Source organism: Candoia aspera, chromosome 1, assembly GCF_035149785.1.
Source record: "Candoia aspera isolate rCanAsp1 chromosome 1, rCanAsp1.hap2, whole genome shotgun sequence".
NCBI classification, from domain to species: Eukaryota; Metazoa; Chordata; class Lepidosauria; order Squamata; family Boidae; genus Candoia; species Candoia aspera.
In genome coordinates this window covers 16,522,639-16,594,727 of record NC_086153.1, presented here as the reverse complement: position 1 = coordinate 16,594,727, position 72,089 = coordinate 16,522,639, and the positions used below count along the sequence as shown (strand labels likewise).

General features: G+C 41.6%; 2 protein-coding genes across 2 annotated transcripts; one reads left to right on the top strand and one right to left on the bottom strand.

Moving 5' to 3' along the window:
- Positions 1-3,778: 3,778 nt before the first annotated feature.
- On the top strand, positions 3,779-14,805 carry HSPB1 (heat shock protein family B (small) member 1). The gene is made up of 3 exons (XM_063298207.1): positions 3,779-4,274; positions 11,552-11,615; positions 14,518-14,805. The coding sequence occupies exons 1-3, from the start codon at positions 3,896-3,898 to the stop codon at positions 14,705-14,707; spliced, it is 633 nt and encodes a 210-aa protein (XP_063154277.1). The 5' UTR covers positions 3,779-3,895; the 3' UTR covers positions 14,708-14,805.
- A 33,103-nt stretch (positions 14,806-47,908) lies between these two features.
- Positions 47,909-71,304, bottom strand: YWHAG (tyrosine 3-monooxygenase/tryptophan 5-monooxygenase activation protein gamma). The gene is made up of 2 exons (XM_063298194.1): positions 70,876-71,304; positions 47,909-51,318 (listed from the first exon to the last, which is right to left on the bottom strand). The coding sequence occupies exons 1-2, from the start codon at positions 70,960-70,962 to the stop codon at positions 50,662-50,664; spliced, it is 744 nt and encodes a 247-aa protein (XP_063154264.1). The 5' UTR covers positions 70,963-71,304; the 3' UTR covers positions 47,909-50,661.
- Positions 71,305-72,089: the final 785 nt, after the last annotated feature.

Below are 72,089 nucleotides of genomic sequence, written 5' to 3'. Positions count from 1 at the left end.
CTTACAACCCTTTAAGTTAAAGTTAGCTTTATAGAAATGCAATCATTAAGTCCTTAACTGACTTGGTTACCAGCCACTGAGTAGCTTTGGGCCAGTCACTAATTCTCAGCGCCAACTTATTTGTTTGTTGCTGTTGTTGTTTTGTTTCTTAGCCTTATATCCCACCATCCATACAGGAGCTCAAGGTGGCTTAGAACAGGCCTCCTCCTATTTTCCCCCACAACATCAACCTTGTGTGAGAGGGTGGTCTGAGAGAGTGGGTGGCCCAGAGAGCTTCCATGGTTGAGGGTGGAGTCTCCTACTCCTGGTCCAACACCTTCACCACTACACCCCTGGGCTGTCTTATAACCCATCTTACAGAGTTGTTGTTGTGGGAAGACAGTGGAGGAAAGAAGTGCTGTGTATGTCACCTTGAGCTTCTACACAAAAGGGGGATACAAATCTAACAAATAAAATACAAATTTTAAAAAATGTGTGGCATAACCTTGTTCCGGCATGGAAGTAGTTGATAGAAATGGGTTGCCAATCGAAGCGAATATTTGTAGCTTAGGGCTGAACTGTGGAGTCCTTGGTGCTCTCTGAGCCTTTTTGTTTTCTTGCAGACGTTTCATTGCCAGACTAGGCAACATCTTCAGTGCAAAGAGGGAGTGGGCCTTGCTCTCAGTTTAGATACCATGGTTTGTCCATCTTATGTTGGTAGGGGTGTTGTTCTCTCTTTGGGAGTTCCTTGATTGGGCTGTTGTTTGCTGCTTGGTTGATTGCCTGAGTTAATAGTTCCTTGATTAGGGTATATTGTGCTGTTTGATTGTTCATCTGGTGTTAATCCTAGTGTTGATTTTTGCATATCTGGGTGTTGACTGCTGGTGAGGAGGTGTTCTGGTCTTTTGGCTTTTCTATTGTCCCTTCTGAATGGTATGTAAATGTTGTTTACCTCTATGTGTCTGTTGATGGCTGCTTTGTCTGAGTGCCAAGCTTCCAGGAATTCTCTGGCGTTTTTGGATTTGGCTTGGTTTAGGATGCTCAGTTTCCCAGTTGAAACTATGGTTGAGTCTGTCCATGTGTTGTGAGATTAAGGAGTTCTCATTGTGTCTTCTGACTGCCAGTTGGTGTTCGTGGATGCACTCTGCTAGTCTTCTGCCTGTCTGTCCTACATAGTGGCTGCTACAGTCCCTACACTGTATGTTGTAGATAACTCCTGTTTTTTCTTCTTCGGCTATTGGGTCTTTTGGGTTACTTAAGATGTTTTGAAGAGTTTTAGTTGGTTTATGTGCTATGGTGATGCCATGCAGTTGTAACAGTCTGTTGGTAGTTTCTGAGATGTTTCTGATGTATGGCAGTGTTATCCTTTTCATAGCTTCTGTTGGTTGGGTTGTAGTAGGTTGGGTGGTGAGGCACTTTTTGATAAAGTTGAGGGGGTATCCATTTTGCTGGAAGATGCTGTACGGATGACCTGTTTCCTTTTTCTGGTGTTCAGGGTTGCTGCAGTGCATAAGCTCTGAATAAAGTTCTTACAATGAGTTGTCCCAACATTTTTTAATCTGCCTTCCCTGCCTCACCAAGGGCAGCCAGCTATGTTATTTGGGACCTGAAGGCAGGTAACCCCCAGGCATCTCCTTCCCTCCCTGGCAGTAAAATACTAATTACTTAAATTACAAACCACTGCCCCATAGCATCTCAAACCAGTCTGTTTCTGCTGAAAGTTCTTCCCTTTAGGCATTAGGAGGAAATAAATTACATTATTAAGCACCAGGCTAAGTTATTCTGTATAGTCAAAAATATAGAATGTGCCAGAGAGGCCATTGGATCCTCTAGGGATCATCTTAGCTGGATGAGGAGGATGACTTCAAAGGGTCTCTTCATTCTGCTTTCCACTTGATGACTCATGGTCAGTAGGAAACTGTGAAAGATCTTCATCTCCCTCCAGAGCATCCAAGACCTTTTGCTGTTCAATGAAGGACAAGATGGCACTTCTGCCCCCCACCAGGAAAGAAGTTGACTAGACATGACCAGACATGGAATGATTTCAGGCCCAGGGCCATCTTCTTGGCCCCCCAGCTCAATTGTCAAACATCTCACATCCCTCCCTCCCCCACAGTATCTGCTACCTGAGGCAGCTGCCTCATCCTGCTTAATGGTAGGACCAGCCCCATCTCCAACAGTCATTTGTTCTTTACTTAATCTGACTTTATCTATCACCTATCACTCCTGCATGAATGTATCATAGCTGAAATGACATACTTGGAACATTATTAAAAACCGCAGAGAGGGCCCAGCCTGACAGAAATGAGCTATGGGGTTATCAGCTGGGGTGTTTTTTTCAGCCATAGCTCAGATGAGATAAGCAGTAAGAGACTGGCTCCCAATGGCAGAGCAACAAATGGCACCTCCCCATTTACAACTACTGTACTCATAATTCAGGGCCTGGAAGCAGGCAAGTAATTTGGATACATGAAACAGAAGATCCCACAAGCACTCTGGGCCACTCTGGCATCAAAAAAAGGTGCAGTGATAAATCAAGTGACTCACAATGGGCTGCTCTTTCGTGTCACATAAGACTCTCTGGCCAGTGAGGCTGCTCTCTTAAGCCAAATGTTAGGGCTGGCCCTGATTCTCATTCATTTCCTTGAAGCTTATGGAAGAGATTGCTGGATTGTGTCACAAATTTTAATTAGACCAAAAGAGGGTGACATTCAGATTTTTCTAATCCAGGTGCCAAAATGTGCTCTGCCAGACCATAATTCATGAGGACCACTGACTACCAACTAGTAGTTAATAATTCAGAATTGGATTCTGTCCCAAATGATGTTAGGTTATTCTCAGAACCAGCATTGTTTGAAAGAATGAAAGTTAAGCAATACAGGGGAAAGGTATGTGTTGTTATTTCTGAACCCCTCTCTTTAACTAGAAGACTACAAGCCTGACTGACAAAGATCAGAAATAAAAGAGGAGAAAAAGGCAAATCCAGGCACTCAGTAACAAAATTTAGGAGGTAATGGGCATGCATTGGTATATGAATCTTTACTAACACAATTACAAAACTTGCTGCTGTGTTTTCAAGCTTAATTCAAGGTGCTGCTTTTTAGCTTATAAGATTTTTAATGGCCTGGGAATGGAATATTTGGAAAATTTCTTTCTTGTGCCAGTTTTCCCAGAGCTAAAGATCTTCCTACATGGCACAGATTTCTATATTAGTTGGAGGCCTGTTTGGTCACAAAAGGTAAAGCAGTGTCGGTCTGGTGGTTGACCCAGCCTGCCTGCAAAGTGAAGACTTCCTTCCTCCCTCCCTCCCTCCCTCCCTTTTTTTTGTTTCTGGAGTATCCCTACTGATTTTCTGCTTTTGAAACTGAAAAACCTTTAATTTGATTGCTCTTATGGGCATTGTAACATGCATGTCCCTCAGCAAGATTTGTTTTATATGCTAGATTGGGAAAAGGAGCCAAGAAATGCTGTGCAAAAATAAACAACCCGTGTCACTCTCTCCTGAAAGTTCTGGTACTACAAGGAAGCTGGGGCAATTTCTGCCGCATTCCAAAAAATATTTCTTCCAGTTAGTCTTAGCTTATTTTCAGATTGCTGAGGTCAAAAAGGCAAGACTGGAATTCAAGCTCCTGCTGTTCTCCAATGGGAATTGTTCTCCTTTCCCCTTCCCTCCCTCCTCCTTGCTCCCCCTCCTCTGACCAAGAAGGCAGAGGATGACAAATGCACAAGGGGAATGTCATTGAGACCTGTGTAATATTCATCAGCTTCCTGCAGCCAAGCGCAATTTCCATTAATAGAGAACTGGAATGCTTGTCCCAAAATAGATAGCTGTGTGTTGATAAGGGCCAGCTGGAGGGAGTAGATCTTCACAGTCCAGGTCTGGGCAGAGAGCTCTGGGACGGCTCGGGAACAGGACATGTCAGAACGCCAAGTGCCCTTCACTTTCCTACGCAGCCCCAGCTGGGACTGGTACAGGGGCAGCAGGCTCTTGGACCAGTCTTTTGGGATGCCACTTATTCCTGAAGACTGGTACAAGTGGCCTGCAGGGACCACCAGCTGGCCAGGCTACGTACGACCCCTGGTCAGTTCAAGTCCAGAGCCAGTGGCCGCTAGCCCCGTCGTCAGCTCGCCAGGAGCCAACCCTGCCTACAACCGGGCTTTGAACCGCCAGTTGAGTAGTGGCATCTCTGAGATCCGGCAGACTTCAGACAGCTGGAAAGTGGTTTTGGATGTCAACCACTTTGCACCAGAAGAGTTGGTGGTGAAGACGAAAGATGGTGTGGTAGAAATCACTGGTGAGTAGCTTCTCTTTAGATCCCTCAGACATCTCCCCTTCCCAAATCAGGTCTTCAACAGCCTTTGCTTCCATGGCAGAGTCCAGTGACTTTGAGCCAAACTTCAAGGTCAATAACTGTTTCTGCAATGCTTTGGTGAATCACTGAGGCGCATAAGGAGGACTGCTCAGAGGTTTTAACCTCATAAATGATAGGTTGACATATACAACCTCTAAATGTGGAGGTTCCATTGTTTGTAGGGCTATCAGCCAATGAGACGATGTTGAGCTGATTAATTATCTGTCTTTAACCACTTACTCCATTCATTTAAAAAAATATTTCCCCTTTGATCTTGTGGTTATTAAAATCTCAATATAAACATCAATATATATTGAAAGAAATCTGAAAGAATACAACTGCCTCATACCATTTCAGCTTTACTTATTTGTCCTATTTACTTTTTTAATTCTATTCTTTTAATGTTAAGATTTTCACATCTTGTTTTGTTAGCTTTTTTCCTTTCTTTATAAACTTTATTGGAGGGCCTTGTATTGCATTGACCCATCCTTTATAAATAGGATTTATTATTTTATAAATAATATAGATACTAAAACTGCCTGAAACATTAAAATCTTTAATACTTTAAATATTAGTCTCCAAGTTCAGCCAAAGAAAAATTTGCATTCAGCCAATGTGTTTCAAATGGGAAAAAAAGTGATCTATAAATGAACCAATCAATCAATGCACCTTTTTGAGGATTGGTAATGTTTAAGTCAACTGAAGCAGGCAGTCCTTTTCTTAGAAAGCCTAGTCAACAGCTTTTGCTCGAATGGCCACAAGAGAATTATTATGGGGATTGTACAGAAGGATCTTTGAGGGCTCAACATGCTTTTAACAGGGGCCAGCCAGAAGCAGGACATAATGGAGATGCTCCATTCTTTGGCTCCAGTATGTTCTTGTCCCACAGAAAAGGTGGCATTTTTATTTTAATTTTTATTGTTTTATTTTTAAAAATATGCATTATTTATTTGTTTGTTTGTTTATTCCAGTGTTTAGAGCCATTTGAAAATCTTTGGTCAGGTCACCAAGCATTAAACATTTTAAAAGCAACAAGAATAATAAACCAACCCCACCCAAAGATGGGTGCCAGAAACATTTAACTGCAGTTAAAGGCTCAGTGAAATAAAACTGTTTCCAGTGGTGGTCTGAATGCCATGTGGGAGGAGGCTTTACAAACCTCTGAGAGTAGAAGTTTCACAGGGTGGGGGCCATCACAGAGAAGGCCTTACCATCTTGTCCATATGCCCCTCACTTCAGATAGAGGTAGATTTTGGCTAAAAATCCCAGATCAGTTTATGTTAAAATAGTTTTAATAAGCAATACTGTAGTATACCAAAATGCATTAAAAGCCATCACCAAAAAAAAAGCTGAAACCCTAAAATAATGTAAACATTATTAGGGGCAGCTGTACAACATAATCAGAGGAATTTCTCAGCCACATAAGCCCCCAACCTCCCTCACGGGATTATTGGGAAAATGGGGAGAAGAACACTGTGTACGCTGCCTTGAGCTCCTGAACAAAAGGCAAGATAGAAAACTGAGATAGAGATGATAGACAGACAGACAGACAGACAGACAGACAGACAGACGAGAGACAGAGACCTTTAATTACTAGCAGAAAGACTTCACACCGGAGGCCTGCCTCTGTACAGTGTGGTGCCATCATAGTTCAATGTCAGTTGAAAAATAAGATATAAGTCAAATGTTTTGGGCACGGCTGCACAGCCCAAACTGTCCTGGGTCTTCCAGCAGCATTGTATGGGCAGGGCTGGCCATTCCAAATCTGCTTTAAAGATCAGCATCTGTTCTGCAAAGGACTGGGAGAAGTTTAGATAAAATGCCCTCTAGATGAGAATAAGAACCCCGTCCACCCTTGAGCTATTCTTGCCCTGTAGTCCTGGGCCTCTTTCATACAGTTTTCTCCCTCCTCACGCAGCCTCGGTCTCTCCTTCTTCTTTCTCCCTTTCTGATCCTTTTGTTTCAGAGTTTATATGTGCTAATAAGGGTGATTCCATGCTGCAGCCTAAGCTGCTTCTCTCACCAGCTGCTCCTGGCTGTTCCTTCAGCCAACTTCAGACATTCCAGACCCAATTGCAGAGGGTTGGCAATGGGTCTGAGCTGGGGCTCAGTCCAGACTGTGGCCACTAGAAGACCTGCTGGGTCTTTCCCTTGCTTCTGGCCCTTCCCATCAGTGCAGGCCAGTCTACCAGTGTGCATCTTTTCCTTTTAGGGATTGTTCTCTTCTCCTTAGCTCCCGTGCTTTTCCCTTGCTTTCTCAGAGGTTTGCACACATGAATACCTTCACACCCACCTCTTACACGATCTCCTTTGACACTATCATGGGTCCTCTCTCTCTCTCTCTAACCCCCTTATTTGTAGCATCATAATCAAAGCCAAACAAGGTGTTCCTTGTTGGCCTCATGGAAACTTGGTAGCAGTGAAGAACTGAGAGTTCAGCTTCATAGAAGCAAAGTAGCAAGTCCTACCTTGCAGCATAAAGGTGTTCTTAAAAAAAGAAAAGGGAAGAAAGGAAACTTTGGTGCACTTTTTAGGCAGGGGGCAGGAAAGCAAAGGGAACATGATTCACCCAGCCTGGGCAGAAACTGAACGGATGCCCGCTGGGAGACATAAGGGCTGAACGGCGCATGAGCTTCTAGGGTTGATTGACCTATGTTCATTGACTTAACAGGTCGTCACTGGGTCAATTGCGAGATTACTTAAAAATCTGCACCTGCCAACCAGCAGAGAGCTGAGCAGCCCACCAGCCCAGGTTGAAATGGCTGCACAGGCAGTGACCACGGGGAGGGGCAATGCCAGGCACTGCAGCCAATCAGAGCTGGGGCTGCTACTAGAATGGAACCACGCACAGGAGAACATCTGCCCTGAAGGGCTTAAGACCCCTTGGGTCAGAAAAGAGCGGTTTTGGATTGCAGCTGGGAAACTCCCTGGCCATGGGCTGGGAGGTGGGGGAGGAAGATGTCATCTTTTCCTGCACTCAAGAAGTGGCAAGTGGCCCATACTGGTGGTGGCCCAGCAGAAAGTGCAGATCTGCCCTAAGAGTTTAGATTCTCCAGGAGGCCTCTAGAACGCAGAAGAGGAAAAGGACAGAATAGGACTGCTATTGTTGCTGATTTTAAGACATGTGTGGTGTTTGTTTGGGACCTCTGCAGGCATTGCAGCCTTGGGCTGACCGTAGCAACATTGCTGAAGTTAAAGAAAACAGGACTTTATATTTGCCTAGCAACTATACAAGCAGGAGCACAGATTACCTTTCTTGAGCAAGATATACAGTGCAAATCCATTTAAATGAGAGTAATGGCTTCCAAGTCTATGACTCTAGAAAAGTGTGTTTGTGTCTGTGTTTTAATCAGCATTAATTTCTGGCAACCGACTAGTCCCTGCAGTTTTCTTGGCAACATTTTCAGAAGTGGCTTGCCCTTGCCTTCTTCCTAGGGCTGAGAGGGAGGGCCTGCTCAAGATCACCCAGCTGGCTTTCTGTCTAAGGCACAACTAGAGCTCACGGTCTCCCAGTTTCTAGCCCAATGCCTTAATCCCTGCACTAAACTATCTCTCCTAGAAAAGTTAGTATATGCTAATTTTATTCAGATCTCTATTCTCCTTTTGGAAGTGTTTATCTCTCTGTCTCGATAATGCATAAGCAGACACCATAATTTTTAATCTATCCTGCCCATTGGGCTACCTAATGCCAACTTCCAGAGTGGTTTGTACAACACAATGAATTTACTACTTAATTATCTCATTTTTCTGTACACACAATACAGCCAACCATAAACCAGCCAAAGAGCTTGGTACACACAACACACTGAGCTAGGGAACAAAACAAACAACAAACTGGCCAAGCTTAGCATGTTTAAAGTATATATAAATACTTTATCCATATAAATGTGAGCAATAAATAATTAAAAATAAATAAAATAAAATAAAATAAAATAAAATAAAATAAAATAAAATAAAATAAAATAAAATAAAATAAATAAAATAAAATAAAATAAAATAAAATAAAATAAAATAAAATAAAATAAATAAATATGGGTCTTGTTTAAAAACTGGGGACTTCTGATTTTGGGTTAGTCTACCGCAGTAGAATCAGCAAAGAGGCCTGCGTCTTAAAAGACAGACGAGTGTCATATAGCACAGTGTTTCTCAACCTTGCTGGCTGGGGAATTCTGGGAGTTGAAGTCCATCCATCTTAAAGTTGCCAAGGCTGAGAAACACTTATGTAGCAGGAGGGTTTTTTTTAGAGGATCAGAGGCAATCCTGCAATGCCGTTCTTCTGCCTATGAGCAGAGATAAAAAGAACAAAGGTGGGTGAAATCCAAGGAGGCAAACAAAGAAACCGCATAGTGGGGAAACTTCACTCCCCTGTCTCCACTGCTAGCTGGATTGCAGCTGGCCTATTCCATGCCTGATTAAAATCAAGGAGTCTGATTAGGTGCCAAATAGATTTTTTGAAGTGTACTATCAAATTTCCCTATAACACAGGTCTCCTGGACTCAGTGTGCATATTTAAATCATTCTCTGAGCAAGGAACGTATTTCTCACTTTTTGCTAAGGCGCAACAACTAAAAGAATTTGAAAAGATTACAGCAGCAAGTTAGCCAAGCAGTGCATTCACCTAATCACATCACTGACACATTTCTGCATCAAAGCTTATAAAAAGAACTGCTTACAAGCAAGGCTGCCTGGGGGGAGGGTCAAAAAAGTCAAGGCAGAGGCTATTAGCATGTGATCGAAGCAACCAATGCAATGTGCTCAAAAGAGGCAGGGCTTCAATCATGTGATCACAGCTGCCATCGTGACTTTCAATCCCTACTGTGGAAGGGAGGGAACCCACCCGGGGGGGATGGTGGTCAAAAAAAGCAAGATGTTGGCTACAACTGTGCAGTGGAAGCCCTGTCCCTTTTTTAAAATCCATCAGATATGACACATGTAAAAAAGGGGTGAAGTTTTGATCACATGATTATGGCTGCCACCTTAATTTTTTAAATCCCCCTATTGAGATCCCTGTGGAACCAGGTGTGCTCCGTCTTAAAGTTACAATTCTTGCACTAGAGTTACTGCAAGCATTTTTTTCAAGCCACAGTACTTATATCAATTCTCATATGAACAAGAGGCAGCACATAGCTGAGTTTGATCTTGAAAAGCTAAGCTGGGACAGACTTGTTTGGTACTGGGATGGGAGACCACCCAGTAATCCAGAAGCTATATTTAGAAGTTAAAAAATATCTCAGAAGAAGACTATGGCAAATTACTTGATGCTGTTGTCAAGAGAACTAACTATATGGCTGTCCTTTATCATTATATAGAATAGAATAGAATAGAATAGAATAGAATAGAATAGAATAGAATAGAATAGAATAGAATAGAATAGGACTTTTATTGTCATTTCACTATACACCAAAGTGTACATTAAAATGAAATTTCATTGCAATTGGCTTGAGCAATAAAATAAGAATACCATAATTACTATAATATGTAATATATATTCTTTACCGATTCTACTCCTCCAGTCTTGATCCCTAATATAGTAGTGGGAGTTGCCAAGTGGCCTGAAAGCAACCTTCCAAAATACTTTTGGGCCTTAAAGTAAGTCAAGCCTGTTAAGGTCTATAGATAAAGCTGCTGTTGAAGATACATCAGCAGGTCATGAAAAAGAGAGAGAGAGAAATAGCAATTCAATCAGCAGGACTTGGTCTGATTCTTTGAAGGCAAAATGAATGTACTGCTTCTACAGCTTCTGACTCCCCCAAAGAATTCTCTCCAAATTCAGGAGGAACCTTGTACTCATAGTCTTCCAAAAAGACATTTGTGCATTTAAATGTTCATTTATTTTAACTATTGTTTTTTTAAGTGGAGGAGACTTACACACCACTGATACACACAAAATTATTATGCATAAAGTTAAGGCAAAATTTTATTTAACTGATTTTATTCCCCTCCTCAGAACAACGGCTATATAAAGCCAAACTGTATGTTGCTGGGGGAACAGCAGTAGGGGAAAGCTACTGTTTCCCTAGCTACTTGCAGGGATGGCCTGGAAGCAGCTGGGAGTGACTGGCTGCTGCAGGCCACGGGTTAGGAAGTCAGTCTTTCGTGCTCTTATCCAAAATAGTTCTTTTATAAAAAGTTAGCAATCGATTCTCCATAGAGGGGGAATGCACTTCAGTTTAGAGGATATTGTACAGTAAGCAACCAATAGCAGAATAACCTTGATTTCCATGTTTGGCTGGTGAGGTTTCCGGAAGTACCTGATTATTTATTGTGCGGAATAAAATGTTGTTATGAAGGAACAGGTCCACCACGGTCCCTGTATTTTACTCATACACAGAAGAGCAGACAGGCTTTCATTTTGTGACAGACAAGGAAAAAAAAGCCAGAGAACGAGAGCAATAAGTAGGGAAAGGACAGATATATATTTCCCTTTCTTCCTGGAGTTTCTAATGTATTCAAATGGTTTAAAAGGTAACACGCCAGATTGTATTTCTCTTTTAATAAGATATAAAGTGCATTTCAGCAAGCTGAAGCTTTTTGTTAATGTTTAGTATGTTTTATGAGTTGAATGGAACTGATCTTCAAATAATAATGCTGCTAGATTAACAATTAACAATAGATTAGATTAGATTAGATTATTAGATGTTAATGCTCCTAGTCCTACCCTTAATTGTGAAATTTTGTTAATGGCTTTTTTTGCACTATAAGTCTGCATTGCATGATGAAGCTTTTAACCTGAGAGTTACTTCCTTGGAATGTAAATAATAAAAACTGTATGCGTGCATGTGTGTGTGCATATGCATGTATGCATGCATGCATGCGTGAGTGTACCTTGGGATGTGATAGTCAATGAAGGACAGCATAGCTACATTCCACCATTACAGTAAATCACACTAAGAATCTCTACAACCACAAGATTCATCTCCTTTGACAAGTACTGTTTCACACACCTTCAGTAACATAAAGGAGAAAAAAAGATATCAACAAATTACATAATTCAGAAGCACCAAATAACAACCCCTTTATCCCCATTTCCAAAATCCAGAAATTCTACTAATGCACTTAGTATTTAGCATGCAGATGTTTGTGTGTGTGTGTGTGTGTGTGTGTGTGTGAAAACGAGAGAGAGAGCAAAGCTGTGAAGAAAATGGACTACATGGAATTTATTCATGTTTTTAAATAGAAAAGCACTGATCGTTCCATCACAGAGGTATTTTCTTTTCCAGGCAAACATGAAGAAAGACAAGATGAGCATGGGTTCATTTCCAGATGTTTCACAAGGAAATACACGTAAGTAGATGCTATGACTCTCCAGGTGACCCCTACATGTGAGAAAGTTGTCAGCTGTAGCACTCTATTTTCCCTGTTTACCTCTCCGTGTATTCTCTGAATAAATATCTACTTGCAGTTTGGACTGGAGGCTCTCTGTGTGTGGAAAAAGCCAGGAAAGATTATGCTTTATATCAGTGTTTCTCAACCTTGGCAACTTCCAGATGTGTGCACTTCAACTCCCAGAATTCCCCAGCCAGCCATGCATGGCTGGCTGGGGAATTCTGGAAGTTGAAGTCCACACGTCTGAAAGTTGCCAAGGTTGAGAAATACTGCTTTACATCCCCTCCTAGGTCCTTGAAATGTACTTCCCCAGCTGTGCACAGAAACAAGCCCTCAACCTTGGTTACCTTCGTCCATAAGGGAATGGTCCTTGAACATTTTGCTTACCCTTTTCTGAACCTTCTTTTGCTCCCTATATTTGCATAGTACACTGAGCAGGATTATGCTCACTTAGTACATTAACCACATATACAGTATTTTATAAAGGGATCATTATGTTGGCAGTTTTATTTTTTCTTTCGTTCATCATGATTCCCAACAGGGGAAAAAAACTAGTACCAAATAGTTGCATCGTCCTTCCTAATACTTAAAATGTTGTACCTGCATTACATCAACCGGAAACCTTTAGAGCAGGGTTTCTCAACCACGGTTCCCTGGCACCCTAGGGTTCTGCGAGAGGTCACTAGGGGTTCCCTGAGAGATCACAATTTATTTAAAAACTTACTTCAAATTCAGGCAACTTCACATTAAAGAGGCAAGTTTCATTCTTTATTTTCAGTTTAGGAACACTGTTAATGCAGATATACAGGCCTGCCCATGAAACCAATATAATAATTTTGTAACCTCTGGCCTGTATTTGAGCCTGAATGTTCAGGGGTTCCTTGAGGCCTGAAAAATATTTCAAGGGTTCCTCCAGGGTCAAAAAGTTGAGGAAGGCTGATTTAGAGAGAATGTGGGGTATCAGTGGCTTCCAGATCCTGTATGACTCCCATAAGTCCCATTATCCTTGACCATAGGCTGGGGCAAAGCTGGAATCCATCAGATTTCTAGAAGGCATCAAATATCTCTTCCTACTTTTCTTACTCTCTAGGCTATTTCCCCTTGGCTTTGGCTGAAGGGGTGTGTGTGCATGTGCGTGTGTGCGCGCGCACGAGAGAGAGAGGGAGGGGATTATTAATTTCCTTCTAACAGGAGCCTTCTCAACAACTTTCTTAAGCTCCTGAAACTGTATCTGCCATCCTTTGCCGCTTTGGCCTTAAGAGGCATTGCCTCAGGACACCCACTCTGAGAGTTCAATGCACAGAAATCTTCAGGCACTTCCATTCAAGGATGCTGCATTAGATGGGAGGTATTTCTGGACCTCTGTGTGTCCTGCAGAGGTGTAGTTTGCAGTGTAGTTGAAACTTATGCAAGACTAGTCAGAGGAGAAAAGTAGTGATTTTATTTTCCTATTGGAAAAACATCTTGCCTCCTCCTTCTTCCTGGCTTCTCTTTAAAATAACAACAACAATAACAACAACATATTAAACTTGCCTCCCAACTCTCAATGACTCCAGGCAGCTCAGAACAATCAATCAAAGAAATTACAGTAAAATCAATAAAAGATAAAAAGATAAAGTTAAAAGATGGCAAGTGCGATGAAGCGAGGGGTCTCACTCTCCCTCACCAAAGGCCTGGGTGAAGAGTCAGGTCTTCACAGCTCTTCCAAACAGCAGCAGAGTGGGGGCCATCCAAATCTCGGGGGGAACCTTGTTCCAGAGGGCAGATGTGTCATGACCCCGTTGCAAGGCACACAAGAGCCTCACAACGTGGATCATGATCATCAGGAAAGAGAGGAAGGATACAATCAAATCAATGCTCAACTAATCACCCAAGCAACCACACCCATGAACTGATCTACAGCTTCATAGAAGGACATCACAAGGTAATTCAGATAAGCATCGATGACACAGAAGGACTCACGCCTTGTGCCCCGGAGGACGCACCTGCACCAATAGGACAAAGACGGCAGCCGGGAAAATGCCCAAACAACCATCACAAATCCCATCAACATCTAAATCTCCCGTCCGGTCAGGGGAATGGGGACAATGGAGGGTGGAGGAGCACGGGGTCCGGCAAGGGGGTATAAACAGGACACCATGCCACCACGCCTCCATTCCCGTTTTTCGTTCTGTCAAGCATTCCGTTCCAATAAACCGGAAATCCTTAATCCCTATTAAGTGAGTCCGTGACTTATTCAGAGCGAGGCTGACCCTGACAAGATGCCACTACAGAGAAGGCACAATTCTGCGGTCCCAATAGATGACATTGGTTAATCAAAGGAACCCAGAGCTTGCCAACCCTGCAGGATCAAATCGGCTGGTACAAAAGAAGCAAAGGAAATTTGACAAAACTCTTTATGTTTTCCCATTCATTTTAGGAGGGGAAGAATCCCTCCCTCCCTCCCTTATATGAGGAGTTGGGATGAAGGGTTTTTTGTTGCTACATAACCTGCAATAGTTTAGGACAAGCAATTACTTTAATCCTAGTTTTTGGTATCTTGCACTCATCAGAAGTGACGATGATTACAAGTCACTTTCAAACTATTTCTGAGTACTGCTTTCTGAGAATAGTGGCAATGTAGAAGTTCTTTTACAGTCAAGATTTACAGGATGGGTAGGAAACCAATGGACCTCCAGATGTTGCCAAATGATAATTGCAGGTATCCCTCAACACTGGCTCTGCTGACTGTGAAAATGGTAATTCAGTAACAGGTTCCTCATGCCCAATTTAAAGGAAGAAAGCAACCCTGTGATGTCATTTTGATTAATCTCATAAGCCCACTACTGTAGACCATTCTTACATTCTCTTTCCTTCACAGGCTGCCTCCTGGCATTGATGCAACTGTGGTCCGATCATCACTCTCCCCAGATGGCATGCTGACAGTGGAAGCACCCTTGCCCAAACCAGCCATTCAGTCTGCAGAGATCACAATCCCAGTCACTTTCGAAGCCCATGCCCAGATCCCTACATCGGATGTCAAGAAGCCTGAGGAGGCCATCAAGAAATAAACAGCTTTCAAGATTCACAAGTTTGGTATAGAAAATGGGCATTTAAAATCTCCCATATATTCCGTTTTGTAGTCAGGCTTCCAAATAAAACTCTAAAACCCCTATACAATTTTACTATTATTTATTTTTTAATTTCACTCAAGTTCAGTGTTTATCTTCCATCTCAGAATGCATGAAAACAGGAAGAGATACCTGAGTATTCTTCCCTAACCTGATGCTTTCCAGATTTTTGGTCTTTTCCCACAAACATGTCCAGCTAGTTTAGAAGAAACCCCGCTCAGCTGTCTGAGATCCTGACATATACTACCCTTCAATTAGACCTAAAGGCATTATCCAAGCATCTGCTTTTTGTTCCAAAGGCATCTCCTGGTAAACCCAAAAGATGAGGAGCCATTGTCCATCAGTATAAACCTGTTTTTTTCAAACTTGGCAACTTTAAGATGTGTGGACTTCAACTCCCAGAATTCTTCAAGTCCACACATCTTAAAGTTGCCAGGTTTGAAAAACACTGGTATAAACAGTTCTGAGCTTCGTGATCCAGCAGTAGGCATTAGCGATACAGCTCTAGAAACATCAACTCTTCTGACCATTTTATCCTATTGCCTACTAGGGTCATTAGGAGTTGAAACAGCAAGCCAAGGATTCCCTCTTTGTTCCTCTCCTTGTGTCTGCTCTTGTCTCCCCTGGTCGTAGGACTGATAATGTTAGTGCTTTTCCTGACTTGCACCTAACCATAGCACAAGCACAAGTATGTGTCCATGTTATTGCCTTCATCTTACCTACAGCCCATGAATACAACAGTCTTAAATCATCCTTGGTTGTACCTGTTTTAAAAATTTTCCCCTTCATTTGTATACCATCCCAGGGCAGCCTCCAGGATATTCAATCTCTTAGGCTTTATCATCCCTTAAAGGTAAATTCAGGTGACCAGTAGCAGATGAGATCAGAGAGGGACTTATTGGCCTTTTCAGGCCCATTCACTTGTCATCTTCATCTGCCAGCAACATTGTGCAATAGCCATGTGCAAAATGTAAGGAAAACTACTTGCTGGAGCTTGAAATAGCATATCAGTAAGATGGTGCAACCAGGAAATAGTATAACAAGCAAAACTAATATTAAAAGAATTGGACGAAGACCCCGCAACTAACCCTAATGCCTTATGAACAAAACATGAAGAAATCTGGAAGTTGCCCGTATAAGGGAAGGAACAGAAAAGAGAGAAGCTCTAAATGAAAGTGCTGCTTGTGAAACAGCCCTCTTTAGGACTCTGATCTGGTTTTTGTTTTGTTTTATAAGGGTTTTTTTTTTTGCTCAGGTGATGACAAAATGGGGTGTAGGAGGAGGAGCCAAGAGATGGGAGGCAACCAGACCAACCCCATTTCTGATCCAGTCCTGTGATTAGCAATATTTTCTCCACTAGCTGGTGACATATGGAAGAGGGAGGGCTACAAAGCTGGAGGAGTCAACCAATCACTCTGCTTATCACAGGAATCAACAATGGGAATGGCAAATGTTATGCCCATATAATTTCTGCCAATTTAAGGATGGGTGGAGAGTAGAGTTCATATGCATTTTGGGGGGAAGGAAGGGGGAAATAGGGAAAATGACTCTACATGGGTGACAATGTCATCACGCAAACACTGTGACCTACATACTTGCATCAGACAAGGTTGCAAAAAGGTAATTGCAAGGTCTGTTTGATGATGTCACTGTTCCTCCACACCTGTGCAGCTAGTTGGAGCCAAAGCAGAAAAAGGAGGGGGTTTGGGGGGCCCTGTGGATGCCACTCTAAGGAAGCCGCACTTTTTCCTCAGCTGTAACAGCAGGCTGCCAAGAAAATGTCTCTTTGAGTTAATAAGGTATTACGGAGGTGACAACAAGGTGTGACAAGATGGTCAGCACCTCCTTAATTCAAGCATGTATTTTTATTAAAACATAGTTCCTTAATAAACTTCACTTCCTTGTCCTCTTGGATCTGCAACTTTTGTCTTTTAAATATCTGTCTGAGGTACTCCTAAGGGGTTTATTTTATTTATTTATTTATTATTCAAATGTTGTTACTGCCCATCTCCCCCAAAAGAGGGACTTCTATTCTCACAGTATGTTTTGCTAAATGAATGAACAGGATGGCTTTATCTTAAACTTCTGGAGGCATGGACAGTCCAGGGGTCACATGCAAACCCAGCCCCATTTGGTGGAAATGAGATCAAATCCTCCGAATTTTTAAACAAATAATCAATGTTCAATGGAGTGGTTCTTTGCTTTAAAGGGGGAAGAAGGGGTGTTTAAACCTTTCTCCAACTTGTCCTCCAAACAAAAAGGCCACACCAGCAGTGGCTCCAGTTAGGGATTAAAAAAAGAGTATAGGCTTGTCTATAAAAATTAGGTGACCCAGCTAAGCTTTGTTCTAGCCCACTCTCCTGTTTTTTCCCTTCCCCTTCTCTCCATACTGCTTTCCAAGGAGATGACAGTGAAACAAGGTTTTCCCATTATGTTTCCATACAAGGAAAAATTGTTGAAATGAACACAGACCCATCCTCAGTTCTATATGAAAGACAGTGATTGAACTGAAATGCATTTGGCTGACCTAATGAAGCCTACTTCATCAGGGCAGCCAAATGCATTTCAGCTCAACCACTGTCTTTGTAAGTAAGTAAGATCTTCATTCCCACTATAGCAATCAATCGATTTTTGAAACCTGATGCAAGCAAATTTTTAACTGCATTGTTATGCCAGCAGCAGAATAGAAAGCCTTGAAAGCATTTTCTCTTGCAAATGTTAGAAGCCTTAATATTAAGCATACCAAACCAACATCACTGATGGGATCAGATTGCAGGCGATTCTCCAAAGCTTCAGGCTTGACCAGGGCATAGGGAGGAGGAGGGAGAGAGAGAATTCAGCCCAGAGCAATGGCTCCTTATATGGTCAAGGCTTCAAGGCACATCAGAAGCTGGGCAATGTAGGGAATTTGAGGCACGGGAGATAATCAGACCTACAGAAAGGGCATCCTAAGCAACTAGGATTATTTGGATGCACCCTGAGAGTATACAGTAAATAAGATGTGCTGTATAGCCTTCAGGATGACATACCCACCAAATTTGTGGTTTATAGTACAATAATCCACAGGGTAGTTGCCAGTCCCCAGATCTGTTCAGATATGTATGTGAGTAAGAACATATATGCTCGTAAAACGGGAACACAGGACACTATTTATATTATCAAGTCAGATCCTGTCCATCTAGCATGTACTCCACCATCAGCACATTCATTATATATGTTGCTTTGACTTGGATTATCTCAGTTTTGCACAGCAGTGTAGGCCTCTTCTTTCCAGTTTACAAAAGATCCTGGAAAGCAGAGCTGAAGAAACTTGCAAAGGAGAAATGTGGGTTTAGTCATCTGTAACAGTTAACTCCATCTTGGTGGGTAAACACCATCCTACTTTGCAATACTTTTTTCTGGGGGAGCTTGCAATCATCTATCTGACAGAACGTCTTCCCTATGCAGGTAATAGGGGCACTAAAACCTGCCCTCCCCAACTTTGCTTGCACAAGTCCACCACTTATAGCTTTTGTCTCAGTTTAATTGCCTGATGATACGATAATAAGCCTACCAGCAAAAAAATCCTTGTAGATGCACTTTGGTCACATGACACATATTCCATGCCAATTCATTTTCAGATCTATTTTAATGTACTGAACTTTTAATGTTATAAATGGTTGGGGACCAGGTTATCTGAAGGACTATTGCACTATTGCAAGGGAAATACTATTATATTCCTCAAACTTGCCACCTCCTCCTGTTACGCATGGAGTACACTGAATCCATCATTCATGTGCTACTACACTGCAATTTTTATTTAGGTTTATGCCAAAATTTAATTCTTCCTTTTCTAGCAACAATTCCAGGGCAGTCAGGTGATTACTATGTAGCCTTCCTTTGACTGACTGACTGACTGACTGACTATGTGCCATCAAGTTGGTGTTGACTATAAGCAACCTCACAGTTAGATTTTCTCCATCATGATCTGTCGCTAACCTAGTCCTTCAGGTCTTCCAATGGAGTATCCATCACTCTGTAATTGAGCCCATCTACCTTGCTGCTGTTGTCCTCTTTCCTTCCGCCTTTCCCAGCATCAGAGCCTTCTCCAGAGCCTTCTCCAGAGAGCTAGATCTTCACATAATGTGTCCAAAATAGGATAATTTGGGCTTGGTCATTTGTGCCTCAAACAGAACTCTGGCTTGATTTGTCCGATGATCCATTGGTCTGTTTTCTTGGTTGTCCACAGTATTCTCAGGAGTCTTACCCAACGCCAAAGGTCAAAAGTGTCAATTGTACCCTGCTCTAACTTCCACTTCCATAGCATGTCACAGGGAATACCATTGCCTGCTTTATTCTGATCTTTATATAGCCTTCCTACATGCTGACAATAACTTCAAGGTCACGTAAAATGTCACTAAGTTTTGCTACTTAGCTTCAAGAATGTGACCAAAGATGCTTCCTAAAGTTCTAGTGCCACTCATATAAATCTTGCTTGCTTTTGTATTTCTCTGTATGTTTGTGTGTTTTGCCAGCTTCTGGCTGTAATAATGTTTTATTTATCTATCTGAAGGACAAATTGCAGTCATGCATATGTATCTGAACCTTAGCTCTGCTCTATGGATCCCTGGGGAGAGCTCTTAGGCCGATGAATATTAGCTACAGTGGCCCAGTAGTTTTTGAAGACATTCCCCGTGGAAGTCTGTCTGACCCTTTCTCAGCTAACTTTTTGGAAAAATAAACAAAAAAATGTCAGAAAGGCAGCCCAGACCAGAAGGCATTCTTCTTCCATCTTCCATTAAAAAAAAAAAAAACACAGATGAAGTTTCTATTCCCCTTCCTCCATCACATTGTTCTTTCCTCTGCAATAAAGCCACTTTCTCAGTTTGACCACAAAGCAGGGCCATCCTTCTTAGCTAGGCCCAGGGAAAGAAACCTCTACCTTGCTGGTTGCTAGGCAACAGCTCCATCTTTTGGGAAACTGAGAAATAAATTTAGCCCGATGAGAAACAGTTAAATCCTGCAGCTCAGCTTCAAGCAAATCTGTGTCAAGACATTCTACATCTCTCTCCTCCTTTCTTGCATTTGTAAAAGCCATTTGTTAAATACAGCCATGTTACCATGTCTTGCATTATTATGCCAGCTCACACGTGCATTTTATCATCATTTCATCTCTATTAATTTGCCTGTTGTTGATCAAAAGCTGTCAGAAAAGGAAGCTGCAACCACTTCTAGATCTTGCTTAATGCTCTCCTACAGCCTAAGACTTTTCAACTGGCAGCTTGATAGCTACTTCTTAAGGAAGGAGATGTACAGTAGATTCCAGTAGTAAATAGGGGGTTAGACTGGATGACCTATAAGGTCCCTCCCAACTCATATGTTCCATATGACTCTATCAATTAATAACTTTTTTCATTCTCTTTTTTTCTGGTTTTAATTTATTAAAAACTTTCATATAATGATACCAGTTCATATAATAATTAATTTGGAAGCAGGGAGAAGAGAAATGAAAGGTTCATTTAGGCTACTTAGAAATAGGAGGACACTATAGTAAGGAATAAAAACATAGAAGGCTATTCTTTTGAATCATCACTGATTCATCTACTTCAGCAGTTACAGAGGGAGATGAACCAATGATGATTAAAAAGGATAGCCTTCTATGTTTTTATTTCTTGCTAATTTTTTTTCCCTAGTGTCAAATCAGTGATGAATCAGTGACCAGTTTATGCCAGCTTTCCCTCATCTCCCAGATGTTTTGGACAGGACTCCTATAATTCGCAGCCAGGGTGGTCATTGGCCATGTTGGCTATGGGATATGGGAGTTGTAGTCAATATATCTAGAAAATCCCTGGTTTAAGGCTATTGGATCTCAGCTGCAAAAATCCAGATGATGGTTAGATGGCAGCAAAGAGAGACAGAAAACTCTTTCCTCTCATTTTATCTATTTATTCATCTGATTGTATTGACTTCCATAGCTGCCCATCTCACACCTGTTACTCTGGTCAGTGAATATAGGTTTAAAACCAACCAAAGCAATAAAAAAACGAAGACAACCAATAATAATAGTGATAACATAGTAATAACATGATAGTACCCAAGGACAATCCAACCCAGTTGGTAGAACCACAGCCCTATCAACAAAGAATCACATTGATGGGCTCACCTAACCCCTAGACCCTATGGCCAAGGGAACATCCAGGCCTCCAGGGACATATAAAATGTCCGCAGGGTCAGGACCAAATTAATCTCGAGGGATATGAGGTTCCAAAGGGCAGACACTGTGACAGAGAAGGCCTGGTTCCTGGATCCCGCCACTGTTCAATAGATGGCACTGTTGAATAGGTAGGACCCAGAGCATTCCCACCCTGCTTTGATCTGGTGGGATGGGCAGAAACAATTGGAGAATGGTGGTCCTTTAAATAACTTGGCCCCAAGCCATGAAGGCTTTATAGTTGATAACCAGCATGTTGAATTGCATCTGGAAGCCTACTGGGAGCCATCTAGTTGTTATCTGGATTTTTTGCAGCTTTTCTTGGTGGGGGGGGGGTATCATTGTTATCTATCAAGGGGATTTTGTGCAAGAGTCTTTCTCAGTTTTCACCACCCTAGAAAAATGCTAGGACTCTAATATTGTACCCCAAAGCTAAAGATGCAAAGGATGGCCCTCCGCTAAGATACAAATGAATACATTAATTTCCCAGGTGCAGGAATCAGTAAATAATTATCTGTTCATGTACTACAGACAGATCCAAACACTGTTGCTGCATTCATACATTGCCCCAAGTGATAATATGGCTTGTCTGTTTTCATGCAATGTGTGAACTTAGTCATTATGTCTTAGTATGAACCAGGTGTACACCTTATTGAAACTATTGTTTTTAAAACAATTAAAACTTAAGCATCTAGCTTAGCATTGGAGCAGGTGTTTAAGAGGCCATTGTGATTTCATTCCACTTCCAGGGCATAGGCAAAGATGATTCATCACAGTTCCCCTCCCACGCCCACTTGACTGTACAAGGTCTTCACCTCTTCTAGCCTTCTAAGGGAGAGCTGATATCAGGTGTAATGGTTGCCTATTCTGACATACTCAGCCTCACAAGCAGGTTCTTGATGAAAACTGATTTATTGAAAGAATAGTGTGCAAATACAAAGAAAGCTGAGAATGACCAAAAGCGTGCCAAATACAACCCAAATCACAGTTTTCCTCTGGCTCAGAGGCAAATCCACGACAAAATCCATAGAAATTTCCTCCCAGGGGTGAGAGGGACTGGCCACGGGTTGCAATAACCCTTGGGGCTTACCAACCTTCCTTTTGGACCTGGCACACACTGGGCAGGAGGCAACGTAGTTTTTGACATCACGCCTTAGCGTGGGCCACCAGAACTGGCGCCGAACCAAGTGGAGGGTTTTTACAAACCCAAAGTGACCAGCCACTTTATCATCATGGGAACGGAGCAAAATGTCCTTGCGCAAATCATCAGGGACATAGAGACGGTCGTGCTTCCAAGCAAAGCCCCGGTCAAAAGTAACATTGTTCATATATGCTTGCAACCAAGTGTCAGATTTCAATTTGGAGAGAAACTGTTGTTGCAAGTTAGAGGGAATTGGCAAACTTCCTGCACAGGGCGAAAGTGAAACGTCGGGCTGCTGTGCACGAGTCTGGCTGCGAGTTACAGCTGCCATACCCAATTGGGGTTCAGTCCACAATGTGCCTACCACGTCCGGAACAGAGCTTGAATCCTGGGGCAAGCGGGAAAGGGCATCAGCTAGAAAGTTTTTCTTTCCCGGAATAAACTTTAACTTGAAATCAAAATGGCTGAAGAATTGAGCCCACCTGATTTGCTTTGGGCTGAGCTTCCGAGGCGCACTGAGCGCTTCAAGGTTCTTATGATCAGTCCAAACCTCGAAAGGGTAGGTAGCCCCCTCCAGCAAGTGGCGCCAAGTGTCTAAAGCAGCTTTAACTGCAAAAGCCTCTTTTTCCCAAACGTGCCACCGCCTTTCTGTCTCAGAAAATTTACGGGATAGGTAAGCACAGGGCTTTAGACACCCCGACTCATCTGCCTGCAGCAGGAGTGCTCCAATGGAAAAGTCAGAGGCATCCACTTGAACCACAAAAGGCTTGGTTGGATCGGGATGTTGCAGAATGGGTTCAGCAGTGAATAGCTGTTTAAGTTTGTCAAAAGCCACCTGGCATGCAGGCGTCCATTTAAGCAATGCCCCAGGGTTCCTCACCCTTCGGGTATCACCCAACCCTTTTGTTTTGAGTAATTCAGTGAGAGGCAATGCTATCTCGGCGAACCCCTGGATAAATTGCCGATAATAGTTAGCGAACCCCAGGAAACTTTGGAGCTGCCTACGCGTACGTGGCCGCTCCCATTCCAGGATGGCTTGAACCTTAGCTGGATCCATCTCAATACCCTTGTCAGAAATTCTGTAGCCCAGATATCAATTTGAGACTTATGAAATGCACATTTAGATAGTTTAGCATACAGTTCAGCCTTTCTCAGCTTGCTGAGCACTTGCCTCACCAGTTTTTCATGTTCCTCCATTGTTTCAGTATAAATCAAAACATCATCCAAATACACTAAGACCTCTTTGAATAAATGGTCATGCAAGACCTCATTGATCAGTTGCATAAAGACCCCAGGCGCTCCCGCCAACCCAAAAGGTAACACTTTATACTGGAAAGAGCCCAGAAGGCAATTGAAAGCAGTTTTCCATTCATCCCCCTCCCGTATGCGAATGCGGAAATATGCCTCCCTCAGATCTAACTTGGAGAATATTTTCCCCTTCGCCAGATGTGCTAACATGTCTTTGATTAACGGTAAGGGATATTTATTCAATATTGATACTGCATTTAATCCACGGAAATCTGTACATAGTCGCAAAGTTCCATCTTTCTTTGGTCTGAAGAGAACAGGAGCACCTACTGGGGAATTGGCTGGTTCAATAAAACCCCTAGCCAGATTTTTGTCGACAAACTCTCGTAGCATTGCCAGTTCCTTCTGGGTCATAGCATAAATTTTTGGCTTAGGCAATTGTGCATTAGGGATAAACTCTATGGCACAGTCAGTTTTGCGGTGTGGCGGCAGCTGATCCGCCTCCTTTTTGCCAAACACATCTGCAAAGTCCTGGTATTGTTCCGGCAGCCCGTCTAGTGGACCGGTGAGGAAATGCGGAGTTGCTGCTGCCGCCCTCCCCACAGCGCTGTTGTCCACGTCATCCCCCTCAGGGGCTTTGTAGAACCCATCCGCAAAAGTCACCATCCTGTGCGCCCAATTTATCTGTGGGTTCTGTTCGACGAACCAAGGCATCCCCAAAATGACAAACGGACCCCCCACAGGTGCCACCACAAAAGGCAGTTTCTCCCAGTGGCTGCCCATTTGCAATGCCACCATCCCTGTGGAGTGAGTCACCAGTTTCCCCCCCGCTGTAGATCCATCCAATTGGGTAAAGATCATGGGCTGTTTCAAAGGGAACGTGGGTAGCTCTAATGCAGCCACCACGTCAGGGTGCATTAAACACGAGCACCCTGAATCGACCATTGCCCACACTTCAACAGTTCGTGTACGGGACCCCAATTTCACCTTCACTGTCAGCGTAGGGAAGTTTCCACTCACCGAAGCGTGGTCGCGCCCTTCCTCTACCACCTGCCCAGCGGCGCCTCTTAGAGCAGGTGGCTGCCGTTTCCCGCCGGCTGGGACAGCTCGGGCTCCCCTTCGTCCCCATAGAAAGGTGCATTCTCAGCCTCGGTTTCAGCCATCGCTGCCTTCATCTTCCTGGGCACGGAGGGGGATTTCCCTGACGACTTTGCCGGACACTCCTTGGTCTTCCTCTGCGGGCACGCCGCGGCTCGGTGCCCCTCCTTCCCACATCAGAGGCATTGCCCTTCCGCAAAACGGCTCTCCTTCTCCTCCTGCCAGGCCGTACATCCCGCTCTGCCAGTGGTGCCCAGTGGCTTGGCCGTCCTCATCATGGCCATTTGCTTGGGGCCCTTCCTGCTTTGTGCGAACTTAGCCTGGGCTTGCTCGACATTCCCTGCTAGTTGAATCCAGTCATATAGGGTGATCGGATTTGCCCTTCCTAACGCCCATCTCAGTAACTCGGGTCTCAGTCCGTCTTTGAACATTTCTATTAGAGTAGTTGGCGACCAATTGTCGACCTTTGCAGCTAGGGCTTGGAATTCTAGGGCATAATCGGCCATGGACTTTGATCCTTGGATCAGTTCCCTCAGAGCCACCTTAGCTTTCTCCTTTGCTAACGGGTCAGCAAAATGCATTTTTAGCGCCCACAGAAAGTCTCTGAAATCATCCAACTCCATGGCGTCCATCTTGGTTAATTGGACAAACCAATCAGTTTAGTAGCTACAGCGTTTATCTTTGCCCTTTCCGAAGGAAAAAGCCTCCCAAACTCCTCCATATAGCTTTTTGTATTAGTCAGGAAGAATGACAGCTTTGTGGGATCCCCATCAACCTTGACAGTGAAATCCCTATACCTGGCCCCTTGCGGGCTGCTCTTCCTCTCCTTCCGCCCATCCCTCCTCCTGGGCTCTGGAGACCTTTCTTCTTGAGGGGGGGGGAATTCGCAACCCCGACTTTGGGACTTCTCTTCCGATCTCTGCTTTGTCCCCTCCCTCTGTCCTCAGCCCACCGCGGGGGCGATGGAGATGCCCGCCGGGGACTGCGCAGTGGTGATCCCTCCCAGTACCTCCTCCGGTCTTTCCTCCTCACACTCGGGGGGGGGGAGGGAGAAACAGATGGGGACGACCATCTGTAGTGATGTTCCCTTCTTCCTCTATCCTGGCTGCCCCTCGCAAATGACATCCTCGCCATCATGTCTTCTAAAGACTTTACCCGGGCTTCCAACCTCTGTGATTTCTCAGTGGCCTCGGAGACGTCTGACCCACTCTTCTCCATTATGGCTACATTTGGGGACAGCGGATACCTTGGCTTCACAGGTGCCTGGGGCGTTCCGGACAGGATTCCCTCTGCCTTCCTGACCACCTTGGACTTTACCGCTTTCGCAGTAGCTGAGCTGGAGTCCGAGGTCTCCGACAGTTCATCCGATTCCGGAGTGAGGGTCCTTTCCCTTCTTTGTCCTATGGAATCCGTTTCCCACACGCTGGAATCCTCACTCTCTCCCGAGCGGGAAGTAGGTTCAGTCATCACTAACTTTGTTTCCTCACAGGAAGGATGTTAGTGGTAAGAGTTTTAAGATTCTCAGCTTTATGTAATGGTTGCCTATTCTGACATACTCAGCCTCACAAGCAGGTTCTTGATGAAAACTGATTTATTGAAAGAATAGTGTGCAAATACAAAGAAAGCTGAGAATGACCAAAAGCGCGCCAAATACAAACTAAAAACCCCCGCTTCAAACCCGATCCCGCCCCTCGCCCCACCATAGCAACCACCCCCTCCCAGGTGTTGGTGACCGTTACACATCGGCCTGGGAAAGTAACCTTGAACACATGCAATAACCCAAACATACATTCCTCAGTAACAGTAAGGAGATTACAGCCCGGCACGGCTGAAATTCCCCTCCCAGCAAATGACAGACACGGATCAGGAAATTGACATGCAAAACGTTACGATGTACCCAGACCATTGGAACGATGAACATGACATCAGGCATCAGCTGGAGAAATTCTGCAAAGATCCTCTCCTTGGAGTGACCATGAGCCATGAGATGAGTCCAAGGAGCCATGAGATGAGTCCAATTCAGTCAATCAAGTCAGAAGGTACAATTGTGAAGAAGAGACCACTTACAAGGCAGGAAGTGCCATTCCTTCTAACTGGCCACAACAGGACCAGGTCTCCTCAGGAGACAGCCCTTGCTCCTAAGTAGCCCTTTTGACCCAGTACAGCAGCCACTGAGTCTGAAAATCTAAAGACAGAGGCATGGGTAGCTGAAAACAAGTGTTACACTCTTCCTACTTCCATCTGATTTGAGGCTGAGTGATGGGACTGCTTTTTGCCTGTAAGCTAATTAGGCTTATTCCTGATAATTTGGTTTCTCTGCCCAAAGAGATTTGGACTAACACCCGCATCCCTGTTTCTAGCTCTTGCCCCCAAATCTACCCCAGTAAGATTTGTATGATCAGCCTTGCCTGCTACCTGATAATCAGTTTTCACTAATGGACCATCTTTTTTTTTTCCATCAAAGGCTCCATTCTCACAAGAATAATCTTTGGATGAGCCACCTCCCTTGCCAGTGGGAAGCAGGGATGAAGCAAGGAGTAGAGAACAGTGCCAAAGTATCTGACACCCCCCCACACTTTATCGATTCCTCTGGACGCCATCTTCTTTCTTTCTTCCCTAGACCCTCCTTCTTCTCTTTTTCCTTAAACAGTAGGCTGCTGGCTGAAGAGTTAATCATCCTTACCAGAGATCTGGGAAGGGTGTTTGAACTTATACTATGAGGCACATTAAATTAAGCCAAGGGTTGCATGTGGTCCAAAGACTACAGGTTGCCCACACTCAGCACTGGTCCTGTGGACGGAAACATGACAGAAGGACCTGACAACTGGATCGGTCCCAGAAACCGGGTTAATTTTAGCCATGTGTTTCTCTTTGAAACAAGAAGTAACCAAGTCAGCAGTAGTGAAAGACCAAACAATTGCACTGGTAAAACCAGTTAGTTAATGTTTTGATTCTTCTCTTGGGGGATACCATGGTTGGCAACTCAGCCTATTTGATTAGTTTACTTTTCAATGTATTGTGTAAGCCCAGAAAATGGTTAACTGGGTTAATCATGTTGTGTGAACACAGCCAGAGAGAGACAAATTAATTCCCCTTTCTTTTTTTCCTCTTTTAATCTTGCTGCAGCAGTTTAGAATGAATAATTGTTTTGTGCAGGAAGGAAGAGAGGGCAAGTGCTCTTAAGCATGGCTGCACATGCATTTCTTTCACTGCAGCATGCTTATTATTCCCACAGCTGGCTTCTCATTCTGTCTTTCAAGCTGATTCAGAAGAAAGATGCAAACAAGTAGGAAAGAGGTCTGGATGGTATCAGCTTTTGCTGTCTGTGAGAAAACCCAGCATGGCTTTGTACATTTTTTTCTGATAAACAAATTCAAATTATGTAAGAAGCCTTGTGTAAGTAAGAAAAAGAAATCTTTCTAAGGCAAAGCCAATAAGGATCAATTATGTTGTGAACAGAATTCTGATGCATTTGGGGTGGCACTTCCCTCAGAAAAGATTGTGTCGGTGTTTATCAAATAATAATTGCAACATATTGGTTTCTGGTATCCTGAGTTTTGCACAGTCCCGGGCTTGAATTTTCTCTTTCAGACTCACAAAATCAAACAGTTTGAAGGCCCCTTGAGGCCAAGTCCAGCCCCCTTTTCAGTGCAGAAACCAGTTTAAAATATCCCTGACAGTTTTATATTAGAAAGAAGCCATGTCAGATGCATTATTATTTTGCTTTGATACAATTTTGTTCTGCAGAAGTGTATTTTGTTAAAATACAGGGTCCTCTTCTTTTATCCATGCTACCCTTCCCCTTCAAACCTTCTTTCAGATTTTGCCATTAAGTTGATATACTGTAAGACAGCCAGTAGCTAATTACAAACAATAAATTGATAAAAGACATTGATGCAGATGGAGAAGTTGGGAAAAAAGGAAAAGATCATTTAATATATAGAGAAGTAGGGTAAAGAACCAATAAGAGCGGTGGGTGGAGATAAGTTTTTTTGAAAAGAGATATCTACAGAAAAAGGGAAGAAGAAGATTCAACACCACCCCCTAAGTCAGATTGTTCTATTGGTTCCTATTTTTCCCAGCATCCATCCTCCACCTGACCCTGGTGGGAAAAGATTAAGAGACTCTGCAACAGATGGAGAGACTTTGTGAATACACCTGAGCAATCTGGAGAGACGTTCCCCCTGCTCTGCTTCTGTGCAATGTTCTGTGAGAATAACCTTGGGAGACAGGAAGAAGAACCACAGCCTAGACAATGGTCTGATAAACGAAATCTGAGTCCAAAGGAAGGATGCGGGTGGAGAAAGCGTCTCAGAAGGGACCTTCCCTAGTTTTCTGGAATGCAAAGGCAGGGGAGGGGGGATGCACTTTCAGACTTGCAAGATTCTGTTACTGTAAACTTACAATAAAGGTAGTGCTAGTACTCATGGTTTTGGTTTCCTGTCTGGACCACCTCAAAGGGCTGACGATCTGTCCTCTCCCCACTTTCTCTTTCCCCTTACCTCAGATGCTGAATTTTATAATTACTTATCAGACCTTAGATCAGTGTTTCTCAACCTCAGCAACTTTAAGACATGTGGACTTCAACTCCCAGAATTCCTCAGCCAGCTTAAAGTTAAAGTATCTTAAAGTTGCTGAGGTTGAGAAACACTGCTTTAGATGCTTTGTTTTGTTATTTTTGTTATTTTTCAAATTCCTCCACTGAGCTTTAAGCAAGGTAAAGGTAAAGGTTTCCCTTGACGTAAAGTCCAGTCGAGTCCGACTCTAGGGGGCGGTGCTCATCTCCGTTTCTAAGCCTTGGAGCCGGCGTTGTCCATAGGACACTTCCGGGTCATGTGGCCAGCATGACTCACGGAACGCCGTTACCTTCCCGCCGAAGCGGTACCAATTAATCTACTCACATTTGCATGTTTTCGAACTGCTTGGTGTGCAGGAGCTGGGATTAACAACGGGAGCTCACCCCGCCGCGCGGTTTCGAACCGCCGACCTTCCGATCGACAGCTCAGCGGCAAAGAAGCAGTAAAAAACAAACTTGGTCTGATTCTTAAGACTCATGCAAAGAAAAACCCAATGGGCTCTAACCTAGATGGCTGTGGCATGGCTATGCCAGGTAAAATGGACTGCATGCATTTGGTGGCAGTGATAGAGGGTATGAAATAGATGGTCCCCAATCAGGGCAGAAGGTTGTTAGGGAGTTCTCGTGAGTGAAAAAGAAAGACAGTGAACAGATCCACCTTCATTCAGAGTGAGCATGTGGACTTCAACTCCCAGAATTCCCCAGCCAGCCATGTCTACATGTCTTAAAGTTGCCAAGGTTGAGAAACACTGGGCTAGTCTCTGCTTGAAGACATCAAGTGAAGGAGAAGAGCCTACCATCTCTCTGGGTAACTGATTATACTGCCCAACTGCAGTTACTGTTAAGTTTTTCCTAACATTCAGTCAGAGTCCCTTCCTGTAACTTAAACTTATTATTCTATGTCCTGCACTCTGGAATGAATGAGAAGTGGTCTTAACCACCTTCCCTATGACCTTTGAAAAGGGCTATCATACCAGCCCTCAATCTTCTCTTCTGAAGGCAAAAACATTCCCAATTCCTTCAGTACTTTTGTGTTCCCCTTTTGTGTTGCCTGAATCCTTCTTAAAATCTAGTATCTGGAACAATTGTCAAGGTGATATCTGAACAACATAGAATAAAGTGATTTGGATACTACTGTTTGCAGCCATGTCATATTACTGGCTCATATTATTTGTAACCAACTACTATTCCACAATCTTTTTCACAAATACTTTGTGAGACCTGATTTCCCCTATCCTATTGCAGTGCATTTGATTTCCAGTTCAAATCTTCTATCTGCTGTATTTTGGAACAAATACTGTAACGTGAAGCACTGATGCAACTGGAGGGAAAATACTTTATAACTAGGACAATGACCTCATTTGCCGTTCGTTGGTTTTTCTTTTGTCTCTTGAGTTTTCTGGTGCATTCTTTATAGTAGCTGCAGAGGAATGCATTTTCTCAGCAACAATATATTGTTGTGGCCTATGTCTACTCTCTGGAGCAAGCTTTGAATGATTGAAACACATCAGCTTAGCAAAAGTCCATGCATGTCACCCTACACAAAAAGGATCTGTATTTCAAACATTTTAAATCTAAATCTGTGTCCTTTTTGGGTCTCTTTTTGTAGTATTGGGGAAGTAGAAAATAAAACTGTGTTCGTACAACTCACTAGGGTACAATGTGGTTGATTAACCTGTGGCTCAACATGTCACGATGTCATGTGAATACAGCTGGTGTGGTTAGATTTTGGTCCAGTGCATTGTGAAACCTAACCCATTTGTTAATTATGTAAATTACTAGCCACAGGTTCAACTAGCCACAATTTAGCCTTTCATGTAAATATATGCCCTGAAATCTGTCCAAAGCCTAACACCTTATAACCAAGATGCCACAGAACAGGGACTGAGATCTTAACATCTGGAGACAAGATACAAGAGTTCATATAATATGTGAAAAAAGGTAACTGTGAATGATTTTTTAAGCTATGTAAGGACGGAAGCTTGGAGAATTACTAATAAGCTATTTGTTGTACTATAAACTTAGCAGAAGTTCTTAGTTATTTAATGGATTAATTAATGCAGACCAAATGTTTCCAGATGGTCCTGACCAGGAGTTGCAGAAGCTGTCTTCTCTGTGAAGAAATTAACGCTCTGAAGGGCCAGAATAACTATAGCAATCTCACCAGATCCAGCTTTCAGCCTGCTCGCCTTTCTTCCCGCCCTCCATCAATCTGTTCTTGCAAAAACAGACTTCTCTGCAGTACTAACATATTTTGTACACCGATAATGAAGGATTGGTGAGAAATGGCATTCCTCTTTTCACAAGGGGGAATCCTCCTCTCTTTTGGGTTGACGGACCCATTTGGTGTTTACAGCAAGTGTTTTGGGTGGGCCCACAAAATGGCTGCCAGAGAGAGCAAAGCCAAACATGAAGAATGCATTTCCCAAAAGGCAAATTGGTGAGATGGCTCTTTTGCTGTTTCTGCTTCTGCAACTCCCTTCTCCTGGTCCCCAACTGCTCTCCATCATCTCCATCTTAGCTTTCTTTTTTTTTTTCTGGACAGGGGGACCCACTTCCAGACAAAGCACTGAATGGCATGTCTACTATTAAATTTCTGATTTTTTAAAAATCCAATCATGTCCAATTCTCAGAGACTGCCTGGACTAGTCCCTGCAGTTTTCTTGGCAAGATTTCAGAAGTGGTTTGCCATTGCCTCCTTCCTAGGGCTGAGAGAAAGTGACTGGCCCAAGGTCACCCAGCTGGCTTTGTAGCTAAGGCAGGACTAGAACTCATGGTCTCCTAGTTTCTAGCCTAGTGTCTTAACCACTAGGCCATACTGGCTCTCTAGTTTCTGAATTAGTTAATTTAATTTTCTTAAGAACGTCTATATGTGTTATGTGTTGAAACGAAGTCCTCTTTTATCTGTAGCACAGGCAGAGCAACCTACTAGGGAGGTCTAACAGACTTGGCACAGACTGTTCATGTGTTTTGGTTTTAACCACAGTTTCTAGGACCTGTTGCTTTTTGACTGACCTCCTCTTTCTATTCTTTTACTCCCAATCCCAGGTTGATCATGCCACACTCCAGACATGTGGCCAAAGATGAACTATATCAAGAGCAGTGGGGGAGTCTCCAGGAATTACATTTCCCCAGAAGCACAGGAGATTTTCTCAGCACAATACATTATTGTGACCTATGCCTACTATTGGAGTCAGGCTGGAGAGCATTCACAGAACTCGTTTCCAGAGATGCCGGGATTTTGAATCTTTAAATGGGCTTACAGAAATGTGCTGTTATGACAGTCTAGTTTTAAGAAAACACTATTTCTCATTTTTTCCCCATTTTAGCAACTGTATGAGATTTAGATGTCTTCCTGTGCTGCAGCATGTACTCCTCTGCATGGTTTTAACAACCACAAGAGAAACCACAACCTTCAAATTATCTGTACTTTTATTCATAAATCAAATAAGGGCAAGCAACCAGGAAAGAGAGAGAAGCCAAGTCAAGCACTTATGCTAAAGTATTCAGAGCAAATGTTCTCAGTTTTAACAAGAATCTTCATCCAGAAATTATAGGTTCTAACCAGATGGCCTGGCCAGTCAGAGTTGAAGAACCCCGAGGCAGATAAAGCAGCAAAAGGATCAAAACCCAGGTTCAGCATTAGTTGTTCCTCCCAAGATTGAGGTGCCCTTGAGTTGGAGCTTTGTATCTTGTTTGGAGATCTTGTGCATCCTGTCTACCCACCACTGACTGGTCAAGAGATTATATACTTCCACTTCTGACTGGTCAAGGTCTACAGGGTACACGGTCTGTTGTGATGACTATGGCTTGTGACTGGTCATCCCTTTCAGTCCATTTGTAGTTTTCATGTCCATCCTGATAAGTTTCTAGATCCATCTTCTTGGTCACAATTAGTTCAATCCATCACTTCTGGTCCCTGTATCAGGTTCTGATAAGTTGTTATTTTTTACTTTGCCTCCCACATTTGAAGTTGTTTTTTCAACTCAAATTTGCATAAATGCAGATCACTCTTACTAAGCTTTATTGAGTAAATAAATTATAACAAAGGCCTATAGACTGTCCATGCAATAGCTGAAGCCTGAACCAATGTCAAGTTTTGAAAACTGTGTTCCAAATCCTCCATCTTAATTCCTAAATATAGAGCAAGGCCAAGCAATAATCAATGTGAAACACTCAATAGCACCACAAAGCAGTTCAAATGCATAACTATCTTGTGTGTATTATGGGACTATATGTGGTGCCCCAAATCTGGTGCTTTGGTTTTGCAGCACAGCAGCTTTCTATCAAAAATAGAAACAGCTGGGGCCTGATGAGTGACAAAGAGGGTGACACAGAAACTACATTGTACCTCTCTGCCCTAGTTTCATGGTTTCCACAAATTATGATACATTCCATCATTTTGGCTGAGCTATCATAGCTGGTCTGCAGTACTCCAAGTGACAACTTGACAGCAGCAAAGAGGGTATTCTGTATCTCTTTGCAGTTCGGATCAGGTAGTTTTAATTTTAGCCTTTCCCTAACTACACCTAACCATGGCACAAGCCTACCCTAGCAATATTCTCCACCCCCCACCCAGACACCATGACTTTGTCTTCATCCAGTCACCAGCCCAGGAGACAGGCTTTAGTCATCCTTAGTTGTACCAGCCTGGTCTACAAAAATCTCAGTGACCATTAGAGGGCACCAAAGAGCTACAAAAACCTTCAATTATTTCTGCCATCTAATTGTCAGCCCAGATATGTTAGCCTGGTCCTAGCTTTTCTCCTGTCACTGGCCAAGGGCAGCTCCAAGGTGCACAAAATCTGAACCTTCGTTATCCCACTTTGGGGCTGTCCTTAATGCTATACTTTGGAAAACTAAAAATAAAAAAGTGTATGGTGTTCATCAGTCAAATGAGGATACCTCCTTTTTACATTTAGCAGAAACAATTACACAAATACTTATCCTATAGATCACTTGTCTCCCCACCAGTAAACTTCACCCATGACTCAGATTTCTCACGCTTCAGGGCACGGAATACCACAGGATGTGCTCAATAGAGTCAAGATGGTGGTTGCAACGGAGGAGCCACTGTCTTGACTTCCTTTACTTTTTGACGGTACCTGCGGACTCCCTTGGCTTTGTGACTGCTTGTAAATCCCCACTCAAACCAAAGCTGGCTGAGAATCAATGAGTCACTGGGATGTTTCTTACAACTATTGAGTTCTGATGGATGGTTGTTACTATGGACATGCTAGAAAGCAGCCCTAAGAGAGAGGCCTCCATTAAGGCAAGAGTGATTTAAAAAAAAAAATACAAGATCAAGTAGTGGCAGGGCTATAACCTTGGGCCCCCTTCCAAGTTTTCTTTTAAGAGCAGGAATGGAATCTTGTTCTGATGGCCCCTTGCCAAAAAAGAACAGATCCAGGATGAAAAGGTGATAGTCTTCTTTTGCCAACCCTCTCTCTCTTCCCCGTCTCTTCCTTTTTTGTTTCCTACCCTCTTTCCTTGGGCAGCATTTTCTTTCTCTTGCGGGCCGTGTCTTTCTTTTGATGAATCCACATAATAAAGTGTTTTCATGTCCTCCTCAGTCCATCCATGATACAGGCTTAAGTTGTCTTCTCTTGTTCTGGTGGTGAATGGCAATCCCCCCACTCTTAGGCCAGCAGCATCCTTCAACAGTTCTGACATATTTATGATTTATTTTTCGAATTTCTATCACCACCCATCTCTCCCAAATGGGCAGTTTACAATAAAATCACAAAACATATAAATTACATTATATGCCCAAGGCTGACACACTTTGCAGATGGAAGTGCTGTTGGAGAGTTGGCTCTTCTAAGCTGGTGCTGGCCTAATCTCCAGTGGGTCCCCTATCCTTTCTCCTCTCTCCAGCCCCATTTTGGCCTTGGCAGGGGCAGTTTCTTATGTATGTGAAAGACACTTTGAACTCGTTTTTTTTTCTCTTATAGCTCCTTTATTTATTATTATGCTGAACACAGGATGGCTGCTATAACCCTGGACCAGTGTTTCTCAACCTTGGCAACTTGAAGATGTGTGGACTTCAATTCTCAGAACTCCCCAGCCAACCATGCTGGCTGGGGAGTTCTGGGACTTTAACTCCACACATCTTCAGGTTGCCAAGGTTGAGAACACTGCCCTAGGCATTGCACTGCAACCTTAGCCAAACCCGTCGCACTACACGCATCTTAAAACCTTCTTCTCATTTGTTCTGCAGACGTCCCTTGGCTCACGCTCAGAGTCTCAAGCAACGACTCTGCAGCACTCCAAAAGCTCAGGAATAAACCCAGGTCTGGCGAAACCCGCAACCTCCCGATGCCCATGTCCAAAAGGGCATTTTCCCGCTACGAGTATCCGGGTCCTTCTTTCAGAGGCTACGAGCTGCACGCGACGGGGTTTACTGAATGGAGTTGATTCCGCACCCCGCTTCCAGACGCGAGCCAGAGCTCGACACCGGCCCCGCCGGGCTGGCGAAGAGCGCCCAGCAGCAGCGAGGCGCCAGCAAAAAACGGGGTAAATTCCCTGCTTCCCTCCCCCGCCCAGTCGGGGAAGAGCCGCCCCCACACTCTGCTTTGGCCTTAGCAACAAACCAGGGATTTGGCAGCCCGCTGCATCTCTCTCTGCCTTATTGGCTGCGAAGGCTTGGCGGGGGATTGGCCAAACGGAGTGTGTGGGTGCGGGGGGGGGGCGCTGCCTTTCCCGCGCGGGCGCACACATCAAGGAGTTGCATCAGGTCGGGGACAAAGGGTGTGTGGGAGGGAGGTGGTGTGTTGCTGTGATGTATTACTGTAGTACAACTGCCTACGGAAGGAGGGCCGGGTCTTTGTCCATTGCTCAGTGAGGTGAAGTAAGCAGGATGCAGCATACAGACAAAAATAAAAACAGCCCCAGGAAAGATAGATTAGGAAAGGCCTGGTGCAAGTCCAGTTGCTTGTTCACATAACACATGCAATCAGGGCAGACCTAGCATCTGCAGTTGCGCAGCATCCTAGATTTTAACTTGGATTAAGTTCTCTCTCTCTCCCTCTCTCTCTCCCGCATAAACACACAAGCCCTCCAACAGCCCATTTACTTAGCTTACATGCATACCCCCCCCCATATATATATAGAGAGAGAGTATAACACACACACTATATATATATTACACGCATCCTCCAGCAGCCCATTTACTTTGCTTACATACAGTATCACAACACACACACACTCCAACATTCCACAAGTGAGAAATAGGATCATTCCTGCTCATCGCTCCACATCCTGATCACCTTCTTTGCCCTGTTTTGTTCTACTGCAGAAGGCTTGAAAAGCAAAAAAGGAGTTTTGTTTGCAATAGGCAGAGCACTGAATTTCTTCAAAGACAGGCCAGAATGAAAATGAAAATATAATAACAACTTACTGTTATTGTTCGCAAACTAATCAGGAATGAAGACGGAGTTGGGACAGCCCAGGGGGAAAAAACCCCCACCTGGCCTGGCCTTAGCACCCTTTTTGGAAGGTACAATACAAAAAGGCTTCTTCCCACCTCTAGCACAATCACAACCCATCCAGTACTTTCATGATTTGTATCTGTTGGAGGTTGAAACATTGCACATCTGTGAGTCCCACTGAGAGCAGATCCTAATCTGATCAACAGAAAGGAGATTTATATACGGGAAATACATGATAGTGCTAGGCAAAGCCTAAGTAGCTGCATTCCACCAGGAGCATGTGCTCTATGCAAGGGAAGAAAGGCAGAAGGTAGGACCTCAGATTAGCAACCTAATAGACCAGTGTCTCTCAACCTTGGCAACTTGAAGATATGTGGACTTCAACTCCCAGAATTCCCAAGCCAGCTATGACTTGGGGAGGGGAGACAGTCAATGCTTAACTCTCTATCTACACCCTACTGCCCCCTAGTGGTCAGTAGGTCATGAGGCGCAGAAGAGTCAGCGTCATTGGATTTGCACCCCCAACAGTATCAAAGGCCAGACATGACATTAGAGCAGGGTTTCTCAACCAGGGTTCTGTGGCACCCTCGGGGTCCACGAGGGGTCACTAGGGGTTCCCTGGGAGATCACGATTTTAAAAAAAATATTTCAAATTCGGGCAACTTCACATTAAAGAGGTAAGTTTCATTCTTTATTTTTAGTTTAAGGGCACTGTTAGTGCATAATATACAGGCCTATACGTGAAACGAATATAATAATTTTGTAACTTCTGGCCTATACTTGAGCCTGAATGTGCAGGGGTTCCCCGAGGCCTGAAAAATATTTCAAGGGTTCCTCCAGGGTCAAAAGGTTGAGGAAGGCTGCATTAGAGCATGGATGTGAATAACAAAACATCTTCTCATTGCGTGTTTTGTAGAGCGGATTCCCAATTACCCCGATCAACAGTTCTGACTGTTCTGGCGGTGGGTTGTCAGTTACTGCCCTTTGTGTGTTAAAACACAACTTCGTTTCACAGATCTTAGTCTCCTTTACAGGCCAGGGTGTCTGAGGGTGCGGGGGTGGGAAAGAAGATGGCTGATGGGACATTTCAATGAAAGCTCTGCCTTTTGGTTTGTGTTGTGTGTGTGTGTGATGCGTATAAAAAACAGCTGGAGCTCCAAACATACCAAGTTGGCACCATCTTGACTTTTTGACCATACTGTGAGGAGACCCCTGATCATTAGAGAGGGATATTGAACAACTCAAGCACGAGAGACATGGGTATCCATGGGGAAGGGGGAACAAGGGACAAAATGAGGGTTGCAACATGACAATGCAAACTCCGTCCCTTTTGTACTTTTCTCTGTAACTTTGCAGCTCAAGTACAAAGGGGCAAAGCTGGAGACACTTCTGAGGAAACCTATGCTTTAGTTTAGCAAAATGTTCTTAAAGAGATCAGTAATGTTCTCTGTTGAAACTATCACAAGATCATTCACACTCAGGGTCCCTTCCCTGAGAATAGGGTGGGTTTTTTTAGAGCAGTGTTTTCAAACTTGGCAACTTTAAGATGTGTAGATGCTGGCTGGGGAATTCTGGGAGTTCAAGTCCACACATCTTAAAGTTGTCAAGTTGGAAAAACACTGCTTTAGAGGTTGGAGCTATGATAAGGCACACAAGGCTTTGAGAGGCTCCGTTGGTTTTAGCGAGTTTCCTTCTCCTTGGGATTCATATAGCAGCCGCGTATATCATAAATCTTTGCTAACTTTTAACAAATTCTTTAGCTTGCAAATAACAAATCTTTCTCCTAGAGATCTCTGTGTTCCTGTTATCTTTATCCTGCCAACCTAAAGTGATTTTCAGCTTGCAAGCTCCCTGTCATTCTTCATGCATGCTCTAAAAGGTTTACATTACAGTTATGATGTGCTAGAAATAATGTAAGTAATCAGTGATATCCGATGTGATGGTAATGATCCAAGAACACTTGTGATTGCAGAAATTAATATAATCCCACCTGGAAATGGGCATAACACAGAATTTTCCATTTTTTTGTATGTAATAGATAGTTCATCACTCTCTTTTGTTGATGTGAAAAGAACTCTGGACTGGTGGTTTCAGGGAGCACTGATTGTAGAAATCACTCATTTCTCATTTCCATTTACAAGTTATAGTTTAATTGCAAAACATACCTTTTCTGTTCAAAAGAAGGCCCTAGGCTATCCTAACATTGCTTCTCTGATTTGTTCTGGCAAATTACACAAAATTTGGGCAACTGATGTACAAGGAAATCACTTTTCATAAATTTCACAATCACTGTATGATTATAAATTCCACGATTACCACTGTGATTTGGTCTCCACCCCCTGCGTATGCTCTGTGAATCTCTCCACCAGTTTGTATTTCTTCCCTCTCAGTTTCCAATAGTGAAGAAATGTTGTTGTTGTTATTATTATTAGAGGAAGAAGATTGTGTTTCTAAATGTGCTGATAATTACTTTATTTTATATTGCTGTTCTGATTATTCATTCCATAATATATTCTTGGCTTCACTTGCACTCTATATTGATTTTTCAGGAAAGTTCTGAATGGTTTTTATAATCAATGTTCAGCAGCATGTTATCAGTCCTACAAAAGACATACAGAGGATGACCACTGCATGTGAGCCAAACTCACATTTTTTTCCTTTCGAATATCAATTGGACAATGTTCAGAGCAAGAGGATGGTGACTTAATTATTGAAATACAAATGTGTCCTTGCCAAATGTATTTGGAAGAGATTATTTTTCTCTTGCTGACTCTATTATGGCTGAATGTTATTACTTGCCCTTGTTAAGAAGCAAGGGATCAGCATAAATTTATCTTCATTAACTGCAAATTTAGAGAATGCTTCTACTTTTGGCAGGGGGAGGAGGAGGAGGGCAAGTGAACAATATTGTCAAATGATCCTAATTCCTGGGACAAAAGTTAGTTGCGATATTGTGTTCTTTCCTTTTGGTAAAAGCTTTGTTAGATGCCTGTGACACTTACAAGCCATTCTCAAAGTGACATTTGATTTGCTTCCTCTTGCCCAAAATGTGTGAGTTTACACAGGATGCAGCCTTCGCCTGAGAGAAGCCTGATAATGTTTGTGAAGGGTTGAGAGTAATTTTAATGCTGCAATTTTTCTTGATGTTTCAGGCCAGATTTTTAATTAGGCTTTCAAGGATTTTTTTGGTGGGGGAGTGCCTTCAAGTCAGTGTTGACTCCTGGTGACTGCCTGGATGTGTCCCTGAAGTTTTCTTAGCAAGATTTCAGAAGTGGTTTGCCATTGCCTCCTTCCTAGGGCTGAGAGGGAGGGACTGGCTCAAGGTCACCCAGCTGGCTTCATGACCAAGGAGGGATTAGAATTCATGGTGTCCCGGTTTCTAGCCTGGTGCCTTAACCACTACACCAAACTGGCTCTCATTTTCAAGGATTAAATCTGTCTTGCTCTCCTGTTTCTCCATTGCATATCCTTGCTTATTCCTATTTTAGATGTAACTAAAGAATTTCAAATAAGCCTTGAGAAATTCACACTGTGCGCCCAGTGTTCCTAGACCATATTGGAAAACCACCAGTTGCACCCTACTGTCGAACTTAAACAGAGCCATATTGAAAAAAGCCTTACAGACTGCTTGGATGAGTTTATCTCCCCATGTTCTGGAAGAAAGAAACGGCTTTGCCAGAGCTAAAAGAAGTTGACAGGACTTGGTCCTCTCATACAGACAGCATGCTAAGCCCAAAGCATGTTCTGGCTTAGTGTGATGTGTGAACCCAGCCTCAGCATGCTAGATGAGATAAGTCTTCAGCTTGATCCAGCAGGACTTTGATGTTTTTATATAGGCTACCAGCAGAGAGTGATAAAGGACCCTGTGACTTTGTCAATACAGCTGCCCCAAAGACGCTGCATCCCATCTGCTTCCAAGATGGACCCGTGGTACAAGAATGAACTGCAGGAGTTGAAGCAGCAAAGTGGAAAGAGACCCGATTCAAACTTGATTGGGCCTAGCAAAAAGTCAGTTTGAAGGCTTGTGTCAGGGTGAATTGTGATAAGTACAGGGAAGAAGCCATGTTTTCCTCCTCATTTTGCATTAGCATGCTAACAACCTGCTGTTTTGGGGATTATGAGTTGGTCTGACTTGTACCGCTGCCTCATTCTTCCAGAGTCTCATTGCAGAGGCCTTTTGATTAGGCAGTTTTTGTGGATAAAGTCTGGCTGCCACCTTTGATGGAGTCAGCTATTGGAGTGGGGGTGTTACAACTTCTCTTGTATAGACAGACTGGATCATTTTCCGTTTGTGATACTTGAGGTGTGATCGGTTCCTTGGAGCAGAACATGCCACCACTTCTTCTCAGAATCCTTGCCCAAGTTGAGTTGTATCATCTTTCTGGGAGGTTATTAGAGACCCCTTAGTTAACATCGTATATGTTTCTCAGATGTATAGCAAGGCAGATTACTTCTTCTTTAAAGAAGGTAGTGATCAAATTTCTCCTTTAAGAAGACTGCCCTGAAATGGGCAATTATAAACCACTCTCTAATCTCCCAAGGCTGGGTAAGGTGATTGTGAAAGTGGTGGCTTCTCAACTGTAAGTAGTCCTGGAGGAAGCAGAATATCTTGACTCACTCCAGACTGATTTCAGAGCAAACTACAGGTTCAGACTGCCTTGAGCAGCATGACGACCTTTGGGACCAACAGAAGATTGTTTGCTCTTGACTTCTCATCAGCTTTTGATACCATCAACTGTGGCATTTTTTGGATTGCCAGAGAGATTTAGGAATAAGTAATGATTTCTTTGCAGTGGTGTGGTTTTTCAGTATCTACTTGAAACCACTGGGGGAGACTATCAGGAGGCTTGGAGCGAGGTGCTATCAGTATGCTGGTGACACCCAGACCTATTTCTCTGTGACATCTTCAGGAAATGCTGGGGGTCCCCTGGATGTCTGCCTGCAGTCAGTAATGGGCTGAATGTGGAATAATAAACTGAAATTGAAGCCAGACAAGATGGAGGTGCTCATTGTGAGGGGACATAATTCCACACAGGCAGTAGATCTACCTGCCTGAATAAGATTCGAGTCTTCCAGAAGAAACAGGTATACAGTTATGGGGTGTTTCTCTTCTGATTTCCAGATTAAGGCAATAACCAGGAGCGCATATTATCAGCTTCTGTTGAGATGCCAACTGCAAGATTATGATTTCAAAACTGCAGTGCATGCATTGGTAACTTTGAGTGACTAGTCTAGAAACATCAATTCATGCAAAAGTCAGCACTGTAGTTAAGATCTTGTGGTCGGGTTTCAATCTGGCTGGTTATGTATAGCTTTTATGGCTGAATGGTGTATTTCCCATGTCATAGTCTGACTGAGGCAGCAAATGCATTTATGAGAATAAAGCATTGTAGTTCATTTCCAGACAAAATTCAAAATGCTGATCATTCTCTTTAAAGTCCTACCCAGCTTAGGTCCAGGCTTAGCTGAGAAAATACCTCTTCAAGCTTACTGAGATGACCTGAGAAGGCTCACTTCCCAGCTCCGCTGGCAGCCATTTGGGATTGAAGTTTCCCTCTCACTGTTCCATTTCTCTTTGAAATGCAATTCTTCACTAGCTTTTTAAAAGACCCTGGTTTTAATTGAATTATGAATTTTAGTTGTTTTCATTTGTTTTAATTGCTATTTTAACAATTTTTAAAAATAGATATCTATTCTTAATGTCTTGGTTTTAAAAAGAAGTGGGGGGGGGGGGTTTACCATAAACCTCCAAGAGACTTTGGTAGTTGATGGTATGCCAAGTTAATTAATTGTCCCTTATGCCTTCAGGTCCAGCAGGTATTCATCACACAAAACCCTTCCATTGCTTATATTGTAATCATACCATTAAAAAGAATCTCCTTATATATGCTGGTTCATATAGTAACAGATTTCTGTTGAAGAGAACGAAGTGGATTTTTCTGGACGGTTGGTAACACATATTACACCTTTGGGTCACTTCCCCTGGGGAAGGTACTTAAAAGGAACCTTCCTTTGAAGGCTACTGGGCTTCTTGATATGCAAAGCTCCTTTACAGCTACATCCACACATCAAAATGAAAACCCCACATAGTGAGATGAGGGCATCCTGCTGAATTGTCAAATATAAAGCATTTCAGAATAAACTCCCAAATTCCCTGCAAGCTCCACTTTTACTTCTAGGATTGTGGGAACTGATGGCACAGAGCAGGAAAGGCACAAATACCTTGTGCTTTAATGGCCAGTGATGAAGTTTTAAAAGGAGGGGGAAAGAGAGATGAGAGAAGATGAGGGAGGATGGCTCAAACAGAGGAGGCACCTTTTAGGGTGCAATCCCAGCAGCATCCTGAAGGTGGCAGCTGTGATGAGTACATGCCAGACAAGGATTGGAAACTTCATTTTGCCTGACCAAAGGAGGTGAGGGTAGTGGTGTGATGAATGCCTGCAGAGCTCCAGAAGGCCTTTTGGCATTGCAGCACAGTCCTTTTTTCAAACCAGCCCAGCAAGCTTTATGGTTTACAGAGCTGTGATTTTCTGAATTAACACAACTGCCTGGTTTCAGACAACACAGTCCACTGAACCGTAGTTGCTTTGGGCATCATATATTGTCCCCATCATAGAGAACACCCAGATACACAGAATGTAATGTGCTAAGACAAAGTTTTACATGCTGGCTGGGGAATTTCGGGAGTTGAAGTCCACACATCTTAAAGTTGCCAAGTTTGAAAAACACTGTGCTGGGTTTCTCACATCAGTCTGAACTACTAGATGTCCTACAAACACCTGAAAGGATGTCACTTCCATTCAAGGATGCTGCATCAGATGGGAGGTATTTCTTTTCTATAGTCTGAGTGCCAGACATGGAAGAATGAATTTAAGCAACAGCAAGGGAAATTCCAATGGGATGTGGGGGGAAAAAACTAACAATAAGCGCAGTTCAGCAGAGGAGCCAATCAGTCAAGTTCCCTTTGCAGTTCTCCAGCCTACTTGAGCTGCTCGTCACTGTGCCCCATCCAGTGTGATTACACCCTCCAGCCCCTCCTAAGGCAGCAGCATATTTACCTGCCTTCCAAAGAGGCTGTTCATAGCATCTCTAAATAAGTCCCTGCTGTGGAAGTTTCCTCTTCCAAAGAGCAGATTTAACTGGACAGTTTCCTGGAAAGAAACAGGAAGCTAATCTGAGGATGCTGGAAATCTGTGGCCCTTCGGATATAGCTGGATTTCCATCTTCTTCAGTAAGCATAAACAATGGTCATGGAAAGTAGGACCCACAGTTTTCCCATTTCTGCTTTTGTTCTCCTACTCATTCCTGTCTGGTGAGCTGGTTACGGTGCTGCAGTAGAAACCAGAGGATCATGCATTGTAGTCCTGTTAGACATGGAAGCTAGCGGAGTAACTTTGGGCTAATCACTCTCTCTCAGCACAACCCACCTCACAGGGTTGTTGTTACGAGGAAAAAGGGAGGAGGGATGATGATGTACACTGCCTTGAGTTGAAAAAATAAAGTGAGGTATAAATACAATAAATAAACTCAGCTGTAAGTGATCTCAAACAGCAGAGCAAAACTTCAGCTAGTTTTGTTTGGGACACCTTCTTCCAATCCATGTTATTCCTGGCTCTGTTGTAGCTTCAGTAAGTCAATGCACAGTTAGGATTGCTAGTTCACCCTTTTTTTAGGGATGAGTCACCATTACAACACAGAACTTGAAATAAATGCCAAGTTGACTGCCTACACATATCAATCACAATCCATTCAAAGCTTGATTTAACAGCATCAATGCCAGCCACCCTCCCTGTTTTAACTCTTCTGGGATTACTATATTCCTGCAAATATGGAGATCAAGCCTTCTAAATCACATGGTGGCAAGCACATAACATCAGAATACTCTATTACCCATTATCCTGTCTCTGTTGTACACTTACAGCAAGGTTGTCATGAGCCATAAGACCTCATTTGGATGGTCCAGAGTCTACTTGGAGTGAATGAGATCAAACTTTTTGGCTCCACGTTTTTGTCCTTGGCTCTGGGGGATTTTAAGATGGGCATATTAAGTTTTTCAGATGGTTCCAACACCCAACACATGTTTAAAGCCTCCCTCCAAAAAACAGACTTAAAAGTTAAAATTGATGCTTTATAGTCTTGCCTCTTACACTCCCTTAAAACTCCCAAACTGTCTCTCCTCCAAACCAGAGGCAGAAATACCTTCACAGATTCTGGTGATCTGTCATGACCAGTCACACAACTCCCCTCCCAAAAGGACACAAAAAGTGGGTCACCCCAATTTAGAGGATACTTTTAAAAGGCATGTTCTCTGCATTTAAACCATTAGGAAAGAGGGAGATTTAATTGACGAATAAAGCTTTAAGCAATGTGACTTTACACTAGAAAGACATTCATGTCCTTATCCCTCTGAGATTTCATGCCCACCCATGACTAGATAATTTTGATTTTGGCTCTTGACTTTTTAACCTACGATAGGTTAAACTATCATCAGGTTTTTTTTAAAAAATATAGAGACTGACTAGTTAAATACTGTATATGCCTAGTTTTGATTTTAGCAGTTTTTTACCCCTAAAAACCAGAGTCCAACATTTGCTTGCAGGTTTCTTCCTAGCAAGTCCCTAGTACAATTTAATCCAATTCTGTGCCTAATAGGACCCAATTTACATGTTCAGAAACTACTCTTAGCATTATTCAAGATCGTAACCTATATTCATTCTTCTCTTGATTTTCCCTTGGAACTTTAACCAACTTGGTGTCTTGTTCCTGTAAATATGGAAGCTCTCACATTATTCTGCAATCCTTTAGTTACTCTAAGGTTTCCATCTCTCCTATGATCCATGTTTTAAAAGAGTATTATAATCTTGAAAAGAATGAAGAGCAAAGGGCAAAGTTTTCTTGTGATGCCACTGACACCTTCCCAGTATTTGGGGGGGGGATAATATAAAGCAACCAGATTTTTATTCTTTGAACTTGATGTAAGGACCAGAAGCAGCAATGGCGGCAGAAGTGACAAAGTGCAAGTGTGACTGTACTAATGAGACTGCATGTTTAGATGGCCAGACAACATCCTTTGGATGATGTCTCATTAGCATTTGGAAGAGAAAGCTTGTGTGTGTCAGGCACACAGCTTTGTACCAACCCCAATGGACAGAGGACATACCAAAAGAACTTTGCTTCACTCAGGAATCATCCAACACAAGCTAATCTTCAGTTGAAGGAAATTCCTTGGCTTGAACTTGACTCCTGCTGACTACATAGGTGTCTCTGTGTTTGCTTGGTAACAAGTGGTTTTTCATTATCTTATTCTGTAGTTCGATTACTTCCTGGCTTACTTTTTTTATCCTGTAGGCAGTCTTGAATCCTGGTGACTACATGGGAAAGTTTTCTTAGCCATGTTTTGGGAAGTGGTTTGCCCTTGTCTTCTTCCTAGGGCTGAAAGAGAGGGACTTGCCCAAAGTCATCCAGCTCACTCCTGTGCCAAGGCAAAATTAGAAATCACCATCTCCTGGTTTCTAGTCCAGTGCCTTTAAGCAGTACAAACTGCTCTCTAATTTACTCTAAAGTCTGGGAATTTCCTTGTAGTCTCCCACATCTGACTCTGTTTAGCTATTTACAGATTGATTAAGGTGACCTAGGTGCTACCATCTTCTATGACTCCATGGGTATTACAGCATATCAGAATGGAGGCCATGAAGTTGTGCAAAATTTTAGCTGTCCTTAACAGGTACTTCAGGCCTGCTATCCATTTCCACTCAGATGGATCTCTACAGATTATGCAGGAAAGTATTACATAATTCCCTTTCTCTTGGTCAAATCCTAAGTCAACCTGGGAGAAAACAGTACAAGAAAAGAGCACTTTTGTTACTCACTGCAAACTGAGTCAGAAAATCTGTAAACTAAAGTAGGTGGAAAAAGAAGGAAAACAGTTTAAGGAGATGCTACTCCCAGCTCAATTCAGAAAATACTTGAAAAGCACAGAATTCCGTGAACACCAGAAAATAATTTTAACCTCTTACAACTTTACATCAAACAGGCCTAAGCTCTCAACAAGCTTGCACATACTTGACAGGCCATGTTACAGCTGATGGTAGTCGAATTGCCAGGGCCTGGAAGGCATGGGGTTGCTGACCAGTGCATTCAGGTGGGGTTCAAGAACATGAAATCTTCAGCCCCTGTTAAAAAGTTGAGTTTTCTATGAACTGGGCTAGTGTCCTGGTGATCGCCATGGAGAAATGTTTCAAGATTCAGAACATGTGACAAGAATAACTGTACCAGCTTCTTTAAACTGATGTTTCCAAGATGCTAGATTACAATTCCCAGTCACAGCCTTGTGTGTTGAGAATTTTCAGAGTTAGAGACCAATATAAGTAACACCAGATTGTGGTGATCTGTGAATAGACTTTCTAGGACAGCCTTTCTCAACTTTTTGACCCTGGAGGAACCCTTGAAATATTTTTCAAGCCTTGGGGAACCCCTGCACATTCAGGCTCAGATGTAGCCAGAAGTTACAAAATTATTATATCCGTTTCATGTGTAGGCCTGTATACATGCATAAACAGTGTTCTTCAACTAAAAATAATGAAACTTACCTCTATAACGTGAAGTTGCCTGAATTTGAAATAAATTTTGAAATAAATTATGATCTCCCAGGGAACCCCTAGTGACCTCTCACAGAACCATAGGGTTCCACAAAACCCTGATTGAGAAACCCTGCTCTAGGATCTCTTTGTCTTATAAATTTATAAGAGTTAACAGTGCATTAGAATAAGGCACCTATTTGTCAAACTGCATTTTTCATCTAGCTCTCCAGCAAGAACTAGAATTTCACAAAGCTTCAGAAAGGGGAAAAAAGGCATACAATGCTGAAGTATGGCATGCCTTATACATATCAAGTATGCATCATGTGACATTTCCAACTCTCCCCTGGATGAATAAACTGCCTGCCTTCAAAAACAAGCATATTTGATAGACTCTGAAAGTGACCATACTTTATGTGATCTCTGATGGCTCTTCCCAGAAGCATCAAATGATAAATATAAATCTTTTAAATCTGCCCAAGCTGTCTACAGATTTTCAAGAAATGCTGATTGCAATGTTTTTAAAGCTTAATAAAACAGTTAAGTTTGCCCAAGCTGTCCAAAGCTTTCCTTGAGACAATGTCAGTGGAAAAAGGCTGCACAACCACTTGTCAGGAAACTACTGACTTGGGTACAAATTATCCCCAAGTAAGGTTCAGTGACAAAAAAAAAACCTTGGGGAATGGCATTAGCTAAAGACCCATTAGTCATCACCTTCATATAACACTCCTTCTCCCCTCTCCCAAAGTACTTCAGGCAGAATTCCAGGACTGCCCAGTTAGCAGAGCTTGCACCAGAGGGCACAATGGCAGCCAGGAACATTCCCAGACCCCCTGCTCATATCTACCAAGAATAAAGCAGACTCCAACACAAGACCATAGTGGAGTAGCATGGACATCAGATCTGTAAGTTTATTTGCTCAATGTACGACGGCTACATAATGACTCACATTCATGATATTCCATCACTGAGGAAAACTGCTAAGAATGGTCCGTGTGTGAAATTATTCCTTACAGAAACACGGAGTTGGAAAAATAATCACTGATTAGACCTTAAAAAGAGTTCACTGCATAACATGACAGAAAAGCACAAACAAAGGCTCATTCAAAGAACATAGTCATTTTTCTCCTACACTGTAATAGTTATAATTTCACCATGACGAACACCAGACATTAAGATTAAGCTAACACTGGTGTTTTCTTTGCTTTCCTTTTTTTTTAAAAAATGATATATAATTGCATGTCACTATAGCAACATCCATAACAGATCAGTTTTGTTACGATCACTATTTGGTAGAGCAAACTTTACCCCCAAAAAGGAAAAATAAAATAAATTAAAAAATTTTAAAAAATTGAAGACTATTGTCATAGGAATACATAACATCTACAGTATAAGTTAATAAATTTCAAGCTACTTTATAGAAATACAACACCAGCATGCACAATATTGTATCAATAGAATAATGGAGCAGTTATTCATTTCACTGGAGAAACAGTTATCATAGGCAAGTGCATTTCTTTAACAAAAAAATTGAAAGAAACCATTCAAGCTGCTCGCATCCCCAACCCCCTGCCCCCCACTCCATATTTAGCCCTCTTGTGCGATCTTTTTCCCCTGCATAAAGTTTTCCTAAAGCAGCCAGAGCTAGAAGCTGGAAAAAAATCAAGAAAGGTTTTGTAATTCCAGTAAATCACTTCCAAATCAAAGCCAGGGATACGCACTGCTCACACAACATGACTGCAAATTAAAGAGAAGCCTTAAAATGTCCTTCCAGTCCACAATATTTCTTAGAGGTTTCAGTCAGTCACTCAAGTTGCAAGCCTCTCCTCCCCAGTAGAGCCAATGGGATGCACAAAACAGGCTACTGGCGTGGCACTTTACTGAAGTGACCCTGAATGGAAAGTCACTGAATGTAAATTACCGCACTGCAACAAAGCACAATTATATTTGGTTTTTAAAAAATGTATCTGCACTGGATGCATTGATGCCGATTTGCCAGGTTTTTGCAATATCAACCCATTTTAAGCTTTTACTTTCTTTGGAATTGCAGATCATCAAGGAAGCTCACCTCACTGTCCAGGTGCACTGTAGCAAACTAAACAGAAAAAAAGCCTATACTACCATGAGAAAGAAGATACCCCTTTTCCACAGAGGAAAACAAATCTGTTTATACAATGGGAGTCATTAGAGCCTAGTTTCCTTCTAAGGTGCTTTTGACTAACAAAAGCAATATTTAAAAAACTGTAATTTACGAAGGAAGAAAAGCAATGAATTTCCAACAACCATTATTTATTTTAAAAGGGGGATGGCAAAAATTCCTGATCAGCCCTAGTATTCCCCCCACTCCTGACATATTAAGAGTTGCAGATGAAAAGAATTTTCTGTACACGTTTTAAATAGGCCAAGACTTTTTAAAATAGGATACTAGCAACAGATTCTTTTCTTTGTGGATGTTTCTATCCTGATAGTTTCACTTATACCAGACTTGCAATACAGAAAGGCCCTGCCTTCAATACAGGCAATGAAGGAAAGGTCTGAGACATGAGGAAAAGACACAGAGGAGATCTGCTGAGAATCTACTACACTAGGAGAAACTTAAGATTATGAGCAAACTGGCAGCATGATCCCTGAGGATGGATTGTGATACCTTTCCCCTTCCTTTAGAGAAGAAGAAATGGCCTTGGAAAATTTCAAGCACTGAATGAGAAAAATACAGGTCTGAATTAGCAATAGTCAAATGGCATTATGTTTTAAGAACTTCTCTTTTGTCTAATTTAAATTCTGAATCCTTTTTGCTGTGGATTCTTGTACTTCTTACAGCTGCTTGCCAAGCATCTATTAAAGTACGGCAAAGAAATCAGAACAAGATGGATGGTTTTCATACAGCATTTAGACATCAGGAAAGCTGGTTTACAGATGTAAGCTAGAGAAGAACATTAAGCCAGGAAGAACAAGCAAAGCAAACTCAAAAGGCTTGATGTAAAATATGGCTGTTGTGTAGAAATACTGTAAACTGTAATTTAATGTTAATACTGCAGGCTACCTTCATCATCTAAACTCCAATGCTTATGATTTTAGAATCTTGTGATCTTTTTAAAATTATGCCATAATAAATGGGAAGTCAAATCTTCCAAAACTGGAGGCGGACAGTAGAGAGACAAGACAAAAACTTCATTTAAACAATAGTGTGACATTTCCTTGAGAAGAGATGACTGGGAAACCTTACTGGAACCACAGAACAGCTTCTCAAACAAAAAACAGAAATCAAACCAAGGGAAAAAAAGAGAGAGGGCCATTCCATTCAAGTTAGTCATCATTAACTTCATGTATGCCTAGCAATTAAGATAACTACAAGACAGCTCCCCTTGAATTAATAATCAACTGAACAGTCCATATGCCATTGTGAGGCTGCTATTCTACTCCATACCACCACAGCCAGCCTGACTTTCCACTAGTGGTGTTTTGGCAAAAGTGTCACAGAGGCAATCAAAGACAGGTTGCGGGGAGCCTCCCTGGAAGATCACACCTCCTTTTCCCCTACCCCACCCCTGACCCCCTCCCCCCCACTTGTGGGAAAAAAAATAAAGACTGCAGTAGTAGCATCGGCGTGCGGCTGCCAGTCCATCCAAAGGGTCTAGTTGTTGCCTTCGCCACCGTCATCATCTTGCTGGTCGCTTGTCCAGAGCGTTAGGTTATCACGGAGCAGCTGCATGATGAGTGTTGAGTCCTTGTAGGAGTCCTCGTTGAGGGTGTCCAGCTCAGCAATGGCATCATCAAACGCCGTCTTGGCCAGGTGGCATGCCTGCTCAGGGGCATTCTGGATCTCATAGTAGAAAACAGAGTAGTTAAGGGCCAGGCCAAGTCGGATGGGGTGAGTTGGCTGCATGTGTTCCTTGCTAATCTCATGAGCTTCATTGTATGCCTTCTCAGAGGATTCCACCACAGTCGCTCTCTTCTCCCCTGTGGCCACCTCAGCAAGGTAGCGGTAATAGTCCCCTTTCATCTTCAAGTAGAAGACTTTGCTCTCATACTGGGTCTCGCTGCAGTTCTTGATCAGGTAGTTGTCTAGGAGACTGAGTACATCCTGGCACACAGCTTCCAGTTCCTTCTCAATCTTCTCACGATAAGCCCGCACCATCTCAATTTTCTTCTCATTGCCATCAGCAGAGGTCTTCTGCTCAATGCTGCTAATTACTCGCCAAGAGGAGCGTCGGGCCCCAACTACATTCTTGTAAGCTACTGACAAGAGGTTTCTTTCTTCATTGGACAGTGGCTCATTCAGCTCTGTCACCTGTATGAGATAAAGGATGACATAATATACTGAATTAATCTTTGCTTTTTCACTGGAAACCATGCCACTTCTAAACTGAACACATCTCAGTGAAATCTTTCTCACCAACCCCCTCCAGTAGAAACCATAGCGTTTTTTTAATACAACATCATAAGATATTCACACCATTAATAGACTTGCTAGCTGAAATAATATGTCATGCAAAAGTTGGGAAATATGAAAGGCATGAAGGTTAAAAAAAGTATAGTCCAAACCAAAGAAACAGTTACTAGCAATAATTAAAATTAATACTGGGAAGAAAATTATGTTAGGTTATAAAAATCATTGGGCACAAAAAAGGGATATATTTTGCTTCTTGGGATATGATACTATTTTAAATAGGGGTTCTTTAGAAATGAACCAAATCAAAGAACTGCAGAAGAACTCAAGCCTGAAAGGCAGTAGCTTGAAATCAAAGTCACAGAATGACCATGGGAAAAGTATATATTTTTATTGTAAGCTGCCCAGAGCACCCCCGTGGGGGAGAGATGGGTGGTGAATAAATTTATAAAATACATACATACATACATACAGGAAGCCAGGGGTCAAGGTTGAAAAAATATGCTAATAAGAGACACAAATGCGCTATAGAGGTAAGACAAATGGAGAAATTTGAAATTCAGAATGCTACCAAGGTCCTAGTCCACTGATTTTCATGTTACTTTTCATGGTCTACAAGACTTGGAAAGTGTTCCTAAAAAAAGAATCTGATCCTAGAAGTCACAGTCTTCTCGTATACTCTAACAACATTTTTATGCTAAATTTAGCTCAACCACTATGCTTAATTTTGGCAAGCAGGTACCCAAAGTGAGTCTTTTGCAGTCCTAAGCAATGGTGTCACAATTACTACAAAAATGCCTATATCTTGCCAACAGAGGAACTCGGCAGCTGCCAGAGTCAACCAAGGGGAAGTATCTGGTTCTGGCACACTGGCAATAATACAAAGATAAACCTTGGTTACACCTCTTACAGAAATACACCAAATTAAAAGAACAATCTCTCTGCACAAATGGAGCTATCATTTTCTAATGCATTAAACAATTTTAGACTGCTCATAGTAGAAGTATTTAATCAGCAACATCAATAACTTGGCACCAGAACTTCAAGGTTGTATATACTTTCCCTAATATCCCTCAGCAGAGGCAGACTCAGCAGAGGCAGGCATGCGGCAGCCTCTAGCAAGAGCATCAAGATAGGATCTCAGTGACAGCAAGGCAAATGGGTATTATATTTAAGAATGCCATTCTGCCCCCTATACAGCATTTCTCCATTTTAGGCCACAGAGTATTTAATTTTTTAAAAAAATGTTTTATAAAATATGCTAGAAAGCTATTTAAAGCTTATTAAGCTAATTTTAATTATAAGGCCTTAACCATGCTTTGTAAGAAGACACTGCCTCTTGGCAATTTTCCTAAGATTTGGTATCTGCTGAGAAGTAAACCTGACATCTAAGTAGTTTGCAAACCTGGAAAGGGATATGCACTTTAGGTGAACAGTGTTGTACAGTATATCAAGTAATCCCTCTAATTTATGACAGATCCACAGACTCCTCATCTTCTGGAACAATACAAAAGACCAAAGCAGACCTGGAGCATGCCCTAGCACAGCTGCCCCAGTTAGACACCTATGATGCTGCATATGCTACAAGTGATAAGCTTACAAGTAACTGTAGACATGATCTGTTCCTTCGTTTAAAAAAGAAACAGCCAGTATTCCTTATTTCCAGAATATTAGAAATATAGGTAAAAACAGGAGTTAAGCACCATCAAAACCCTAGTGGTAAGCTAGTGCAAAGTTCTGTGTTGAAAATTGTTTCAGTTCCCTATAAAATCTTAACTTTATTCTTAGCTTGAAAAAGATGAGTAAACCAGCCTTTCCCAAGAACTCTCCAAATGTCTTGAACTATATTAACCTTGGCGAGCATGATTGATGGGTAGACAAATACCATTTATTTAAGGTTGTAAATCCATTATTGGAGTTATTAGTATTCTACTTGTAAGAATACAACAATCCTGCCAAATTTTACAAGCAGCTCCACATTGAAGGTGAATACATTTATCCTTCCTCCCAACTACTGTAATAAAGTGCTACAAATTACTAAGCCTGACATGTAATTTAACATACAACTTGCCTTTATTGGCAGGCAAAGCTGATTTCCAGAACATCTGGTCTCCTCCATCAGCAGCAAAATGTTAATGCTATAAGGCTTCAGATTGCAGAAATGAAAGATAAACATCAGATTTTTCTATGGCAGCTGTTCCAACATTTTTAATGATATAACTGAAGATACTGCTTTTCTTGCCACCAAAGTGTGCAGTCTTCATAACAAAACAGCTCAGCCTTGAAGCTACATCAATTTTCTCAGTGTTTCAATAACCAAATGTTACTGATCAGTTTCACAAACTGGAGTCAAGGAGTAAAATGGACTGTATTTTTCTTTTGAAAATCGTCAAAGCCTAACCCACGTGGAACTTCACCATGGGAAACAGGCTGAAACAGACATATCTTACTAGCTTCATTTATGTAAGGTATGCATGTCAATGAAACTAAATTGACATGAATACAACTTTAATAGAGATGGGAGTTTCTTTCTAGATATGCGTTGTTTTCTGCTGATCCTGTTGTATGCTTTTATATCACTGCTGTTACATTTATAATTCATTTCATATTAGATATTCAGGAAGGCTGGTGCTCAAATAGGGTATATATTTATCTATTTATGTATTTATTTTCTATCCTGCCTTTATTATTTTTATAAATAACTCAAGGTGGTGAACATACCTAATAATCCTTCCTCCTCCTGTTTTCCCCACAACAGCAACCCTGTGAGGTGGGTTGGGCTGAGAGAGAGGGACTGGCCCAAGGTCACCCAGCCGGCTTTCATGCCTAAGGCGGGACTAGAACTCTCATACCACGCCTGATTGGCTCTTGGGCTGAGAGAGAGGGACTGGCCCAAGGTCACCCAGCCAGCTTTCAGGCCTAAGGCGGGACTAGAACTCTCAGTCTCCTGGTTTCTAGCCCATTGCCTTAGTTGAAGGTGAGCATTTGTGGATGGGAAGACACTCAACGCTACACTATTTTGTATTTTCTGACTGCTACTGCTCTCTGCAGTGGCCAGTTCTCCCCACAATTTAGATACATTGCTGTTGCTAGGGAACAAAATCCTCATCATAAGCAAAGCCTTCTTTGGACCTACTATTCTGCTTACAATCTTGCGTAGTAACAGAGGACCAAGGATACTCATGACATTTAAATTTTAAATAGCAACAAGAACTTTAATTCATTGGCTACTTCAATAAGTGCTATTCAAAACAACCATCAAAGACCACTCGATTTCAAAGCATAATCTTCAGTAAGTAGGTAATTTTGATTATGGATAGTATTAAACTAATTTGGAAAGTCTAATTTATCAAGGTTCTCCTAGGCCAGAATGAGCAGGTTGATATGTGTGACATGTAGTAGATACACAACTTTTAACCATTCAACAGCAAGAAGAGCAACTGACTTGTATTTACCTCAAACTATATTGCTGAAACAAAGCTTGTAGAATAATTAAGAATGGATCTTTCTTAGAAAAACTGTACACTGCATTCAATTCTAGCATACTAATAGTGGAGCTATGCTTCGTTTTCAACTGTGAATCTTTTCCATTGGGCTCCAAATGCTGAATTGCAAGGGGAAAAAAAAAGTCAAGCCTGAAGTGTACCCATCCCTGATCTTGTTAGTAGCTACATCTGTATCAGCTACTAGACAAAATGCAGAAATTGTTTAAATTATTTCTTATCCTGAAATTCCACAAATAACTGGAAGCCAAAACAAAATCTCCTGACTTCTGTCTGTGCCAGAAGGAAGGGTGGGAGATGAATCCAAGGCTCATGCATGTTTATATTAAAATTATAAGTCAACATACTGCTGCTGTAACACCACTGAACTACAGCTGATACAAGGTGTATTTGAGGCTAAATATGGACAGACACTTCCAGAAATTACTGTGCAATTCTATAAACCAAAGTTTCTAGGAAATTAAAGCTATTTTGCAGCAGCACAACTGGGATTTTTCCATTATTTAAAAGTTCACATGACAAAAAAAGTCAGAAAGGAGAGTACTTCTACTTTTCTTTCACAGCAGAATAATAAACTGAATTGCTGATTTTTCAATGAGAAGTTATGCTCCAAATCTCAGCATTCAACATGCCAAGTTGTGGAAGTAGGCAGGAAATGACTGTATCTGGCATTTCAGTTTAATAGCTCTCACTAGGTCATCACTAGTACAGAGATACTGTTATTAGTCCTCTTCAAAAGGGGTTTCTAATTTCAGGAAGTATTGAATTACTTGCATACTACACCTGAATTAAAGACACTCTCAAGTTGAGCTTGATTCTTGATTTATGGAAGAGATTTATGCTGCCTTCTTCCACTGTGTTTTTATTTTTTCCAACTCAGTAGAATGTTAAGAAGTTATGTTAAGGGATTAGGACTCTGTCAACAGGATAATTAGAAAAACTGAAGAGAATGGGACCAATTTCTATGTAGGGGGAGAAGTCAGCAAAAGAAATATTCAGTTAAAAATCTTGGGGCTGCAGAGTAAACAATTCCTCCCGAAAAATCCTGATGCATTCATAAGAAAGATGTAGTTGGGCAATGGTTTGGAATGTTGCTGATTCCTCCACTCTAAGCCTTCCTCTCTTCTGGTCTTGTGACTACAGCAGAGCTGCTATTAAGGGGTTGGAAATAATTCCAGAACTATCTCTGCATGCTTTCCCTGCCTTGACTGACTTCCCAGGCCAGCTCTAATAGCCCCCCTACAATTCCCAAATGGGCCAATCCTGCTTCACTTCTGAGACAAAGCTGGCTAGTTGCTGCCACCTGCTGAGGCATTCTACCCACTAACTTTCCTCAACCTAGCAAGCGGGTTCAGAGAACCTTTCGAGAGATTCAGCATCCTCACTACAGTATATGTTCATATTCTTTGGCCAAAATCTTTAAAGAACTCTTAAGAAAAAAGTCTCAAACTTCTGAACGTTTCTGCATGTGTCCTATAACTTCTTTGAATAAAGCTTGAGATAATCTAGAAATAATTTAAGAACGCACATTCTACCTATGAATTCCGACGATTAATTTAATGGTCTAAACCCTTAAAACATAGCTGGCTTATATCTCTCTGAAAGTAAAATAGAGCTGAACATATGCACCGTCTTGCATTCACTTTGAAACTTGTACACAACACACTGCTGCCTAACTGAAGACTACACTACACACAGGGGGTCACATATGTAACACAAATTGCCATGCCAAGCAACAGGCAGCTTGTACACGTTGGGTACATTAGTAACTTCCCCAGGACTGCAACACCAAACCAGTAGATCTGAGGAAGTAGCTGTAACCTAAATGCTTTCCTGACTACCCTCCCCACTCCCCCCATTTGCTGGTTCACAGGCTCCAATCCCCTCCCTGCTTCAGCCCCCACCAAAAGCAATTTCTTTGAATATATGCACTTCAGGGTGAAGGAAAACCTACCTTACCAACCCTACCTTGCCAAAGCCCCTCTCTTTCAAATCATACACTCATTCTTCTGCAAGAATTCTGATTGGCTAAGTAGAAAAAAAAGGAATGTACCCATCTTAAACTGAAGCCCAGCAACAACAAAAACAACAACAAAAGTTGCCAAAGAACAGCAGAAGCAGGATTTGGGAGGCATATAGATCCCCAACACAGAGATCGATGTTGAAAAGCAAAAGCAATCCTTGCCTGCCTTTAGAACACCATTCATCTGTCTGTGCCACTGTCTTGATTCTCCACAATTATTGGTGACTTCCTTCTGTCTTGCCCAAATCCTCGGAGTATCTCTCATAATTCTTTAATATGATCCCTCTCAAAAAATACCCTGATACTTAGAGCCTTTGTTCACATAAGCACAACATGGATACATTAGCTATAATAATTAGGAAAGGAACTGTCATGTCCTGAATTCTGGAGAGAGAAAAGACAACATCACCTTTTATATGGTTAGCTTGTCCGCTAGCCAAAACACAAGAATCCTGGACTTGCGCTCAGTCTGATTCCCCATGTTTAGCAAAACCTGTACTGTATTTAGTTGTGTTCTATATGATACAAAGCTGTTAGCAGAATTGTGTCTGGGACCATAGTGCATCCTGCTGAGAATTTCCAGAACTAAGGAGCAGAAGATCATCTCTCAATAGTCTAAATTACCTCTACAGTAGTTTAGCTTGAAAAGATAAAATAGAGACAAAGTCTCACCAACTTAATTATCTTGGGAGGAACTCAAGTTGCAATTTCAAGTATTAATACAGTGGGAAACTTTATAAAGGCTGGCTTCTTTTGCAACACAAGTTTTCAATCTGCAGAGTTGTTGTGGATCATTCAATGCTCCACAGTAAGCATGACTGGAGCAAAGAAATAGCTCAAAAATAGGAAATTACTTCATTCCAAAATGCAACACTATCACCAAGAAAAAATATTTAAATTCCATTCCCTGCCCTATTTTTTTTTTAAGATACCAGAAAAATGGCTTAGAACTGTTAATAGATTTAAAGTTGTAATTCTGGTATTTTATGACTGTTCCATGTCTCTCAATTCCGGTTCTTCCTTTAAACAAATTTAAACTAAAATTTGTCTTTACAGGCTAACATATATAATCTGGGCAACGTATTTAAAACAATTTCCCATTTTTCAGAATCAAGTTTCTCTCCGTATAGACTACAGTACCAATGTTCCTTACATGTCATTACTCAACAGTTAATAATTCCACAGCCACATTCTCTTCATGATTCAGGAAGTTATATTTTATAGTTCTGCTGGTAACAAGCCAATTATGTACACGGTTTCACTTCAAACAGCACTGATACTCTAATGTAACTGACCTTGTCTAATAGTTCTGTAAGATTCTCAGTGAACACAAATCAAGATTATGCAAGAAAGAAGTCCTGTAGTTTCAGAGGCATTTCCAAAACAAGCACACAGGTACCGTTGCTTTGCTGCACCTTTTGAGCACATTCTGAAAACACTGGAGGGATTGGAGTGGAATTGTATCACATTGCACTAATCTGTAGACACTAATTGAAGAGAGGGCAATATATCTGAGGTAGGAAACTGTTCAATTATAAGCAGCCCAAAAACCCACTTGGTTTCAGTGATACTTCTGACAAATGTTTGAAACAATGGCTTTATTGGTTTTAAGTGGTTATTGGAAATCATTGTTCCAGTGGGCATTGTCCCTCTAATAGGTTTTCCATTTTTCTATTTCTAGACTATTTCTTAACATAATTTATATTTTTGGCATGCTTTATCATAATTTTCATAAGATACTGCAAGTCTGAGTGGCCATTTCACCCTGACAATTTATTTATTTTTTATTTATTTGATTTCTATAGCCGCCCATCTCAGCAAGTGATATATAATGTAAATTAGCATTATAATTACATGCTCTTTATTAGTTTATTCTTTCATAATGCCCTCATCTTATAGAAAAGTTTCACAATATGATTTTTTCTAGAGTATAATGATTTGGTTGCAGATCAATACCAGTAAAGTATATTGATTACCTATGTTCAATTTATATTCCATATTGTTTTCAGCTGGAAATGTAACAGTAAAGCCTTCTGGACGTCTCCCCAAATGTTCAATATCAGAGCATATACAGTAATACCTGCATAAAGTGGATGCAAGAGAGTTACAGCCTCAGTTTAACTGGTTATTGCATAACTTCATCTAAATTTCAGAACTGCAGGCAGCAGTGTGCCATTCCAGTCTGCTAAGCTGCAACAGAATCAAAAGGAAAACATTTCCACAACTAGTTATCCATCATGAAGCAGGAAAGCATAAAATTCCTTGGCAACGGAATGATGCACTTGCACGTATCAGAGGAGAGGCAGAGCTTTGTGTATTGCAATATATCTTGAAAGGGAAGATTTTACAATAATTAGCATTTACAGCTATCATTTTTCTTTCATCATTCTAATTCATGTCCCCAGAACAGAAAATTCCTCTTTGATCAGAGCATGTCTCCGGCCCAAAGCACACCTTCACTTTTAGGAGCTTTACCTGATTGAAGGATTCAGCTTTCCTAGAAATACTGTGTGTTTCTCTATTATCTTTACTGATAAGAGCATATTTACTCTTGGCAAAAAAAAAGGGGGGGACTTTTAAATATCAGATATCACTTTTAAGGGAATTTTTAAGGATCAGTAATTCCACTATAGATTAGGTCACTAAGCTTTCTTCCCTGAATGGCAAAGGTCAGATAATTGGAAAAAATGTGACCTTGCTTATCAAGCAACAATCCCTAAATTACTTACTTTCATACTATCTTATCATAGCAAAATCAACCTTCCCAAACCTGTTGATCCCTGGATGTGTTGGATCAATTACCACAATTCTGGCTCACTGGAACTTGTACTCTACCCCCCACATTTGGTGAGCATCTTTACACAAGACCAATATACATACTAATGAACAAATTATGTTACAATTAGACTGAAGATCAGCTGATTTAATTCGGGATACTGCAACACTAGAGCAGCTTCCTCCCAATAACTGTCATATTACAACAGACCACTACCCCATCTAACCTTGCAGTGTCTACTCTGACAATGACAGGAGACCCAGGATTGAAATCTCTCTTCCCCCTTTTTGAGATTTAAGTAAAAAAGAAAAATGCTGAATTAAACTTCCTCCCCATGGGAAAAAATATCTATTGAATTGTAACTTCTAACTTCACCACTACCACCAAATCCAGATGGTTTTGCTTCCCACAGAATGCAGCCCCCATTTATTTATTTATCTGGGTTACTGGCCCTTGAGAGAAAATGGTTCAATTCCAATACAGTGCATTATATAATACATTAATTGCACAAAATATTTGGAAGCCAAGAAAAAAATAATGTAACAAAATAATTAAACAGTACATTGCCTGGGAACATTGACGTTTATCTAAGCCATTTACGAAGGAGAAAGATGACTTGCGAGATTACCTGTCTCCAACAGTTTCTGCCCATTCCACAAGATCTGACAGGAGGGCATGCTCTAGATCCCTTTTGTAGAACAGAGCCATCTTGCAGGACTCAGGAGATATGTCTTCTCTACCTCTGTACCTGGCCCTATGGAACAGCTTCCTCCCTGAGATCTGGATGGCCCCAACTAAGCTAGCCTTCCAGAAGGCGAAGACGACCTGACTTTTCCCGCAGGCATTCAGGCCAGGCTATTAGTGGAGCCTGATATGCATGTTTTGGAGGTTGAGTCATTTATGAGATGCCTTGGCTCTTGTATTCCATTATGACAGTGCATACTAATTCTGAAGCCTGTACCAAGTCCCCATGCAGCAAGACTTCATAATGAAGTCAGTTAGTTATCTAAACTTAGGTACTGCTTCACTGCCCTAGGAAACCATACCTGGCATTTAATAATATCTACCAACCCTCCTCAGATTGTTACATGACTTCATGGAAAGCTTTTGAGTATTGCTGAGTAGTGAAATATCATTTTCCAGAAAAATGATAGCAAGAATATTTCTCAGATTTATGAAAGATTGAATGTGAAACACAAATATAAAAAACAGAAAATAAGGGGTAACGGCAAGCACTCTGTTAGTTTGTCTTAGCTGAAGATTCTTTGGGCCTACTGAACCACTCCACCCTTTTCTCAATACTTTATAAATTAAGAAAGGGGTACCTAGTCTATCAGTATTCACAATATGCTGTTTTTTTCCCTGATTACCAGCCTTGAAAGCATAATATACATGAAATTCATCTACCCTTGAAAGTTGTTTTGAAGCTGGTGTAACATACAGAAGCTCAGTGCCCTAAACATAGAAATACTTATTTGGAAGCCAGGTTTTGTCTGTTTTGGAGTACAATTTCAACATGCTACTGAATAGCAAGCATTTGAGATCATGCTCCTCAGTATGAGCTCTTCATGTGTCACGCCCTGAACAAATGTCCTTAACAGAGTTAAGAAATAAGTGTTTTTTTTAAATATAATATTGAGCTTATTCCCTCAATTTTTCACCAAGGAAGCTTCACACTTGCTCATCCATACCTTCTTTTCCTTACTTGCTCTTATTATGCAGGCCAATTTAATCAAGTGGGATACTGCTGCATCTTTATTTATGTCCGCTAAAGAGCTACAGTCAAATGTAAGGCTGATTGTCATATAATATTCAGGTTTCTAATGTTTCAAATTGTGTTCCTCTTTTCTGGGTGTTATCTCCCAACATTTTCTTACACCTAACTTTCTCCTGTTCCCCCTGATCTATTCCATCACCACTGTTTCTTCCTTTTTCCTAACTTCACCTGCTTCTGTTAGCCAGCTGCCTATTCAAGATTCTGCATATTCCTAGACCTAATAATGTAGAGGAACATTTTCTACTATCATCCTTTTTCTGCAGAAACCCTTCCATTTCTTATGCAATTTCACAAAGGTACCAAATTAATGGATACACTTGGAAAAATTGTGCTTAGAAAATACCCACAAGAATTGCTTAATTTTTCTCATAAAGGCAGAGAACCTAGAACTTTCTCTTATGGTTCACTCATCAATAAGCCTAAGAGAGGGTGCTGTATCTGAATATGGTAAGTCAGATCCAACCATCCCACAAACAGACAATTTTCCAATTTAAGAAAAAGCAACATTGCTTATTCAGTTATTTTTTTACAAATGTCCTCTCTTATGCCTTCACAGTGGTTCCCGTCCATTGTAGGATCTATGCAGCTCCACTAACAGCAGTTAGGCATTTCTACTTGCCTAATCCTTTCATGTTATAGGAAATTCAGCAACTATTTCTAGGTGTTGCATCATTATAGTACATTATTACTGGCTTTACAATACAGAATATAATTACCTCAAGCTCCCAAGTTTTAACTAATTATTACAATTATTTATTATAGTATAATTTATACTATATATAGTATAAATTATAATTATAGCATAATTATTTCAAATATTTGAATTTAGTATACCATCAATTTTTAATACTATTTTAAAACCTGGAAAATTTTCCAAACTTTCATTTGGAAAGTTATTGGAAAACATCCTCCATGTATGATTAGCAAACTGTGCAACAATCCTAACATTCAAAGGCTACCAGCTAATGACAACTTATTCATACAAGTACTAATAGAGTTGACTATAACATTTTAGTATCATGATCCTGTCTTTCAAGGATCTTTCCTTCACCAGAAAGATATACTGTACATTATGCTGTTCTAAATTCCTCAAGTATTTTATGGAAGTGATGCCTCTTATTCATCACAAAATCAGAGTGGACAGTGGGTGCAAGAACAGTATGATCAGCAATCTATCAAACCATAGGGATTATACAAATAATGTTAATGCACAAGCAATCAAAGACTCCACATAGTTTCTCTATGGAGACAGGCAGAATCATCTCTACAATGCCATGGGACCAAACAAGATGCATTTTTTAAAAAAAAAAATGGCTTTTGAAATAGCTCCGCTTCATGTAAAGTATTTTAGCTGTACTGAAATCACAGGAAGTAGAAAAAAATTATCCAAGTCACTAGGTTTTGTAAAAGCTCCAAATAATTAATTATTATTGAAGTGGAACAGTTATTAGCAAAGGATAACTGTGCCCCATGCTACAGAAAGCATTTCTTTATTTATAAATTCTTACCAGCTTTAGTAAAATATAAACAAGTAGCCATGGGTCAAAAACTCACCACTTTTCCCACTCTAGACTACCCAATAGACAAAAAGGCAAAATCCTTCTGGAATAAAACATTTTAAAAAAAAGATACAAAACCCATGAGCACCTGGAAAGATGGGCCAGAAATTTCTGCAAGGTCAACATTTTCTATGGAAAAATTTTCCACTCCTAGGCAAGGTTACTCATTTCAGAATTGTATAACATTCACTTTTCAGGTGACTGTGTAAAAAATTAAGATGTTAAAAGTATACTGCAGTTGAATATTTTATTTCCAAATGGATAACACCATTTCCAATATTCCACAAAATATACATTTTCCCCTCACATATCAAAAGCTTTTAGTTTCTTTAAAAACAATGTTCAAACCTCCTAAAATAGACTAAGTTGATTTTTTTCAAATACTACTGCAGACTACAGACTATGATTACCAAGATGAACATTCTAATCTGAATCATTTGCATAGGAACATTTGCTGGAAAATTCACATCTATAGCAAGCACTGAAGAAAAAGATGTGCTGTGATAGAAGAGAGGTAAAGAGGAAATGCAGCAACATATTCTGTTCAAGCTGTAACCTACGCAGTACTGTTGCTATGGAGACAGAAGGGGAATGTTCCCACCAAAGTCCTCACATTTAGTGACCTAAAATATTTGCAACTGATGAATATTCACCTAGTAATTGACTAGTTTTGAGCAAATCTGAACTTTAATTGAAAGCTAAGCTGTATCTCCATAACTAGGCAAATTTCAGGTATTTGCACTTAATTCGGTACCACTGCAGCTGCCTCAGAGTCAGCTGTTCAAAAAGTCTGTCATTACTTAGTAGATATGGCTACATTTTAAGAGATGATATCACTCCCAGAATACAAGCCAATTCTGAAACCCATTTATTCTTGTTTTGATAGCAGCTTCTATCAACTATTTACATGGTTATGCATGCATCAGTAAACAATTAATGAAATTCCATCTAAGTTCTTCTGAATTTAAAAAAATGGAAATGACATTATATGAAACTGTTATATAAATATGATTTACCAGTCATTGGACATCAATGTGTGGCTGGGCATAGATTTCTGTTGGATGAAGATTATCTGACAATATCAAGAAGTCTTAGCAATTCTTATTAAGGAACTGAGGAATCTGCCTTGTTGCAACACACAGGGGACATGCAAAATGTTCCATTCATGTAACAGTGGGATTTGGGTGGTCCATGCCCAAACTGAAACATGCATGTTTTTGATGTTTTGGTCCACATATGGAATGAAATAGAACATTTTATTCCAGATAATGTACAAAATGCAGTTTTTCCAAGTAGAAGTGAAGGGGTAACTCAAAGTGGGAAAAAGCCAAGATGAGAGGTTTTCCAGGTGATGATGTATGCAGCAACTGTAAGGCAGATGAAGGGCAGAAGGGCATTAGGAAAGACAGGATGGGAAGGCCAGAGAAATATACCACACTGGGACATTGGTGGCAACTGATAAGCAGGGAAGGGGAGTCAAGCGCTGCGATGATTGGGGGTTAGGTAGCCAGTTGAAAGGCCACACAGGAAAGAGAGGTTAGATGGGGCAGCTCACACCACCCTTGCCATACTTGCCCCATAATTAGGGGATGTTGTTTCAGTTAAAGCCTGAAACAAGCAAAACATTCTAGTTTTTGTTTTTGCTGATCCAAAATGGTTGAGCACAACTTCCAGAACGCAATGGTTTATTTGGGTTTTAAAACATGATAGTTTCCATTTTGTTCTCTAAAGCCCACTATTCATCATAAGCTGAAAGACTAAGGTCTTACATTGCTGCAGTATGCCACTCAGGAAAAAAGGAGAGAGAGATGCAAACTGAAGAAGGTTCTAGAAGTGAAAAAGATTTTCTTCCATTAAAAACCCCTAAACCACACAGGTTTCTAGGGAGCAAGCGATAACATTTAACTTCTACATTTTGACATCTCTCACTTTCAGGCAGGCATATGGCAACTATGTACAAGCCAGCTTATTCATCTTGGAAATCCTGAGTTAACACATTAGCAGAAGGCCCTTTTCTTCTTCCTCTTGAGATTTTTAGAGGATGGCAAACAGCAGAAAATTAAATGTCACAAGATACAAACATAGGCAAAAGGTGAATTTCCCTAGCTGCAAACCTTGTCTGAAGGGTGGATGACCCTATTAACTTAAAACTGGAGTACCACAATATTACACATCTACAACAAAGGTCCAGACACCTGAAGTGTACAAGCTAGACAAGCAACGTTTCATAGTGTGAAAGAAGCTGAAGACTATCTTATTTAGCATTGACTACCATAAACAGGATTCTCTACACCAAATGCCAGCAATGAATTAGACACAGTTATATAGCCACAGCATCACACAGGCTGAAAATGCCCATTTCTACTGATCTTGTATAGCATAATTTAAAGCTATTTCTCCCACCAAATGGAACACTGGTCCCTACTGTAAGAAAAAAAAAACAGAGTTAGTAGGTTATTAAGCTTTATAAACAAGGAAGCAATTAGAAAATTAAGGAAGTAATCCTATATACTTACCTGAAACTGGAAGTAAATACTATGGAACTCAATAAAGCTTACTTCTGAGCAAAATGCATAGGACTGCACTATACCTTGATTAGCAAATGTTTATATTTAAAGCAACTAATACTAAATAATGGTTTAATGGCATACAGCATAATTATTCTAAGAAAATACCCAAATGCAAAGTTATTAAGTATCATGCAACACTAGAAAGCAGAACTACACTCCTTATTTAATTCCTTAGAGCCAAAACCTCTCAGCTATGTGCCCTTGCTTAGCTCCTAAAAAGAGAGCTCAATAATTAATCTGATGCCCTTTTAAAAGCCATATAAAAGTCAATTTGATTTTGCAACTTGGATTTTCATCAGAGTTTACATCTTTCTTCTAACATTATCTATTATGCATTAACTCAGTGATAGACAATCTGGAAGTTAAATCTCAAAGTCCATCACTATTTGGTTTTTTTCATATGAAGGAAACATCTGGCCAGGTAGACAGCCAATGAGCCACCCACATACACACTATCAGATGTATTTGGGGACAGGTGAGAAATGACAGAAAAAGAGCATTACCTCTTGCTCCTACCTGCTACCCTTGAGTTCTGTAACAGCTGACTTCCTCCATGTCCTTCAATTAAATTTAACAATTTTCAAGTCATAAACTATCTCACCATGATACAGAATTTTCAAACAGCTAGAGCTCACCATTTACTATGTGCTAGTTCCTGAGCTAACAGAAACACTGCAGTTGCAAAGGGCAGATTTCTAATCTATCTTTGTACAGCGATAGCCTTTTCAGTAAATGGTACATTAAAGGTCACCTGTAACATCACACTTTGCCCTAATGCTATTATTAAGTTTTGGACCCTTAGATACAGAGAAACATTCAAAAAGGGTTACAAGGCACTTCCTATTCTAAAGAAGGGAAATAGAAAATTACTTGTTAGTAGCTTTCCCATAAGTCTTCAACACAACTGTGTAATGCCTTGTTAATATATATCTGGTGATTTAAGTTTTGTTAACTAAGAACATTCAAGGCTGAATTAAGATACAGTTTTCAAGTTCCAGAAGGCCCAGTAATTACAGATAAATGGTAAAAAATAGAATCACATACTATTTAACTTACCATGTCCTTTTACATGAAATCTGAATTAACTCAAAATAATGATGAAGATGAAGTAGATAAATTAGGGGTCCAAAGCTGTTGCATGAAAATATCCAGGCACCATGCAGGTCCTATGAACTGAGAATTGGTAAGCACTTTATCTTCAGATTGTAAGTAATTGTTATTGATCTAGGTATCCTATAATAAGCCTAACAGCTATGAAGTTGATCCATGAGTTCCATGTTGAAGCATCCATTGCAGAGATGCTCTCAGCACACCCTGTTGGACTTTACCTGCATAGAGTCTTCTCATTTCAGTAGGTTGATTATTTTAACAGATGGCCTTCAAGCTCACCCAAGTGCAGATGCAACAAGGCTCTGTAGGACAATGTGCTGTCTTATGTGCATGCTACATATAGAACAATCAGCAAATGAATACTGATCCACAACACATAAGGACTTCAAGGTTTGCACATCACAGCAGCTATATTTTATCTCTAAAACTAGAGGCAGTACACCTTTGAATGCCACAGGCCTTAAAAGAGAAGAATGCATGACTGTCTTGATGTCCTGCTGAGTCTGGCTGGCTATCATGAGAAACAGAATGCTAGCTATTGATCTGATGCAGAAGACTTCTTCTTACATTTAAGAAACAATTTAATTATGCTGGCATGCCTCCACTACTAGTTTCTCTTTTGTCAGTCCAATGTACCCTACTACAGGTATCTAAGCTTACTAGGTTAATTAAGAGATGAACCACAAACCACATTTAGGATGCAGTCTAAGAATCCTAGAACATTATATTTGGTTGTGGGTACCATTTTAATTGTAATTCTATTTCTGCATTACCTGAGACAAAATGCTATATGTACACAGTCAGTCACCACCTGGGTGCACTGCAGCCTCTATTGTTATGTGACATCATTCTCATACAATGGGAAATCAGTGCTAGGTCATAAGTCTTGCACACAGCTGGAATGGGGTAGAGTGATATGAGATATGGCTGTTAGGTTTGTAAGTCATTTCTGAATAGAATAGCTCAATTTTTTTTGCCTTAGCTTAAACAGAGGGCAACAAGCAGAGGCTTTCAAAGATTTAGATGCTAACTGTTGAAGAGATGCTGTAATAGAGTGGGCTGCTGTTTGGAAGAGATTACATTTCCATTACTATTTTACATACAGAGTAGACTTTTAACACAAAATTATTGTTAAGGGATACTTAAGGAAAACACAGGAAACACACAAAAGAAATTTGGAAAGCTACTGGAGAAATCAGGCACCAAGGAGTCAGAATCTCAGCTGCTCTATATGCACTGATTGGCATCAAGCCACATTGCAGAAATGGGCTGCCCAATATTAATAGAGTACCACTATGCCATATACTGATCTCCATCCCATTTATATTGCTAGCTGAATCTTTCTCTGTTCTCAAAAAAGCTCTGGCAGTTCCATTTCCTTGACAAACACAAGGTTAGGACAAAATGGTGCAATAAGATAAAGAGCAGCATCTTAGGCAGACTGCGACAATTCAGATCAGTATTCGCTATTCATCAGAGAGAGGCCATGCTGGCTTCTCTTAAAGGCTCAGACCTGACTAACAAGGCAAATATAAAGAACTGTTCTCCCCTTTAAAGCAACCCCTCCCTCCCTCTCTCCACCCAGTCTAGCCTCTCTGCAATATGACAAATGCAGAATCTTCTGGAATGACTTGATACTGCCTCCCACGATTGCTTTGTTTGCAAGATCAGATCAAAAATTTCTTTTTTACTTATTGGATTGTAAAAAGATATGAAATAAATTTCTCCAATTTGCAGCATTTAAGAACTCTGTTCCACAGTGACCTATTAACTGTACCAAAATTAATCCCTCCTTAGCTTAATTCTGAATAAACCTTCAAATAAACACTTTTGAAAAGACAGCCTATATAAAGATGAAGGTTATACCACAAAAGGAAAGAACTCTCTCATCAGAAGCTCAAGAAAAGGATGCACTATAGCTGATAGAAAAAAAAATAGCCCAAGAAAGAAATTATGCAGTAATTAATGTATAAAGATAATTTTCAATTGAGATTTCTCCCTATAATGTCTTACCCAACATCCCCCTCCCCCAAAGAATGTTGGATGGAAAACTGAGGTGTTTAAAGATTTGCAGTTCAGGAAGAATATGCTTTTTCTGATCAAAATCACAATCTTAGCTCACTGTCTGTCATGAAGCAGATTAAGGGATGTGGTGGTTGCTGATTGTGGGTGGGGCTGCCTGTGGGAGTGAGGGGGTGGGCATACTAGCTGAATTACTGGGAAAGACTACTAGGGAGTGGCACCGCCCAAGCACTAGAGAGGGGGAGCAAAAGGGGAAAAAAGACGGAACATCCATACCACTAGTTATATCCTCTCAGGAGAACATAGGATTACTCATATTTCTGCAATATGGTGACACAAAGGGAGGGGCAGTAGTACAGCTTACCCTCAAAGTACTGAAACATAAGTAGCACAAAAATCCCCCCCTTCTTCAATGCAGGAAAGAGACTATTTTAACTAGGCCCAATGATGAGGCAAAACACAGAACAGTTTCATCACTCTACCCAGCAGCAAGCAAAAATGGTAGAGGAAGGTGATTACAACTAATATTATAAAGTAACCCAGTTAAAACAAAGATTCAGTGTGCACATGCTGCCTGTGACACCCTAACAACTTTATGGAACAAGGAGAGAAAATACTAGCTTAAGCTCAGAACTGCATTTGAAAATGCCATTTAAGAGGACCCAAGCATTATTCAATTATTTCACAGAAGGTCACTTTTCTCTAAAATGGAGTAATTAGCCTTTGAACTTCCAAAGATTACATTGCATAATATGACTGACAGTAAAGGCAGAGTACTCCATTTTTTTTCTTAAAGGGAAGAGAGATTTCCTCAGCATGGAAGAGACATTTATACTCTGGCAGAGGTATTCCCTCTAGAAGAGAAAGAAAAAAAAATCTCTTCTGTGGATATGAATGGAGAAAGGGGAAAATTTCAGTCTGAGAGACAGGAAAAGTATGCTCCCTTTCCAGCACAGAAAGGGACATGCTTCTCTCCTTCCCTCTCTTAAGCAGGGTGGGGCATTTGCTCTGGAAGTTTTTAAGAAATAAGATTCTTATCACTTATCCAGTATCAGTAATGTGTTATTTCAAGTACTTTATAAAGATATACAAAAACACAGATACAACTGGTTGCATGCCAGGACAGAAGAGATTTAGATGGGATGGGGGTGTTACGAACAAGATCGCCCCCAAGGAAGGGTAATTTCCTTTTGACACGTGCTGGAAGAAAGGAGCTCTTTTTCTCTAGGCGTGGCAGAGCCAGGAAGACAGAGTGCAGTCTTTGCTCCCTGAAGCCATTTCCATGATTTAAAAGTGACAGAAGAAACTACAATACCTCAGCCCCAAAGTATTTCTGTATGGGACAAGGATGTGTGTGTATGTGTATATATACACACACACACACATAGAGTGCATAGAAAGTTAAGTGTAGAAAACCTTAAATATTGTACCCCTATCATAAATTTCTTCAAATCTAATAACTGCCAATTCCTCCACCACCACCCCGCCCTCCAAAATCGATGATTCATCATGAGAAGGACATTTTCTACAGCCCCTATATTGAATGGGCTTCAAAGCGAAACACATTCATAAATTAGCACGAAGGAAGAGAGTATTAACACCGTTTTGAGAGGCCACTTTTTCCTATCCCTTTTGGGAAGAAGCTAGGTGAGAGGGTACAGGAAAAAAAGCTTTTCTCGGCACTCCCTCCCTTTCCTTTCGTTTGAATAAAGTGTATTTTCTCCCCATCCTCGTTAAAAAAAGACTGTTCCCCGCCAAAAAAAAAAAAAAAAATCCTACCCATATCACTATTGATCGGCCAAGGGAGAGGAAAAAAAACAGTACATTGCTCGCTTTCTACATATTGTACTTATTTCCTCTAACATATATTTCACCAAAGCGTCAGCCCATCTCCTCACACAAATGGAGGACGGGAGGGAAAGCCTACTGCCACTTTTTAAAATTACTTCTCCTCCTCATATAGATTGGGAGAGAAAAGTGGAGATTATTTTCCCTTCTACTTCAAAGAGTCACCAGACATAAGCTCCCAAAGGATAATTTTCCTTCAAAAGGGGGAGGCGGGAGGGCCCTTTTATTGCCGCTACGGCGGGGACGGGAGGGCAGAAAAGGGCGACTTACGTTCTTCATGGCAGCCGCCATGTCGTCGTATCTCTCGGCTTGTTCTGCCAGCCGGGCTTTCTGCACCAGCTGCTCGCGGTCGACCATCTTTACAGGACTTTTCAGAGGCTGGGAGGTTTTGCTTCCTTAAATATTTTTGTTCTGCTCCCGACCGAGGCTAGAGAGAGAGAGACTGAGGAGGAGAGAGAGAGAAACACAGAAACAAAACCAAAAAGAAGCCAGAGGGCAGGCGATTGGCTGGTCGGCCGGCCGGCCGAAGCTGGGTCGCGCGCGAGGCGGGCGGCTCAGCGGTGTTGCTCCCAGAGTGCGAGACAACTCGCCTCTTTTCCCCTTCACGCTCGCGCCGCTACTGCTCTTACGGCAGCGGCGACGGAGAAGGCGGCAGCTGTAGTAGCAGTGGTGGCTGCACCCAAGAGGTATGCGCATGCGCCTCTTTGCCTCTCGTGGATCCTCTCGCCCCGCCAAGGCCCCTCCTCTTTTCTCCTGTCCGCGCCCCTTTTGGAGCCACGCCTCCTTAGCCTCTTAGGGAAGAGAGAAAAAAGCGCACGGGCGCCGAAACTGCCCACGGCGGCCGGGCTACTCCTGGGTGACGCACCCATGAGAAGCACCATGGGAGTTGTAGTTTGAGGGAGGAACTAGGTATGATCAGGGAGAAGGCTGCTTCGGATGAGAAACACCCAGTTTCCAGAGAGCAGCGCTCGTGCTTGGTGCTTTGCAGTCTCTTGGATGAAGGCAAAAAAATAAGTCGTGGTAATGCAGGACATTAGAATTGATAATGAAGATGCTGAAATGATAGGTAGCATCTGCCTTTTCACCCGAAGGACCAGGTTAAGATAGATGTCATGGAGAAAATATATGTAGTCACTAAGAGCTGACACCGACTTAAACGTCTTGGAAGAGATACTCAGGTGCTCTGATGTGTCAGTGCCTGCAAAGATCAGAATCATGTAGGCAGTGGTTTTCCCTGTGACGCTCTATGGAAGGGAAGGTTGGACTTTGAAGAAGCAGGATAGGAAGAGTGTTGATGCTTTTGAACTTTGGGGTTGGAGAAGGCTCCTGCGAATACTGTGGACAGCCAAGAAAACAAACCAATGGATCACCGAACAACCTAAGAGTTCTCACTCAAGGCACAAATGACCAGGCTCAAATTATCCTACTTGGGGCACATTATGCAAAGACCTAACACTCTGGAGAAGGTTCTGATGCTGGGAAAG

Excerpts from the sequence above, each read along its gene's own strand:
- YWHAG (XM_063298194.1), bottom strand. The coding sequence starts at position 70,962 with ATGGTCGACCGCGAGCAGCTGGTGCAGAAAGCCCGGCTGGCAGAACAA. Across the intron at positions 51,319-70,875 it reads TGGCGGCTGCCATGAAGAAC|GTGACAGAGCTGAATGAGCC; the intron begins GTAAGTCGCCCT and ends TATCTCATACAG.
- HSPB1 (XM_063298207.1), top strand. The coding sequence starts at position 3,896 with ATGTCAGAACGCCAAGTGCCCTTCACTTTCCTACGCAGCCCCAGCTGG. Across the intron at positions 4,275-11,551 it reads TGGTGTGGTAGAAATCACTG|GCAAACATGAAGAAAGACAA; the intron begins GTGAGTAGCTTC and ends TTTCTTTTCCAG. Across the intron at positions 11,616-14,517 it reads TGTTTCACAAGGAAATACAC|GCTGCCTCCTGGCATTGATG; the intron begins GTAAGTAGATGC and ends TTTCCTTCACAG.